At 40.7% G+C, this 72,089-nt stretch overlaps 1 protein-coding gene across 1 annotated transcript; it reads right to left on the bottom strand.

The window, feature by feature from the left end:
* Window positions 1-5,425: 5,425 nt before the first annotated feature.
* Window positions 5,426-37,907, bottom strand: gna12a (guanine nucleotide binding protein (G protein) alpha 12a). The gene is made up of 6 exons (XM_049571200.1): window positions 37,140-37,907; window positions 30,477-30,695; window positions 13,682-13,732; window positions 13,387-13,587; window positions 12,851-13,057; window positions 5,426-9,855 (listed from the first exon to the last, which is right to left on the bottom strand). The coding sequence occupies exons 1-6, from the start codon at window positions 37,455-37,457 to the stop codon at window positions 9,694-9,696; spliced, it is 1,158 nt and encodes a 385-aa protein (XP_049427157.1). The 5' UTR covers window positions 37,458-37,907; the 3' UTR covers window positions 5,426-9,693.
* Between the last annotated feature and the right edge of the window lie 34,182 nt (window positions 37,908-72,089).

A 72,089-nucleotide genomic window follows, 5' to 3' on the forward strand; every position in this document is an offset into this window, starting at 1 on the left:
TTTATATTTTGTCCTTGTGCCTTTTGTAGTTTATTCCAAGAAAAAAATTGTTTCTTGTTTTGACTTGACAACTGTAAACTGCAAATCTGAATTTATATTTTTATAGGCTTGTTGAATATGTTAACTGTGTGCAAGTGTGAATGAAATGTGCCAAAACATTACTAAAAGCCAGAGGTTCAGGGACTCGAGTCACATGAATTGACTTGAGTCAGACTTGAGTCACAGATTTGAGGACTCGAGACTTGCTTGGCTAGCATTAATAAAGACATGACTTGACTTTATCTTGGTGTTCACGTCTTAAGACTTGACTTGGGTATGAGACCGATGACTCTAACGGACTTGACTTATTTACTTTAGTAATCTAGATATAGAGTGCTGGAGGAATGAGTCCTAAAACCTGGAAATGAGTTAGCATTTTAGCAGTCCCGATTCCTTAATCCCGAAGTCAACGGGTTTTTGGTTGGATGCCTGAATCGGTCTGATAGGGTCTGTGGTTAACACAAGCTGAAGAGACTTTCACATTTTGTTCTACGACATAAAATACATCTGTAAATACCCCATCTGTAAATTCTGAAGCTTGTACGTGTCTCAAAATAGGTGGTTGCTAAAAAGTGGCTAAATGAGGCTAGAGAGCGTCATCACGCCCTGCTGTGGTGGCGATATCAGTCAGGTGACTGTGTTGTTCGTTCACAGTCTAACATTAGTTTTCTATTTCTGGTGACTGCATTTACACTTGTGGTGGTGTTCATTTGTACCATAAACTTTTGTTTCCCACAGAGCTTATTTTCTGCGATAATCCAAAATCCAATGGAAAAAAATCCTGTTGGCTTTTTGATGAGGGAACCAGGGCGAATCTAGCATTTAGATCGGCCTACAAAAAGACATCATCCCTCTCCTCTATTGGGAGTTGTATGTTTTGTATTTGAAGCATAATTGTGTGATTTTTAGAGAAATGTGTGCAAACCTGACGACCTACTAGGATGCAGACGACCAGCAGAGGCCAACGCACGAGGCAGCTATCGTGGAGGTGGCTACAGTAGTCCAGAAGTAATAAAATTTGGATTCAATGATTATGTTGTCAATGACGGTAGTAAGAGGAGAACAGTAAGATCTGCAGTTCAGTCAGTGACACATCCACCACAACATACAACTTCATCTGTCACTACGAAACCCTCAAAGAAAGGTACATGAATGTGTCTTTTAGTTCGCCTATAAGCTTTTTAACGGGTCAAACATCAGCTACAAAGCTACATTTAAGATATGTTATACGAGGCTTTGAATCAGTGATAAAAAAAAGATTTATTCAATGGAAACAACACAGAGGAACATTGTGACTAAGTGTTTTAAATATGGAAACTGGGGTTGACCATCCCAGTGTCTTGTGACTTGCTTGACTCTCACCACTTTAGACTTGAAGGTTAAAACTTGAGACTTGTATGTCACTTACTCCCGCCTTTGTTAAAAGCTCGGCACATCTCTTAGGCTAAAATACTTAGGATGGTTTTGGAGTTACAAGATAAAAGATGATGAGCTCCACAGTGGATTAAAATGTTGCATTACTCCTTTTCTACCAGCAGAGGGAGACATCCACCTTTCCTGTAAAGCATGGAAGTATATACTAAACTGTTTCTATAAGTTTAATTTAATTGTAAGAGGCATAAGGTAAAAGTTTTAAGATTATGTAAATAAGTATGTATAATTTTGTTTACCATCATCTATCCGTTGTGTTCATCTCTGCTGATTAACAAACAATCTGCCCTCCAGGCTCAGCACCAGAGGAGAAAACACATCCTGCAGAGCAGATAAGATGCCAGGCATCACAAAGTTAATTCCACTGTCAGTGTGTGAACCAAAACACAAGTGGTTTAACGACGTGACGGCCCGGGGTCCAGAGATGTGTCATGGCCAAATCATCAGCTAATGAACCACTAGTTGTTTATATTTCACTGTATGATTCAATCGTTGGGTTAGCTCCCAGTGTGTGTGTGTGTGTGTGTGTGTGTGTGTGTGCATGCGTGCGTGTGTGTGTGTGTAGAGAAGCAGAAACCGAGAGACTACTTGGCTCATTATTAAATATCAGAGTTCAGCTGTAGGTCCAATCAAAACAGCCTTAGGGAAACATCAGCTTAACCAGAGTCATGAGACCAAATTTACTCACACACACACACACACACACCCACACAGAGCAGTATACACACTCAAACCCCCCAACCACAAACTCGCCCATTCATGCACACTTACAGCTGTACGGATCAGAGTTCCAGTGGCTCTAATACCTCTGATATCTACTATTCTTCTAATGTAATTATACTAATCAATTACCTGTTAAACTGTAGATTACACACACAGAGAAAGGTTACATATCCTAAATGTCCTATAACTGGCTGACTAAATAACCTGTTTCGGCGAGTACGACAGTGAGGTGTTGCTCAATGGTTGGTAAATCACTAGCTTGCCAGTGTATTCTGAGTTGCTGGGGTGTCACTAAGTGTTTGTTATAGACTGTGTAAAGATGGACGACATGACAGCTCCCCAAAAGTGGAGCTAAACATCTCGATCAACCCCTGATGGCTGGCTGCAGTATAGGTCTTAAACCCCGCCCCCTCTATGTTAGCGGATGGGACATAAGCCAAACTAAAAACCCAAAGTACACATCAAATACATTTTTCCCAAAGATGGTTTCTGTTATTTTAGGCAGTTCTTATCCCACTGGTGTTTGTTCAAATCCTCGTTTTTCTGTTGAGTTTGGTTTAATAAGTTATTTGATGCTATAAGAAGGGGGGATGTGACGACATGATTGACAGCTGTGTGTGCCAATTGGTGTGCCTGCATTCAATGGCTCTGCTAGCAGCCATTAAAAGTAGGTGTAAGGGCTCCAACCTGATACCGTGAACCGGGGGGGTACTTATGATTTTTATATTGAATCGGGAGGGGTATAACTTTAAATTATTTACTTTATTTCACCAACATTTTTTATTAGAAAACATGCCTTCCAGTGTGTTTGGAAGGCATGTTTTCTTTAAAAATCACCAAAATTACTCCATTTATCATCGACCGAAACTATAGGTTAGGAGGTAGGAGGTTATTGTTGGATTTTTAAATTTCTAATGGTTCTTGAACACGACGACTTTGCAAGAAAAAAACAACCAAATCTGAGCTTAAAATAGTGATAATTCATCAAAATCACTTTTTTTTCTACATGTCTCATTTAAAAGAAAAAAAATTTAAACTAACCAGCATGTATGACAAGAATGAAAAGTGAGGCTTTTTTCAACTCCAGGATTTCGTCTTCAACCTTTAACCTTCAACCATCAAAGAATATGTTTTAATCTAACAACTAATTTATGGTGGAGTGAGGGTCATTCATTTTTTACCAGTGACTTGGAGAGGTCCAATAAAACAAATTTGTAGCTTCAGGGATGGTAAAAACAAAAACAGAAGAAGAAGTCACACCCCAGCCACCCACCTCCTCTGATAAATAAAGAACAGTCCCTTACCGAGGTCCTCCAGGCGTCATTAAATTTCACCAAAAAACTGTTTTGTTCAGAAAACCAGTACATGTACATCCAGTTTAGAACAGCCGAATAACCCAGTATAGATGGAAAGTGATGATAAGAAGTCACAGGATCAATTCATTTGCCAACTATCACCTTTGCTAGTGTCAGACTACAGTGATCAGCACAGAGGGGAAGGTTATTTACCAACAAGTCCAAACACACCTACTTGTGTTGTTTATATATCTGCAGCAAGCACAAAACAAATTGGTTATTTAAATGGAAAACAGAGGATGTGGTAGCAACTCATTGTTTCAGATGCATGGCTTATCTAATGGCTTTTAAACAGCCGTGCCAATACAAATTAAGAAAGGCACAACGAAAGGTACGAAACCACAAATGTGCTGCTGGAGGCGGGTGATGTGCTGCTGTTATGTTTGCGGATATTCTGGATATTTGGTTTATTGTTGTGATGTTTTCTGTGTGGAGACAATGTAGTTTAAATCCAAAGAGAGATTCATTCGACACAGAAACAATATCTGCAGTCACTGTCTCAGTAGCACAGGAACATTTGTACAATTAGTTAAAAAAAAAAGCATTATGTTGTGTTTGTCAGGGAGTTAATAAAGTTGATTTTGATTTAATGTGGTTACATTTACATGTTACAATAATGCTACACATTAATATAACATCTAAAATATTAAATAAACCGCTTCAGGACTAAAAAACATTTTTCATCAAAACTGATGTATGTCAGGGAAACACACTGAATTAAGCTACGCTGCACTGATGTTTTGGTAATGACTGTATAGCACAAAGTTACACTCAATTTAACACACACACAAACACACACACACACATCTAGGCCACACATGGTCCAGTGCAACTTGAGGACAAAATGTCCTGCGCCTCTCTGCCTCTATAAACGAAGGCTTCCTTATGTTTCAGAGACCACTGGGGATATATTTTTCTGCTCCCTGCTTTTTCCTCTCATCTCCTTTGTAGGATACCGCGGGAGGCTGGTTTGGGTTTCTCTGATGTGTGTGTGTGTGTGTGTGTGTGTGTGTGAGGGAGGGGGAGACTGGAACAGGCAGTGGGATGTCATTCCTACAGTCTCTCCATTTTGGGATCAGGACAGGAAGTGGGCTCAACAGAGGAAACATGACCTCTCTCCCTCCTCCCTCCCTCTATCCTCTTACTTTTTCTTATATTCTCTCTTCCTCCCTTTGTCTGTCCCTCCCCCCCAGTCTGAGCGTTGCCACTCACAGGGTCATTTCTGTCTTTTTTGGGTTGCATAGATCCCGTATTATACGCCGTCACACGTGTTTCTGTGGTGTGTGAAGACCTTGAATTACAATCTACTGACTTCCTGTGTAAATAAATCTATGTTAACCAGTGGTCTCTGAAACAACGCTAAAACTCCGCTCTAGTTGTTTCTGGGCTCCCACCCTGTCTCCTGAGACGTGCAGTCTGTTATGTATCAGAGCTCCTCTGATTAAAAGCCAAAGCAAAGGTCAGACTCCGCTGGGTAACGGAGATATCACCCGACTTCAGCTCCACTCTTCTGCCCAGCAGTCTGATAGCTCTGGCTGATGAGCTTCGTATTACATTATGTGGAATGAGAGCCTTCGGTTAGCCTCCAGGCTATACATCAGCATGACATCAGTTATCTGCTCCCTGCTTTCTGGCTTTGCAAGAGGGTTTCTCATGTTCATAAAACTGCCCCAGGACATTAGAAAAACACATTTCAGTTTATTTTCTCTCTTTTATTTTTTTTAAACCCTCTGCCATCTCCCTCTATCCCCCCTCCCTCTCCTCTACTCTTTCTACCACTTTTCACTCTCCAACGCAGAAGGTCTTGACCTCTTGCTTTGACGTACACACACTCAAACACACAGACGCCAACACTGAGCAAATAAAGAAACAGCATGTCAGCAAACGGCAGTGTATTTCACCACAGAGCACAGAGCCAAGGCACTGGGAAACAGAAAACAAAAGCAGAAGACCTCCCTCTCTTCATCCTGCTCGCATTTTAAAGGTCTGCCATCTGTTGATTTGTTTCATTTTTCCCAGAAGTTTTTCCTTTCTGGTTGTTTTCTCTCGGACGCTTCCAGTGCAATGACGACACTTACAAAATAAAAATAAAAAACTTGTGTGAGTGGAAAAGGTAGGTTAGTTAATGACAAATGTTACAGCAACGTTACAGTTACAGTGATACTGTTAGACAGAGTGGTGTTTGTATTGTAAGGTTACCACAGTACACACAGTGTCAGTCAAATAATTACAGTATTCTTATGTACAAGATGTATGAACATGCACAAAATAAGGGCCGTAAGTCACTATGCAAACACGCACAAATACATACAAATTACACAGTTTAATACAGTATAATAAGGCGTGTGGAAGTGCTCATGATTCGCCTCATTCCCCTCAAGGCCATTTGGACTCAATACTCAGGGTGGGAGGAGCAGCCCAGCTGTGTCCTACTGCTGCGTACCAAAATGCACACCATGTGAATGTTGGGAATCAAATAAACATTTTTCATCTCATAGATTCTCCTTTTGAAATCATGTTAGAAAAGATACCGAACTGGGGGATCCAAGAGAGGATATAATACGGGTTGAAAGGGCTTTGAAGGAACGTGTTTCTGGCTGGCTGGCAGGTATCCATTAAAATCACATAACAGGACAGTTCAGACAGAGTTCTGGTCAGCAGTTTAACCACCATCATAAATCAGTGCGCATATTAATCTGCATGCAACCATAGCACGGTACTTTTCCTTTATCCAACATTACCATCTAACCCTCGCTGGTGAAACAGGGCTGCAACTAGTGATTATTTCCATTAGTGATTAATCTATTAGTTATTGGTTTTTGACCACTGGAGGAATCACAGCTAGCTGTAAACACAACATTGACATTGCTGTATAAAGAGAACTGGATACAGCGGCAGAGTTGAGGCCCTGGTCATTCCTACGAAAGTTGTTCAGTGGCGCATAAAGCCAAAAAAGTTCAACTTCCATGTGTAAAATTACCTGCAATGCTTCTGCATCATTGGGCCCATAGAGCAGACGTGCTAGAGACTTCCATCGGCCGAGTGGCTAACTTCCTGTTTAGTGCTTTGCTAACTTGAATGGGAATAAAATGATTTAATTGTGAGGCTCTTCTAGACTCTCTAAATGTTATCAGACTGAATGGACTGAATCCTGAGGGGGCTGAGATGCTCAAAAACTAACTAACTAAATAAATAAATAATGTATCCACTGATTTACAAACGTCTCTTTCAAAATGTAAGTCTATGGAAAAAAGTCTTTTTAGGCCCAATGACATCACGTGATGGGCCTGGTGGTTGCAATTCCACAGTTTGGCCAATATCTCAAATTGGCTATAAAGCCTGGTGCTGTTCTTGGGGCTTGACATCCACTCAGTAGCCACTTTATTAGGTACACCATTCTAATACTGGGCCCCAGATTAGCCTGACTTCTTGCTGGTATTGATTCAACACGGTGCTGAAAACACCAGGTGTACCTAATAAAGTGGCCACTGAGTGAATTATCACCTTTTGAAGTTAATATAAGCAACTTATTAGAAAACAGTTTCTTATAAATGCATCCATCAGTCTTGTGTCTGGTCCACTGATGAATGAAATACTATTACTATTAAATACTCCCCTTTTAGCTCTGGTTTGGTCTCGACCAACTCCTGAGGGAAATATCTGTCTGTTTAGCTGCTAGATGCTCCAGATGTGTTCATCAGTTAGCTGTTATAAGTGTATATAGTGGGCAATGGGACTTGCTTGAGTTTCTTGTAGACATTTCACCTCTCATTCAAGATGCTTCTTCAGTTCCGAAGCCTCTTGGATGAGAGGTGAAATGTCTTCAAAAGCGAGTCTGGTTGCAGATGATATAGCACTTAGAATTACTGTGACCTGGATGACTGAGAATCTTCACCAACACATCAGTAAGCTGCTAGCTTCCTCTGTCTGCTGTTTGGCGCTGGACAGGGAGAGTAAAGAGTAAAGTTGCCTGTTTTTGTGTGAACCAAGTTTCTGGCTGTAAAACAATGAGCTGAAAGATGCTAAATTGTAAAACTGTGGAGCTGAGGGGAACCGCAGAGTCGGGTGATAATTCCCTGTGGGCTCACGTCACTATAGGACCCCTTTCACATTAAACAAAGTCAGGGTTCTTTTGTTGTTGTTTTTTAGTGTGTGTCGCTTTGTATCATTCTGTGTCCCCTCACTAAATTGGGAGGTTTTTGTTGGTCTAAGAGTTCTTTGTGTAGTTTGAGTTGCGGGATGGATAATTGAACCCTGAAATAACTGTTGCAACATAACTGAGAATAAAACAACTTTATAAAAATGGATGATGATGTGTTTCTATGGTTTTAACTTGGTATTAATGTGATTAAAGACTCAGAGGTGTCCTGATGTAGAAAATACCGGACTTGGTAATGTTTGAACGGGGTTGGCGAGACATTCAGGATAGAAGTGATGTTCTTATAATATAGTAAACAAGCCAAGTTATCCGTCCAAGCAAATGCAGGGCAAATCCACTAACGATGGATCTGAAATGTGCAGCAACAAATTTCGCCACCACTTGACATCAAACTAAAGTCCAAGACTATGTCGTGTTAAGTTGGTGTGAGCTGTAAAATCACCACCTTTAAGCAGAAGGTAGAAGTTATCTCAGAGCCTGACCGGGCAAAGCCTCTCCTCCTCCGGGCAGCTGCCTCCGTCTCTCTTAGACTCACCGTGGGTCTGGGTCTGTAGCTTCCTGTACCCGAGAGCATCCCCAGAGGTACACTAAACATTGACTGACAAAAAAACAGACCTGAAGAATCTCAGTCTACTGAGGGGTCTCCGACTGATGATTTGAATCTTCAACTTTAAGGGGGCAGCCCTAGTATCGTCTGCTGTTTTTGTTCAATCTGGTTTGTTTAACTTGTTTTGTGCCAATATTCTAGGTAGACATCCCACCCTGTCTGCTACAGAAGTCCAAAATGGCCGTCAGCAACATGGGAATAAGGTGATTCACAGTTCAACAACCCTGTCATCCTCTGCTGTTCCTGTCACTTTTACAGGACAAAGGAACAAGTAACCTTACACCAAAGCCTCCTTGTTAAGGGGTGCTTATTATACGCCTCAAGTTAAGTCGAGGCTATTGTGGTACTTCTTCTGGGATGTTGGCGGGAAACAGAAGAAAGGCTCTGGGATAGAGATGAACCATAATTCATGCAGACCAGGAGCTGAGTGTCTTTAAACCAAGAAGAGTCTCTAATTTGACTGTGTACTGTTTCTGCTGGAGAGGGAAGAGGAGAACAATCTGTCTATTGTGCCTGAGAGGAGACTTCCAGGGGGAGAGGGGTAAGACTTGTTATCTGCAGCTGTTCATCTCTCGTATGATGGCGGGAGTAATAAACACGAGCCGAGGAGGAGAGGTAAAGATGGAGAGAAAGGCAGCACAGGAGAGGACAGGGAGCACGAGAGAGCCTCTTCCCTCTGTTAAAGTTCATTGACAGGAACACTTGTGCAACCTTATCACATAACACAGCATATGACCAGTATGAGCCCAAACCCTCTCCCCTCTCCCTCCGTCACGTGGACATGAGGACAAGGCATTCTTCAGCCTGCTCCTAACTTTCTGTCTTCCTTAATCTTTCCTTCTTCCCCTCCTGCGTCTTGCTCGCACAGCTTGATCCGTCTATATTTCAACCAGCAGCAGTCTTACTTTTAGGTTTAGTGACAGGGTTGTCATTAGTCATTTATATATATATATATGTATATATATATATATATATGTACATCTGAGAAAAAAACACTTTCAGTGCTCATGTCATGTAGTTGGTGCTTTTCTCTATTTTTTTTTCTTTTTATAAACATTTTCTAACCTGTGTATGAAGGCGACAACACTTGAGCGCTACAAGGAGGTGACTGTCTTTCCAGCACACACACATTTATACAGGTTAAATGCAGGGTCTTGTCCTCGGTGACCCTCACAGTTTCCACAGGGGGCCGACATGATCCAGAGTTAATTCAGGGCTCCACAGGTTCAGAGTTCAGTTAAATCCACTCTGTGGGATCAACCGACTGCTCCACAGGTCAGTGTTAATATGCATTTGTGGGCTGTGGCGTCCTCCACGCCTGGATTCATGGCCGGTTTCACAGTTTACAGTCAGAGAAGCCATCGTCTGCAGTGTGAAGGTCACTGTAGCATGATATCTTTGAGGTTTTCCTGCAGGATGGTGTCCTTGACGGCGTGAAAGACAAAGCGGATATTTTCTGTGTCTACCGCAGTGGTGAAGTGGTGGAAAAGCGGCTTTCCCCGGTTTCTCCTCTTACGGCTGAACGACTGCACCAGGAACGCCTGGAGAGAGCAGAGCAGGGTTACAGTCAGCTTTCAACAGTGAGCAGATTTTTTTAACATCATGTAAATGAGAATTGATCTGTTGACCGGGTAACCAGGTTTCTAATCTGCTTTTTACATGACCAAGACATCAGACAGAGGAAGAATCACTGAGGGGTGGAAGGATCAAAGGAAAAGATTATTAAAAGTATATACCTCATATTCAAAATATTTTAATTCAAATAAATGATAATATCCAAGTAAGTTTCCAGAACTGAACACTGGAATATTTGTAAAATTCAGACACATTTATGCTGAAAGGAAAAGCAGTGTGCTCCCTCACTGCAGACTCTGTCTTTTCTCTTCTCACTGCGCTGTCAACTCTTCCCAAACACACTCCATTTAAAGGGATAGTTCACCCAAAAATAAAAAATACAGCCGTAAAGATGTCTGCCTTCAAGCTGATATAATGGAACTAAATGGCACCTGGCTTGTGGTGCTCAAAGGGCCAAAAAGATGCTTGTGTAAACTTCAGCAGCAATGTCTCTTTCCAGAAATCATGACCTGGTTACTCAAGATAATCCACAGACTTTCGTGTGAGCACTTGCATGTTGTCTCTCTACTGAACTACCCCCGCCAACCGTATAACTGTGATAAAGGAAGCATGCATCTACTCATGGATGAGAGTCAGGTGTTTGTGACAGCATGAGATTTAAAACATTAATAGTGTCCCCCTCAGCTGAGATGCAATGTTAACTAATGCACGCTTCCTTCTGCGCAGTGATTTCTTGTGTAACCTGGTTTTCTCAATAATAGAAAAAGAGGTTCTTTTGCCTTTAATTGACAGGGCAGTTGTTACCGTGAAAGGTAGGGAGGGAAAGGGGAGGGGGGGGAAGCATGCCGCAAAGGGCCGTAGGTTGGAATCAAGCCCATGGCCGCTGTGGCGCCGTGGGGCGCCTGCTCTACCAGGTGAGCTAATGGGCACCCTGGAGCTGCACATTTTATTAAAATATCACACTGACACTTTTCCACAGTCCTACCTCAGAGCATGAATAGTGTTAACCACAAAACAGCTATATAAATGACAGTCAAGGCAATGACCTCATTAACAGGTGTGCAACGGATCTGGGGTGTAAACTCTCAGAGGGCCACAAGGAGCAAGTAAAGGGGAAGAAAACAGAAAACCCAGCTTGGTAACTCTATGAAATCATAGTCTAGTAGTGAAGCAGACATGAATACAAGAAGAAGAATACTGCCGCTGTATCATGCATCAAGATTCAATTATCATTGTAAGAATGGTGTGAAAGTAAAGCTTTCATTACGACCATGATGCTGAGCCCGTCAATCCAAAACATCCTTTGTTTTATTGGCCTTGCAAAAGGAGGTCTCATCAGAGGAGGTGATAATCCCAAAAATCTATCGCAAAGAGAGATTTCTATGGCTGAAACAGGTCAGCAATGATAATTTAATAAACTGTGAATCCTACAGGGATTGTTTGCTTCAGTAATGTGCTACACTTTTCCACTTTTAACTGATTTATATCTTTGTGGTAGGGCACCCAACTGAGCACACAGTTGCTGTCTTTGTTTGGTTTAACGTAATTTCATTTTTTTTTTTATTTCATTCATTGAAAAAAAAGAAAAAAAACAGCGCAATATAAACACAACATTCCCAAATCTGAATGAAAGGGAGCAGAAAGAAGAATAATCTTATTTAATCTGCCCCTTTATCCCAAAAAATCAATTTACAAAGCACTTAAATTAAAACAACAAAATAAACAAAAATAAAAGAAAATAGCTGCCGGCAGTCACGGTCTTTTTGATTCCCGAGTTACAATTCAGTTGATACCATTCAAACATTTATTTTTTATTTTTATTTATTTTTATTTATATACTATACCTTTCATGACAATGGGTATGACAATCAAACATAACTAACATATTTCAATATATTTCCTTAACACACTGGCTTTAATTGTTCTTTTAAATGTAATGTTTGACTTGGATTCTTTAGTTTCTTTGTTCAGATTGTTCCATAAACTGATTCCTATCACAGAAATGCAACATTCCATCAGTTTAGTTCTGAATCTTGGTTTTTTAAAGATCTCTGTTCCTTTTAAATTACACTTGCTTTCTCTTTTTTCAGATCTTTTCTGAATATTGATTGGTAAAGTTTTTTTATGGGCTTTAAACATAATTTGCAGAATACTGTAATCTACTAATTCATGAAATTTTAACTGAAGGAATAATGGATTTGTTGGATCTCTATATCGTTTTCTACTGATTATTCTTATAGCTCTTTTTTGTAAAATGAAAATTGACTGAGTATATGTTTTACAGGCATTTCCCCAAACTTCAACACAGTAGGTCAGATATGGAACAATCATGGTGTTGTATAAAATGTACAATTCTTTATTATCTAATGAATCCTTTACTTTGATATTTTTACCTTTGTATAATTTATATGTGATTTCCAACTCAAATTCTCATCTAGGATGACACCCAAAAACTTTATTTCCCTTACTCTATTAATTTCAATACCATCTATATTAATTGAAGCATCAGCGCCTTTCCCTCTGTTACTAAATATCATAAAGTTTGTTTTTTCGAGATTTAGCGATAATTTATTTACATCAAACCATGTTTTTATTCTTTCAAATTCTTTTTTAACCACATTCAGCACCTGTGTTATATCTTCCCCAGAATAAAATAAAGCAGTATCATCCGCAAACAGAATACATTTGTACATATAATACAATACAATACATGTAAATACACTGACCAACAGCCTGTGTATGTAAAATTGTACATTGATTCACATGATGTTGGTGTGTGTGTGTGTATGAAAGCACACTGGGCTTATGAACAGCAGGAGGAAAATTAGGAGCAGAACGACAAAACAACTTGCAGGAGAAATTAGTTTGTTGCCTCACAATCGTGACAACAATGAAAACCTTTGTGTTTCTGGTGTGTGTGTGTGTGTGTGTGTGTGTGTGTGTGTGTGTGTTTGTGTGTACCTGTACGTCCTCTAGCCTGCACGGGTCTCCTCTGAACTCAGGAAAGTTCTTGCGGATGTCCACCGTGCGAATCTTTTCCACCAGCAGGTCTGTTTTGTTGAGGAAGAGGATGATGGACACGTTGAGGAAGAGCTTGTTGTTGACGATTGTCTCAAAGATATTCATGCTCTCCACCAGACGGTTTGTCCTTCGATCCTCCATCAAGACCTGCAATCACACGCGCGCACACACACACACACACACACACACACACACACACACACACACACACACACAGAATTACCCTTTGGTTATTTCAGGTTTTATCTGAGCACCAATTACGGATTCAGTCGTCATCATATGACTGTTGATTTAAACTGGAGCCACAACTGAGGGAACAATCAAGTTTCATCAGCCAACCACAAAGAGAGCTTTGTGTAGATCTCAAATGTCTCTCTGATGATTTTCCATCCATTTTGTGATTCTAAGAATCAGGAGATTAATCACTGTCTGACTAACATCAGCGCAACGTGATCAGAAATGTGCCTGGAGGTTACCTGATCATACTCGGACGATGACACCATGAAGAGTATTGACGTGATCCCGTCGAAACACTGAAACCACTTCTGCCTCTGGGACCTCTGCCCTCCGACGTCCACCATCTTGAAAGGAATCTTCTTGATGATGAAGTCGTGCTCGACGATGCCTTTTGTCGCCTTCCTCGCGAACAAAATGTCCTGCTTGCTTGGGATGAAGTTCTGAAAAAGAGAAGATACAATGTGTTCTTACAAAGGTGAAAGAGGTGAAGAAATCCAAAAAGCACATGAGATTTAACGAGTCGCTGTGACTCACCAGTTGACCAATACGATCCAAGTTATCCAGGAAGTATTTGACTGACTCACTCTGTAGAAAGAGGAGGAAAAAAACATTAGGCAACTCCCCAACTTAAAAGACCCAAATAATCAAATTACAGCACTTCATCTGATTATTACAACAATTTCAGTTCTTGTATTTCTTCTTTATTTATTTCACATTCAATGGAAGCTGTCATACCGTGCTTATTGATTTAATAATACATCAGTCGATGCCTTCTCCCCAATCAGATACAGATGAAAGAAACCATATGACCAAACATCATCATGTCAGCATCATTATCATATTTGTGGCATACTCTTATCAATCTATCCTACAAACAAGCCCCGATCTGAGAGTTATCATCATCTAATGACAGGGTTTGCGTGCGAGCCATGAAACGTTCTTATCTCGCCATCACAGCGCAAGAATGATCAGGTGTTGATAAATGTGGCTGATGAAAACAATCTTCAAGAGGAAAGACTTCTCGGAGCTAGAAATGGAAATGCTGATGTCCCAGCTCCAGTTTAACCAACTGGTTCTATCTGGCTGCCTGAAAAGTGGCATCAAAGGAGGTCGGAAAAATGCAGTATGGAAAGAAATCATTGCTACAGTCAACAGCGTTGCAGTGGACAGTTAAACTTGAGGTTGGAACCTTGACCTACATATAGTAATGATATAGCCTATATATTACATAATATTAATATTGTTATAATATTCATATAAAAGATTATAATTGACCCAACTCGAGGAGCGTGTGGCCACGCATATCAGGTCTGCTTCAATTCGGGGAATAACAGCTAGTGGAAGAGACAGAGACACGTGTCTGACCCAGACACTGATAAAATCTAATCACTTAGGCTCCTGTTGCAGGGTTTATTTATTTCTATTTAATTATGTTTCAATGATAAATGATATAAACATGCTTTGGTTTGTCAGTGATTTTTTTTTTAAAAAAGAAAAGTTTCACATAGAGCCAGGCACGACAACCTGGAGCCAGTCCCACAAAGCCAGACAGCGACTATACATTTTTAAGGTGATTAAAATGTGGCTGCAGATACTTAGATGACAGTCAGAGTATGGTCTAATTACAATTCTCCACCTCAGCCTGATTTACCACGCTGCACTGTAAGTCCACACTGACTCAAACTTGTGTACACAAGCTGAGACTTGACATGAGATTTGATCGTAGCCTTCCCTAATGTCCACTCTGATAAATGCCGAGCTTTGTGTGGAACCGACCGTGCGCCCAGTTTTGTGTTGTACTTCTGTTTCATAAATGAGAGCCTTTGTGATTTGAGAGGCTCCTTCCAACCGACAACACAGTCTCTGAACTAAAGTGACTCAAGTGACATAACGGGATAATAAGTAGATCACTGGGTTTATATGATCCATGAGTTTATCAGGGCGTTGTCTCATAATCACATTTGGTGTACTGATGTGGTGAGTCCTATAAACTCATATTAAAGCTGCACTAATCAATACTTTTCTATAAACAACGGATCAAATGACTGTTTTTCCTCTGTGTGTGTGTGTGTGTGTGTGTGTGTGTAACATGAAGGGACTACAACTCCCATTTAGTTGTTGTGCAACCCTGCTTTGTAGGAAGACAATAAATTAACCACATCAGCTTCTAATTTGGAAAGTCTCTCTTGTAGTTACAAAGCTACATGTGACTCTGTAGTTTCCCTCTCTCTTCCTGGCTTTTAGTGCATTGTTTTTGTTTTTCTGACTTACAAACTTTGCTCTCATCAAACTTGTTTCCAGCAGCAACAGTTGTTTTTCATGGAAAAGCTCTGATAAACCCACTGTGCCCTACATGTCCCGCACCAAATAGCAGGCAGACAAAGTTAGCGACTAGAAAAAAAGGATAACAGGAGTGCTGCTGGTGTCCCTCAAACCACTAGTGCTCATGGAAGGGTTAAAAAATCAGAAGGCATAAAGAATCAAAGTGCAGGCAACCAGGTTGGTTTGGAAAAATTAAAAAGCCTTTATTTAATGGGCAAGAGTCATTAAAAACACCAACGCATGTCAGCTCATTTAAGCCAACACGCGTTGGTGTTTTGTATCTGAATCTGTAACTATATCAAATATATGTAGTGAAGTAAAAAGCACAATACCCTTTCGCTTTGAAATGTAGTGGAGTAGAAGCATAAAGCAGCAGAAAACTGAACTATTCAAGTAAAGTAAAGCAAATCTACTGAGTTACCTTCACCACTACATCCCACACCGTGATAACTTTTTTCAGCAACGAACACAGATGTTTAAAAGTCTTTAAAATCAGAAACAAGCACATCTTGAACGAGAAGTGTACAACACACTGGATGAAAGTTTGAAGTTGCATCAGACGGCAGCCTCTGAAATCCCCTCGAGAACATGAATTTTTGTGTCCTAACATGAAGTTCCCTTCCAGCACATGATGCAGACATTCCTGATTCCAGTCATAAAAATCAAACATGTTTCTAATCTTCTTTCAGTTGGTGGAACATACCAGCCAAGACCTGTATATCACATGTACTTAAGGTTTTTTGCAGATTGTTTCTGAATACATGCTGCACAGTTTAGCTGTTGCAGGCAGCAGTTTCCTTTCATTTCTGTTCAGTATGAAGAATCAATTAGCGGATGCTTGAAACTTGAGACATCAAGTCTGCGTTCGTTTCTATCACTGCTTCACTGTTGTTCAGTGGTAATGATCTGGTGATCTTCACTGTAATGGATAACACAGCTCAACAAAGTTTTAAGAGGCTGTTAATTGATTTCAGTACTTGTTGGAAAATAATGGAAACCAGTGGGCGTCCTCAAACAGCAGCAGAGGTACACTTGGTTCTCTGAAGCACAGCGGCGTGATTTACACAATGGTTTTCTGTGCTGTTAGGTGTGTAAACTGGGTAAAACTGAAACTTTAGTTTTGGTATACTTCTTTACATGTATGATTCCCAACAACAGTTTGAAAATGCGTCCCTCTTTCTCCCTCCATCTCTCTCTTAAACACACACACATTCAACAGGAAACAGCTGTGTGTGTGAAAACAGTGGGGAGAGACATGGGGGAGGGAGGGATTAGCGAGTCAGACAGAACCCAGTTACAAAGTCATTTCAGCACATCACACACACACACACACACACACACACACACACACACACACAGAGCTATATTTTAGTCTAATCAGTAATAGATTGCATTACACGAGAGAAAAACTCGTCCTTGGTCTAATCAAAATAAATTTATTTTGATATTTAGTTTGATGTCTCCACTGCGTCAGGCTGTTTCATTTCTGCTGATGGCAGTTAAAGCGTCTGTGGAAATTATCTTTGTGTGTGTGTGTGTGTGTGTGTGTGTGTGTGTGTGTGTGTCTCTGTCTGTATTTGCGTATCCCTTCATCTCTGGGAATTCCCCTCTCCCTGCTTTTCCCTCCGACCAGCCCCTCCTCCTGTTCACGTCCAGCTGAACCAATCAGAGTCCCCCGGCTTTGTGTTTCCTATTACTGTGACACTGTAGGTCAGCAGTGGGGGGACACGGGGTCACATCTCACCCGCTCAGGGGTCGCGTTTCCTGGTTGTTACATGTCAGAAATGGATTTGACCGAGTTTTCACTGATTGTGTTTAATCAGTTTGACAGAAAACTGCAAAGTTTAGGGTTTAAATCTGTGTACTGCTATAGTGTAGGTAGGCCCAAGTGTGTGTGTGTGTGTATGAGTGTGTGTGTCTGGATCTGTGTGTGAGTGTGTGTGGTTGAGTAAGGCTGGAGGAATGTCTCCATTCATGGCGTGTATGGGCAGATTAGGGGCTTTATTACAGCAAAGACCTGAATAAGCTCACATTCTGCAGTGTGTGCGTGTGTGTGCGTGCGTGCATGTGTGTGTGTGGTCACAGGTATATTATGCTGCAATTGTTTGACCACTCCCATCCTGTCACTACAAACTACGATGGTATATTAAGTTACCTTGGGAATAAAATGAGTATGTTGTGAATAGTCCAAGGTGACGTCTTCAGATAGCTTGTTTTGTCCAACAACAGCCCGACATTTAAATATATTCTAAAACCAATTATCAGATTCAAGAACCAAATGTTTGGTATTTTTCGCTTGTTTGATAAATGATCGAAAGTGTTGCGTATACTCTGATAGCAGTTTTATATCAGCAGTTAGTTGAGCTTGTTGAGTCTTTTATTTCCTGTTTGTTTATAATACACAAAACTTCGATCAGATGAGTCATTTAACTAATATGTATCTGGAAAACTTATAATGTATTTTTTTTCTTTGAATTGTGGATCTTAATATAACAGAAAAAACATATAATCTGACTTTTGTTGCCTAGAATTGTTGAAAACTAATTTGATTATAGATTTGAAAGATAAGCAGATTTTAAAATTGGATAAAATGCTCTAAAACCTCAACGCTATGACTGACTAATGCTAGGGGTCTAAATCAAAACAGTAACAAAAGACAGAGCAGTGCTGTCATTACAGTCAATTTCTCCCAGTTATGACTCCTTCAGTGTGCCTTGTTATAAACGTTGCATAAGCACAAAACCAGGCCTGAAATAGGCATATGCCACTTCCCACCATAGCTTCCCACGCAAAAGTTGTGATCTGTAAAAACAGACTTCATGGGAGAAACATTGATGCTTACGAACATTTTGGAGATGGGAAATTGGTGACGCAGATGGTGAGGTGGACACTTGTAAAAACCGTTGAATATTTTTTGGTGCACGCCATTTTTGTTTTTTGTTTTATAAATAAGACCCCTGGTGATTTAAACTGGTGAAGAAAAAACCCCCCCGCTAAATAATAATAGTGAAAAAGTTTAATGATACAGTGTTTCTCCAGAGCTGTTTGACTGGTCACAGATGGCCAAGAGTCCAGCTCCTGATAATGTGTGCTCACCTTTTTCTCTGTTAAGTTAAAAGACCGACATTCAGGAGGTTTTAAGCGTGAGCCAAATTATCTGAAGAGGTATCTTCCTCTTGAAAAGAAGCAGACCCAGTGATTTGAACTAGTAAAAACACTGAATAAAACAATTTCTCTGATGCTGTTCAGCACAGCAGGGGCTGGAGCTGAGCTGCCACAAACGTTTGCCCTGCTTGTTTCTCTGATAACTTAAGATCTGGACGTTGACGACACGTAATCCTTTATCCTATTAAAACATATAGTTAACAATGATTAAGATCTAAAAAGTGTATCATAAAATATGTGGCTTAAAACCGGATTCAAGGCAAATGATATTCATGACAGCTTCTGGCAGACGACCACAACTGTGATGCATTTGCAAAGGGGATATGATGTCAGTGACAGGCAACGGCGACCAAATAACACGGACCATGGGCTTGATTAAATAAAGATTTCTATGGGTTTGAACGTTGTTGGAAACATTTCAGAAAATGTAAGTACACAATTCAACAAAATATATAATGTTGGTCAAGACTTTTTTAGACAGTTTAAGGTAGAAAAATTACTTATTATGTCTTTAATTAACTAATTGTTTCAGCACTACACTGTTCATACATGTATTGTGTGCTATATTAGCTATAATTGTAAATGATAATGACATAATTAACCATATAATTACAATTACTTAATTTCTCTTGACTGGATAGTTCTGGTTTAGTACAATGTAGGTCTTGTCACAGTCTGGGCAATGATCATCAGTTATGATATCACTGTACTTGCCAAGTTAATTGCTAAAATGTGGGAACACAACGGCACTAAAAGAAGTCGGCTCAAAAAGCAGGAACTGTCAAACAGTCGGGGAGGCTTTAAACTAACATCGAGGTCAGTCAAACTTATCTGGAAGAGAAAATGAAGGCAAATGTTATAGCTGTGACTCAACTGTCAGATTACAGACCGACTTCCTGGTTCAACTTTGACCTTCTGTACTTGTGCGTGCATGCAGTCATTCTGTGCAATGAGGCTTCACTTCAGATCCACTTTGTTGTACTGATGTTACTGTGTTTCCAGACGGCAGTGTTGTCAAAACTGATCGAAATGGTGGGGGGAAATATGAAAATAAGACTTAAGATGTAATAAAACCAGAATTATGGTTTACTTCTCAAACTGAAAGACAAAAAGTTTATCAGTAAATATGACAATTCATATTTGGTTGTTATGGGAACAATGTTCAGTCCATCACACTCATCAGCATACACCCACACACACACACGAGGATGCTTGGCAGAACAGTAGAAAAGGAAACACAACACCCAAATCCAGATGTGGGGACACACAGAATAAAGATTTTTCCACCCTGTAAACACTTGTAGACAAAGTTACACACTGTACATACAGTATTAATTCATGCAGTGCAGCAGCAGCTGAGTCTTGCAGGATGAAACCTCATATAGCCGGCCATATGGTGTGTGTGCCTGTGTTTTATAGGCTCTTTACATCTTAGCAGGGCTTCAAAGTTCCCGACACACAGTATACAGTCTGAACTCATGCCTCCTTTATTCAGGATGTCTGCGCCGCTGAAGACAACAGCAGCAGATCACTGTCACAGCGTGATATACAGCCTTGTTTGTGTCAAGCAGAGGAGGTTTTTGGTGTTTATGTCCTATATCAAACTACGCGTTATCTGGGTGTGGTGGGAACACAGAACAAGTAAACAAAATCCCTGCTTTCAGTTTGTTTTTTCTCTCACTATCTCCACTTCTCCCTCGCTGCTGCTCTTCTGTACTTTCCACTGCCTTTCTTTCTTCCTCTCGCTTTGCTCCCTCTCTCTCCCCCCCGTCAGCCCGTGGCCCTGCTCCAGCCGTGCCTGGGAAAAGCTGACTGTGGTATCCCCGGAAAACCTCTCAGAGAGTGGAGAGAAAGGGGGGAGGTGGAGAGCGTCTAACTCAGCACATTTACTCCGCAGTAGACATTTTGGTTTTTCTTACTTTGAAAAGCATACGGCTGGCGTCCTTCTGTGTTTCTCTTATTGTCAACAAACCCCATGAAAATACCAAAACCAACAACAGCGCGAGCCAATGTCTTAATACTTTCCAGCGTCTCTACCCTGTCTGTGACACTCGAGCACACTGGTTCCTACTGAAGTTGTAAATGTTTAGAGAGAGTTACAAATATATACTTTCATTTCTGAAAACAAGCTGAGTGATACAAGCTAAGTGAGTCCCTAGTTTTCTGACAGAAGCAAAGACTGCATTTTGGGGGCTTTTTCAGCCAGAGAGCCTCAAGGGATGTCCTACATTTGTTTAAACTACATCTTATTCTCATCATTATGACATTTCTGACTATGAGTCATGCTAACTTTGCACTTGCCACCTCCACTGTATAGATTCAGGAAACATGACTCCAGCAAAACTGGTTTAAACACAGCTCTAAATCAGTCACAAAACACACTGTGAGAAATTCGCAAACTACTGAACACGCACAATTTGACACGTTTCAACATACTTAAAAACAAATTGGAAACAGACTAACATGAACCGATTTCAAAGGAAACTTGGCAAAAAATAACACAGAGAATCTTCTCTTCAACATGTCTTGGACTCTCCAAGATTAAAGCTGACAGAGATCCCACATGTCATCGATGCAGGCAGGCTCCAGTCGCTCAGTTGCACACATTTTGGACGTGTTCAATGCTTTACAATTCTTTGGGAGCTTCTCTAAAATATTTGGAAAAACAGTAGAGCCATCGCTGTTTGGTGTGGCGCCCGTAGACGCTCCTCTCTGTCGTCAGGAAACCAGCATGTTGGCCCTCTGTTCTCTTCTGGCCAAGAGATTGATATTGTTCAAATGGAGACACCATATTACACCAACTTACAGTCACTGGATCAGGGAAGACATGTAAAATCTTACATTGGAGAAGATTAGATATACTGTCAGAGGTTTTACTTGGAAATTTCATACTATTTTGAAGCCTTTTCTAGCCTTTGCAGAGGATATGGAAGCTGACAGCATGAAAATGTAACCAATCCATAATTTCATTTTATTTGTGTTGTTTATTTTCCTTTTCTGGATATCTGGCTATGTATAATGATATGTGCATGTCTGGTATGGGGTGGGGTTAAGTTTTCTTTCTTCTGTTGGAAGTGTTTGGACTGGTGCTATAATGTAAAAAAAAACACACAATAAAAAAGATCTTGATTTGAAAATAACTGGCTGGAGGGCATTGCTCTTTCTTTTACAAAAGGAGGAGTACTCGCTAACATGAATTTAAACTAATTTGTGAACAAAAATTTTAGAGAAACAAGAGTTTCGTGTGCATAGAGAAAGTCTTAAATGTTCTATTTCAGCTTGTGAATAATGGGAGCAAAAACAAAAGTGTTGGGTTTGTAGTTTTGTTTGTGTATATCAGAGAAAACTGCACTTTGCTTCCTTAGGTTTTCCGGAGGAGGTTGCATTTTACATACATCATATTAAAGTTAACACAGAAAGTCACTCCTGGTTTAGCTGTAATGCTGGGTAACTGCAGAAAGATGTACTTCTGGGTAGAGCTGAGCAATATGTAGATATTGTATTGATATTATGATATGAGACGAGATATCGTCTTAGATTTTGGATATGTTTATGTTATGTTTTCCTGTGCTGTGTCTCAAATCACATACTTCCATTAGTATACTTCTATGTAGTATACTATTTGCACTATGTACTTATTGGCAGAATTTCGACAGGGTAGTGTTGTCTCAAACCAAACACAGCCATTGTGCGCTTACCGGAAATGACAACTGCAAATTAGCTAGTTAGCAAACTAGCATTAGCATTCACGTTATCGTTCGCGGTACCAAATCATTACAGACTGCTAAATTAACCCAGTAAACATACTGCTGGCTTATACCCGACAACAGTATAGTGGTTCTTAGTGCAAAAAACACATGTATTTGTACAATGCAGCGATGTTCGCGGTCACACAGTCCTCGGCCACCATTTCCTGTTTGAAAAGTGGTCCCTCCACTTCCGCTACGTAGCCAAGATGGCGACCATTGAGGGCGAGAAGTGTCCATCGTTCCACACTCAACTTCTTGACCGTTTTGAGTGCACCATCCAAGTACTCATAGTGCACTGCATTTTTCCATACTTCTCAGTGTCAACGCACTTATGCACTCAAAATAGTAAGTGTAAGTACAGAAGTACGCGATTTGAGACACAGCACTGGTCTTAAAGGCTGCATTACAGTAAAGTAATGTAATTTTCTGAACCTACCAGACTGTTGTAGCTGTTCTATTATTTGCTTTTAGTCATTATATTCACATTACTGACGATTATTTATCACAAATCTCATTGTGTAAATATTTTGTGAAAGCACAGTCAGCATAGTCAACCCCACAGTATTGTTGCTATATCAATATTGAAGTATTTGGTTACAACTATTGTTATATTTGATTTTCTTCAGATCGCCCAGCTATATTTCTGCAGAAACTTCCCAGTACATTTAACAGCTGCCTGTTCAGCTCATTTTTGCGATAATGATTTTCTTGACGATATAAGAAATTAGTTTTAAAGAAAGTATTATTCATTTGAGAAAATAGAACTGCAACAAAATAAGTGATATAGTTTTACATGTCAGACAACTTTTGCCAACAGTTTACCTTCAAATATTCAGTAAAAACTAAAATGATATCTAATTTCTTTAGTTTGTAAACAACAACAGTAACACAGTGAGATTCAGATTCTGTATACAATATTAAAAGTTCAGCAAACTAAAATCTACCACTAATTACACATTGAAGCAGCTCCCAAATGCAAAAAAATGTATCCTGGGATCTAAATCAACAAGTGATTTCCTTCTTTTAGCAAAATGCTAAATGACGGAGTTGTGACTTGACGATACCGACTCCCATGTGCACACAGAAGTCGGGAGAGGACAGGGAAAAGGATGTGCTGCTGATGGAGGAGCCGCTGAATGAGTTCCCTCTGAGTGGTAACTCTCTCAAAGAGTCTGAGAAGTCCGCGGCTGTTCATGAAACGTTCAGTACGCCACAGTTTATTCCACGCTACTGAAGCTGCTCGTCTTTTTGGTGCCACCGTGGAGTCAGTGATACTTTCGCTTTTAAGCATGCTTGTTGTTGCCGAGGGTAACAGTATGACATCAATATGTCAAAAGGTCAAAATATCAAAGTATCTTGACATGAAGTTTTCATATGATATTGAAAATTACACTGGTATTATCATGAATGAAATGATATAGTGCACCCCTACTTCGTAAATTTTTAAAAATAGACTTATTATTTGCGTATTCTTATTTTTTTTAATATTCTATTGTTCCTTTATTATCTTATATTTTGTCTTTATACTTTTGCACCGTGTTTACTGTTATGAACCAAATCACCAGTTGACAATAAACCATTTCTAATTGTGATTTGAGGAAAATTGAGAAAAATACGTGTAATGAGGCTCACGCTGCTTGTTTCATTAGAGTCAAATTTCCTGAATTTCAACAACAGAAGTGGTGAGAGCAAAATCAGTATGACTAACTCATCAGTAATGCCATAATTTTGAAATTATGACCCCGTTTGACAAACACAAACATTTTTCTTTAACACAGCAGGATGGTGTTTGTGGGATTGACTCCAAATAAACTGCTGTTGCTCATGTCACCCAGTGCCTCAGTGGAATACAATATATCAGACTTTGGATACACAGATAATATTTGCTCAGTAGTTTTAGTCTTTTCATGGAATTTGTAGACAATAAGAAAAATAGAGAAAATCACCCGCCTTATCCTTTGGGCCAGAATGATGTCTGCAAGTCTGTGCAGCTGTACAACACCAGCTTTATCATACAGCGACTCCAGATAAGACAAGGCAGTCTGACCCAGAGCTGCGCACTGACATCTCACACACACACTTACAGTATGTTAAGTGAGAGGGGGACGGAAGTGGCTTCTGTCTGACTCCAGATAGTTTTGTCACTGATAAATGAGCAACAAGGTAAAAGGTCAAACACACAGCCTCCAGCAGAAAGTGAAGCTGCTGTGTTACTCATAAAGCACGACGTTAACTAGATGCTACAGCTGACACAAACTGCACTGACAAAAGAGCAGCTGTTGACGCTTTGAGACATTCGCTATGTTGACAATATGGTTAATGATCATTCATGACATTCTGTTGAAACGTTAAGTGTCATTAACAGTCTGTCTGGCCCTTCACGGCACTTTTGTTCACACTTATAGAGTTACTTGTAATACTAAGTGGTTTCCAGCTGTTCTGTTGTTCACTAAATGATCTTTAAACTACAGTAAGTGGCTGCTTCAAACAAGTCTCAGTTTGTTTGGTACACTTCAGGCAGCAGAGACAGAGGTGGTCTAAATATTACTCTTTCTAAACATGGAGATTTTTCCACATAATAATTAAGCATTTAATATTTCTGCACTGCAACTAGCTGTTAACCCAACACTGACATTTCATCATTTGGAGTTGTGTTTCTGGCCAGTATTTACTCTTCTTTTAGCTCTGTTTTTGGTCTCCACCAACTCCTGAAGGAAATGTTGGACTCTTAAGCTGCTACATGCCTGGAACCTGGAGGGTTGCCAGTTCAAGAACCCATATGGACCAAGTATGGATCATGGACTGGTGGCTGGAGAAGTGCCAGCTCACCCCCTAGGCACTGCCGAGGTGCCCTTGAGCAAGTCACTGAATCCCCAACTGCTCAGGGCGCCTGTCCAAGGCAGCCCTCTAACTCTGACATCTCTCCGTTGTGCATGTGTGTGTATTTCGGGCCTGTGTGTATGACAACAGAGTGAAAAAAATGAATTTCTGCTCAGGGATTAATAAGGTATATCTTCTTCGTCTTCTTCTGTCTGCTGTTTGGTGCTGGACAGACAGTGTATAGTGAGCATTTAGAGCCTGGTGGTCAAAGTGAACTGAAGACACTAAAAATAAGAGCTGTAAAACATACACAATGAGTTGAAAAATGCCACGAAGCTCCGCAGAGCTGAGAAAAACTGTGTTTGTCCTCGGCAACAGATTTTGTGATAATCATAAAAAAAGACATTAAAAAAAGTAGAAACGACATTTAACATTTGGTCATTTGACTAGAACAAAAGAAAATTGTTTTCAATGGCCTGTAAAGTGTGTCACACACATTGGTTTGAGAACTCTTCTTCTGACTACTCCGACACCTATTTTCCTTATGAAACTTAAAAATACAGCCATACACTATTCAAAGTTTCTCTCTTTCATCACACTTAGACTAGCATTGCCTTGTTAACTCATTGTTGAACGCACTTCATTCAGACTTTGACAGAAATAAAATAAAGCTCACCTCACCCATCTTAGTTAGCTTTGTAAGTCATCCAGTTAGTTAGTTCACTGTTCCAACAACCATCAGCTCAGGTTTGGTCAAAATAAACCTGTAGCGACTGAAGGAAATCAACTAAAAGTTGCTGAAAGGCCGAGGCTGGGCCTAGTTAACTTGTCTGACACGCCAACAAAACTTATTATAACATGCACAGACTTATAATTAGGATGATCACAGCGAAAAAAATTCAGCAACCCACTCTCACTCCAACCAAAAAAAACCCCATAAAGGTGAAGATCAGATGCTCATTTAGATGATGAGTGTCAGCGGCCATTTACATGTGACCCGACTCTCCCAATAACTGCAATCACTGAAAATAAATAAATAATAATATCCCAAAACACTGACCAAAAACATATAAAAATATAAACCAACCCAAAACGTATAAATCTCACACAACTATTCCTTTCCAAATGAAATCATGGCTCCTACAAAACCCTTCACTCACCGAGTCAGATGTAAAAATATGTGGATCCACAAGCTGTTTATCCTCCCACCTAACAGCTGTATGCTGAGCAGTGGCTCTCCCTTGTTCTTTGGATGCAGCTACAGTACGTCATGCTTCAACGAACATACAATTAATGGCAACAAAAGAAACAGGAAATCTTTTTAAAGCAACGGACTGCTGTTCTGAAAGAGAACATGACTACTCCACTTCATTCTTTGCTGCAAAATCTCACTTCAGTGAATTCACAACCTGCCTCAAGTTGGTTTGTTTATACAAAGGTATGTACGTAAGTAAGGTCGCTTCAATGGTTACAATGACGATGATACATAAAAATGTCTGCTGCTTTGACCATCCTGCTACATTGATTTGAATGGGAATGTCTGCTCTACTGTCATTCTATTTCCATGGTGAAACAATCTGTAGGTTTGTCACTCCACAACACACATCCATTGTAAATAAATATATATTCGAAATATTGATTTGAGCAGCTTTAAGGCTGAGGTTTAAATGTCTTACTGGCCTAAATTACAAAATGGCAGGGCAGCAGAGACAAACCTTCAAAACTTTGGCCTGTCTGACAGGTAGTTTCCCTAAATTACATCCTGCAGAAATAAAATGAAAAACATGTCACCTTATGTAAATTTTGATGATGATTTTGAGGCTTTCAGGTCACTCTGATATTTGGGTGCCTGTTTCGAAGAAATAAAAAATAAAAACTACCTTATTTTCCATTTATCCAATGTGGCTGGTTATACAGCAATACGAGGATCAGTGATGAGTGCAACCCGATGTTTTTGATCAGTATGCTTTTAATATATTATGGTTAAAAGGGAAAAGGAATTACACTGCAGCCTACGAGCCGTTTCAGATTGTGTTCGGTGCAGTGTAGCGTGGCAGATGAAACTCCACAGGGCTCCACTTCACCGACTCCATTTCCAGTCAAGAGAAAAATAATTACATCTTTGGAACGTCTCCAAACACCAAAACATGAGCGAGGTAAGTTACGCAGTAAAAAAAACAATAAATACTTTCAGAGGCTTCACTCACTGCAGTGCTCCTTCGCTGTGACTTCTTTCTCCAGCTGACAGGTAAAAAACATTTCTGATATTATCCAGTTACTGAAGTTTCGAGCTTGTCAGTTATTATTAGCTTTGTGTCTACTGGCTGTGGTAAATCAGTTACTGTGCAGATATCTGCGACTCCAGACTACTGACGTCACTGAAGTAATGTGGAAATATTTATGGAACTGGGGGTACAAAACCGGTAAACATGCACAGTGCAAGGTTTTTTTTATTAGAGGTTATTTCATGTGGCATTATTCCTCAATGTGACGGCTCAAAGTCAAGTGAGACAGAAGCACTGTCTGGAGAGTATTGATGGGCGACTAAGGTCCTGAGCTATATTCAGCTCCAGGATGTTATCTGGTGTTGCTCTAATGGAGAATTGACTTTAACTTAATACTTTGCCACCACACTGACACAGAAAAGAATTATATAAATAAATAAAAACATTTTCCCACTGATAATCAAATGGATTTCTCACTAGATACTCTGGCTATGAGACACATAAAATGTGAGGCATCAGCCAGTGAGTAATCTCTGACTGATCATGACTTCTGGTAAGTGAATGTACTGGAGGCTGGTTTTTTATTCGGACAGTCATGGGAAGATTTGGCGTACAGTAACAGGTTATTTTTGACATACTGAATGAGTTTGGGACGTTTTCTCTAGAGCGACTTTCAGACTGCTGCATGAGTAGTTGATGGACTTTTTAAAGTCTTAAAGGATAGTCTGACATTGTTAAATTGTTTCATCCCGGTGTCGGAAATGGCTTCAACTTTTGCAATGGAGCCACAATACCATGTTTGTCATTTATCAATCCTAAATATGAGACTGAATTATAAAAAAAAAGGTGGAGAGAACATTTTTGCCATTATTTGACAGTGAAAGCTGAGGAGAAAGGCAGGGGAGAGGAGAGATGACATGCAGCAGAGGCCTGGAATCGAACCCAGGCTGCAGCAACAAGGCCTGAGTCTTAATGGTATGCACTCCACCAAGGGAGCGACCAGGGTGCCCAGGGGGAATCTTATCTTTAAACTGTCACAATCATCCATCTTTCACAAGCAGCCATCATTAAAACTGTTTCTGTGCCGTCAAAACATCATTCAATCCCTGCTGAATGTCGTTATAAAATCTACTGGAGGATCCTGAAATTTCCAAACAGACCAAATATGTCAATCTGAATTTTGGGTACATGTGCAGAATTCATGCACAAGTAGGGCCGTACTGAATAGTTTAGAGCTTCATTTATAACATTCACTGACATTCAAAGTGAGAATGTTTAGTATGTGTAGTATGAAACCTACAGTATGTGAACTGCATGCTATTTCTGATGAAATATTCCAGTATACAACAATACAGTGTGGTAGAGGACAACATTCGTAATGGACAGCGATCATGACAGCCGTGTAATGTCAATAAAGCTTTAACTTAAGTGTAAGTATGTAAGATTTCACTTTGCTGGCTGTAATTAATAAGCTATGAAATTATTTTTAAATAGATGGTAGAGCTGAGGTTGGTTAGACATCTCGAACCGGCAAGGAGGCTCTTATTATAGCACCGTGCATCCGAAAAGATACAAACAACTGTTTATTTACACAAATGTATGTTGAACAATAGCACACATATTGGATATACAGTGCATAGTATGTGATGCACTACATACCTGTAAAGCCCTCTTCCAATTAAATATTCAGCTTTAATCCATATTTGTTGGCACTTAGCCTTTAAAATACATTTTCACTGCAGATAAATTGCCGCACACAAAGAGAGTCAGGCGCCTGTATTAATCGGCAGTCTATCAGCAATTTAACAGCACCTTATATTATATTAATTCATTTAAGAAAGTTGATTTAAAGGAACAGTGTGTAAGATTTAGGAGGATTTAGATGCATTTAGCAGTGAGGATTACAGACTGCAACCAGCTGAACCTTCTCCCAGTGAGAATCTTTCTGTTTGTTGTTCAGGAGGTTTTTACCAGGAGCTAAATTGTCCACAGAGGTCTGTCCCTCTCCCAAACAAACAGACCTGGTGATTTATACCCAGGAAAACACTGAATAAGTTATTATTATATCTTGCTTTTATTTTTGCTGCTAACAATCAATGACTCAGATGCAACATCAGTATTGTTAAATTGTGCAATATCTATTCTTCCATTGGTCAATAATGTAAAATCAGTCATTCAGTCTGTCTCTTTATTATGTTCTGCTTCTTTCTGATGCTTTCTTATTATATTGCTTTGTGTTTTAATACTGTTTGATTATTATACTGCTCTTTGTTTTGTTACAGTTTACTTATTTTACCTACTTATATATGGCTTTGTATTTTATTTTTTTCTACTGATGCTTCCTGTTCACAATCTCCCTCTACTACTGTAATGTCAGAAATTTCCACATGTGGGACGAATTAAATATTACCTTACCTTACCTTATCTTATCTCAATAAAGCAGTTTCACATTAAAGAATCAGTGTTTTTCCAATGCGCGTGATGTGGAGGGGCTGCTAACGATGGTGGCCGACACAAAAAACACAAATGGACCTATCTAGAGCCAGTGTTTGGTTTGTCCGTTCTGGGCTACTGTGGAAACATGGCAGTGTGACATGGTTGGTGCACTCAATGAAAGAGGATCTGCTCCCTGTGTTCTAAGGTTACAAAAAAAACCTCTTATTTTCAGGTGATTATACACTAATGAAAACATGCTTATTAAATTATATTTAATTTCTGCCAATATATCCTCCTAAATCCTACACACTGGACCTTTAATAATTAAAAAAGAGTAACTCATTTAATTAGATGATTAACATTTTTCAAATTGAGGATTTTGTTTTAAGAATTTTGTTTTTTCAGGGTGACGACATGATCAAATATGCCAATAAACACTCAAATCTTCATTCAAGAACCTCAATAGAAGCCTCAAGACTTGCCTCAAGTTTGATGGAGTAGTACAACAGTGTAAACACTACATAGCCTCAATAAAGACTTGGAACAAACTGAATAACAACCTGAAGATGATTGAGAGGGCTGAACTGTGTGTTACGGGGCTAATCTACTCACCAGCTGGAACTCAGACCGTCGTGCGTAGGCCTCCTGTATGCCAGCGTCCGCCCAGAGCGCGCTCAGTGCCATCACATACAGCTGAAACTCACTTGGCTCAACCCCCGAGCCGCCCACTCGTCCTTCCCACGACATCACCAGCATGCCCTGCTTCTCGTTCTCGCAGCTCTGCCAGCTGATGCCCAGTTTATCCCGGGCGTCCACCAGCACCCGCATGCCCTGCAGAAACACACAGTCAGAGCTTGAACACACGAGCCAGAATGTGGTGAAGCAGCGTAACAGCTGCTTTTTCTAATGTCAGCAATATTGTACAAATATTTCCTGACCACACGGAGGAAAAAAAAACTCCTACTGCATGTAGTGCTTCCTGGGAAAAACGTCAACACGGAGTCTAGTGTTACTGGTAAACACTGAGTAACTTTAAGAGGGAGGCACATGTGTCCAACACACACATACACACTCAAACATAAGCATGTGTGGCTGCTGGTGGTTTTCTGAGGAGAGCCATGTGGACTGATCTGAGTGGGAGGTCTCCTCCTGAGTGATCAAACTAACCAACACACACAGAGACAGATAGACGACTTAATGTTTTGTGTCTCCTTCTTAATTTATGACACTTTTTTTGAATCCATTACTTTTAATTGCTCCAATTCCGCAGTTTGTTTGGCAGTGAATAAAAAATATTAAGTCTGTTATGCACAACAATTTTTATTTGTGACTGACTACTTCTAGTATTTCATCTGTCTATTTTGTTGCTTGTTTATCTGTCACATTTTTTCTTTGCTTACATGTTTATAGCTTATTATTTACCTCAATGAGAGGCATCTTCCACAGTGTCTCAAAGTTCAGACTGCTGTATTTTTAAAGTGTTTGTGTTATGTATTGATTGAATCAACAGAGGACTCAGCAGCAAATAATATTGGTAAACTCTGAGGCGTTTCAAAGGTCACAGCAGGTTAACGGATGTGAGTATATCTGTGTGTGTGTCAGTGAGTCACGACCACCTAACCCTTGTGCAATAGTCAAGTCTGGTCAAGTTTATTTGCACAGCTTAATATTGCACTCAATGAGGCTTTACAGGCCCACAACGTGAACAGCTGCCAACCCAGCTCAAAATCCTCTGAAAAAAAAAAGAGAGCGTGGAAAAAAATCTGGAAGAAATCTCAGACAACAAAGTTCAAAGAGAGATTCCCCCTCCTCAGATAGATGGGTGTGTGACAGGAGGTGTGGGTGTGAAAAGGAAGAAAAGACGATGTGACAGTTTGTAGAAATCATCGCTCATCCTTCTGCTATGTGCGTGTGTGTGTGTGCAGTCTGACTGTGATGCTCCTTTGTGACTAACTGGTGTGTTTTTAAGCCTGATCCCTCGCTTCAAACTTTTCTTTTCAGAACTGATGGTTTTGTTTTTACAGAATGAGTAAGACTAATAAAACTGGTGTTACACAAAGACACACATGTAACCGCAATCTGACACGACGTACAGATCCAACAGCAGCATGCTGAAGAGTCACTGTGAGTGAACCCTGAGTCACATCCACTCATGATTATTGCCTGTGTAATCATCATCGACATTTTTATCAGTTCACTCAACTCTGCATTTGTAGCGTCTATAAGCATGTCTCCATATCTCTTCCTGTATGCCTGCGTGTTGGAACATCCGTCTGTCAGTGAGAAGTCAGTAAGTGTGTCATCATGTTTGCATTTCTACACCAAATACAACAAAACCATAACAAGTTGTCAGATTTCAAATACCCCTCCATATTATTGGCAAGAAATGCAGCTATCTTTGGTCCGAACAATCTTTCAGGATCCTTCCCATAGTCTTAGATGAGCTGGTAATTTTCGTGATCCTAATTGACTTACATAGTTGAGCAGATATTTGCATCCAAGTTGTCATCAGTTCTTAATAAATATGCCACTTGGACTACCAGACTGATCAAAAGAAAAGAAGAATACAATGACTCTGTATATGGTGAAAGCTGTGCATAAACAGTCTTTTTCTTCTTTCCTCTTTTTGGCTGTGTTGCTTTACAGATAAATGGGTGTTATATAAATGCCTTAACCTTTACTCTGGTGGACTATTATCCAGTTTCACAACCGCTGTTGTAAACGCCACTATAATTTGCCTTTATCCTAATTTAACACTGGTATTTAAATTTTCTTGTCTGTTTGCGGAGGACTTATGGGTGATAATAACTTTTACGAGATGATAAGGACTGCACAAATACAAGCTACATTAGTTCTGGTTTCAGTGAGGCAGTAAGTTTTCTCTGAAGGACACACCTATGTGGACTGCATGCTTTTAAAGATGCAGCCTCTGTCTCTCAAAGGTCGGCTGTACTAAAACAAAAGTGGTTCATAGGATGTAAACTCAAACCACAAAGTGTTTCAAATCAAAAGTGAGTCAAGTATATGACAGGAAAGTGCAATCAGTGGAGTGATTGCAGCCACTCTAGGAAATTCTTTTCAGCAGACGGGCAGCAGTGAGTCTCAGAAGCATCCTGGAAGCTAATAAAGATACATGCCTTGTCTATTTTTGACAGAGCTGCAGTGTGTTGCATAGAGCAGATCGATTTTATCCTGCTAACAGACTGTATGTGAAATATAGATAACCTACAATGTAATTATGAGGATGTGTGTATTTTAAATAACTAAAACACAGTCACAAATCTTTGATCCATGTTGTTCATAACTGGACTTTTCACTGCATTAACTTTGTCTGTAGGTTACAGCACAACAGTGTTAGCCTGGAAATCCAGACCCAAATCTAGAAAGATTTAGGTGACTCGCTGAGCAAATTCAAATTGTGCTCTCGCGAGAACTCTGGATTTCCAGGGTACAACAAAGTAGGAGATAATAATAATAAACATAATTAATACAACCATAAAGGGAATCAAGGAAAAATGACCAAATCAACAAAATCTGCAAGTCTACAAAATCAGGGAGGCAAAACACTCCAGTGTGGTATGACACTGTTCAGAGGACGGAACAAAACCAGGTCACAAACGGACTATGAAGAGCTGAGCCCGATAGTATTGTCCCTCCCAGCTCCCTTCCAGTCAAGATGGTAGCAAAGATGACAAACACAGGGACTAACTAATCTCATATCATGCCTAACATTAGTGGAACGTATCGGTATGGAATTAATGTGCCGATGCTCCCCTTCAAAATAAGACCAAACTTTTCTATGAATGTCAGTTTTTGAGCCATGACGAGGGACAAAATGTGGCCTGCGGCAGATTAGGGTAAGGTTTGTTGTGTGGCTGGTTAAGAGGGGTGAGGAGTCAGCAGTCAGTGATGGCACAAAACAGTCAATAAAACAGACTTCTTGGGGCGTCGTGGCTTGGTGGTGGAGCGGGCGCCCCATATGCGGGGCTGTTGCTGCAGCAGCCGGGGTTCGGGTCTGGCCTGTGGCCCTTTACTGCGTGTCATCCCCTCTCTCTCTCTCTCCCTTTCACACTTTACTGTCCTGTCCATTAAAGGCAAAAAAATGGCCAAGGGAATATCTTAAAAAAAAATAAAACAGACTTCTCAAGAATTATGAATCACCGCGACCATGAGAGATCCTTAAAGAAGCAGTCATATACGTGCACACAAAATATGAGGCTCATTGGTCCAGTATTTTGAGAGCTGCGGACAGACAAATACACACATGACCAAACACATGATAATATAGAGTTTATACTTGATCCAAGCAGCCACACACAAAGGTGGAGTGAAAAGCCATTCGTCGTTGGTGGGGGGACTCACTCAAAGTATTGCAACTGGTTGTTCACATGAAAAGTTACAGATTAAGTTGAGTCTAGAATTTAAAAAAAAAAAAGGAGAGCTAGAGAGACAAAAGACCATCTCTCTGTATTTGTCTCATGTGTCACTGGCCCTCAGTATTATCTCACCACATGGGGCTAGAAAAACATGAAAACCTGAACCGGACTTGTATCCTCACAGTCATGACGTGGTCTGTGGTATTATTAGCAGTCGCCTACGGTGGCAGCTGGCTGGGAATGAAAAAAGCTCTGTTTCATTTGTCACTATTGTGTAATTACAAGGTGGCTCCCTTCCTGCTGTAATGTTGTCCGCCCCATCTACTGCACTGGTCTCCGCCTTGAACACAGTTGTTGGGGAAACACTTGGTTAAGAAGTACTGATAAAAAGGTAAAAACTGATCATGACAAACTTTAAACCATTGTGTGCTCTATTTATAAAGTGGATAAAAGACAAAGGATTCTTTATGTTCTTTTCTAACCAAGAGGTGCAGCTTTTTAAATCAGTGATAGCTGTTCAGCAAACCTACGCTTGAGTTCGAGACTTAACAGAGTTACTTAAGGACCAGTAGTTTCCTTAGTTTCACTTTAATTCATGAGAAATGAATAAGTCAACTTTGACAAGGATTAAGTCAGAGATTTATCTGCTGGTGGAGGTATAATTACTGAGACTGAAGCAGTGGGACCGCACCTGAACTCCACCTCTTTATTGTTTATTTTTTATAATCCTAATTGTGCTACACATCTGTGTGTTCGCTTTCAGCTTTGTTCTCGTGCTCCATCATTAGGTTCCCATGACGGGAGGCGGTCCTCTGCACCCAACAGGTGAGGCTGATCCTGACACCAGTGTTCGGGCATCATCCCTCTGAATACACTCACTGTTCTGAGCTTTACTGAGGGACGCATCCTCAGTTTATGGTGTCATGAAACACTGGCAATTATGGGCTCATGGTAAATGTTGTATTTCTAAGTCATTTTAATGCCCATTATAATTTACGGTTAATGTGCAGCTGGGATGTGTTGTTTAGTGCTACTGATTCCTGTATCTTCTCTGTGGTGGACAATAAATTGTTTATGATGTATGTTTTATGCCATTTCATATTACCTAATCATAAGTGCTGAAACAATAACTGGGTCTCTTGGGAATTGTAATGGAAACTTTTCAAAATTTCAGATATGTTCATGGTCCAAGTAAGCATCAACTAGAAAGGTGCACTCAGTAGAGGGCAGGGCTCTGCCAGGCAGCATAGCATCCCACACAGCTACAACTGGTGGAATTGTCCCTCCCAACTACCTCACAGTCAAGATGGCAGCGAAGATACAAAAACAACTGACCTAATCATCAATCACAAATGTCATGATACGATGCTGTAACAAATGTTCCCCCACTCCTATCAAGCACTAGAGGTCCTTGAGCATACAGTCATAAAGCTGAGCACAAAATATTAGGCTGATTGGTCCAGTAGTTTGTGAGATTAGCTGTGGACAGACAGATACACACTCTCACACACACGTGCACACTTCCTCAGGCTTACATCTGGTGGAAATAAGTTGTCAAGAAATTAATCTACCAGTTAATGAGTCATAGAAATAATCTGACCTTTGTTTGCTGATTTTCCTTCCTTATTTTATTTTAACGTTAACGGAATACTTTTGGATTTTGGACTGTTGGTTGGACAAAACAAGTCATTAGAAGAGGACATCACGTTTGTCACCATTTTGTGACAGTTCATAGACTAAATGATTTTTGGATTCACTGGGAAATTTAAAGATATATTAATCATCAGTCAAAATAACTGTTATCTGCAACCCTATCAGTAACATTGTGTCTTATGTTATGAGACACGGTGGGTCAAGGTAACCCAGGCATCATGCTGTGCTGGAGAAGATGCCCTTTATTGCCTTCTTGCCCTCCTACACATCATGCATTGTGTGCTTTTCAGGAGGTCAAGTGGTGGTAAGGTGGGGGTGGGGTCCTGTTCATGATGTGGCCCGAGACAGCGCCACCACTGTATGCTCGTATTAAGGGGAGGGTATTGTATACTGCCTCGGCTGTGTAGAAGTGCAGGCTCTTATCATCCTTGTCTGGGCTTTGTGGCATTCAGGGCGGATGTGCTCATCCCTCAGGAATAGTCTGGTATTGTTAGCTGGTGAAGGAGGCCCAGCCATGACAGCAAACAAAGGGGGCAGCGCGCGCGCACACACACACACACACACACACACACACACACACACACACACTTCAGGATAAAAATATGTACTATGTCAACAAACCTCTCTGTGTGTTTGAATATCTGCTTGTGAGTGGGAGCCTTAACTGTGGGATGAAAATGTCAATATTAGGGCTGCAAATACTGATTATTTCTACTAATGATTAATCTGCAGATTATTTCCTCAATTAATCAACAATCTTTTGGGCTCTAAAATGTCAGAGGGAGTGAAAAATGCCCGTCACAGTTTCCCAGAGCCCATCATTTTGAGCCAAAAACTCAAATTTATCAAATTTTCCATCATAAATGATTAAAAAAACACCAAATATTCATATTTGAGAAGCTGGAAATGGTGACAGTTTGACGATGTTTCCTTGAAAAATGACTTAAATGCAGAATTAATCTAATAATTGGCTAATTGTTTCAGCTCTAGTCAACATATCTCCACAGACTGATTAATTGACTACTCTTTCTCGTCTCCTAAATGTTCCTCACACATCCTTCAGTTAAGCTTTATTTGTTTGAAATGGACTTCTCAACAAGCATGCATTTAAGTAAGAAACAAAAAGACAAAAGCAGGAGTTCACAGTTCAGATCATAAGTGTGGTGGTTTAAACTTTGCTCTGAGGGGCTGTAAACTTTGCCTGAAGGCCCCAGGCTGTTTAGTTCCCATGAAACCTTGTGCTTACCTTCAGTATATTCTCATAGATAGTGTCCCGGAAATCCAGAAGTGCCTTTTTATCAAACTCTTGCCCGTTAATGATGCGCATCTGTTTGAGGAATGTGGACTTTCCGCTCTCCCCGGCCCCGAGCAGGAGGATCTTGACCAGCCGCCGGACGGCTCTCCTCTCTCGGGCGAGCATCGCGTCTATCTCCCGGCTTCTGCGCCGCGCCTCCCGCTCCTGCGCCGCGTCCCTCTCCCGGCTCCCCTCCTTGCTGCTGCCCGGGTCCCGGCTGGCCTCGGCCGGGAGTAGGCAGCGGCTCAGGGTGCGGACCACTCCCGACATGGCGAGTCGTGGGAAAAGTTCACCGAAACTTCAGTGGGAGAATGTTCATTATAGGATGTGACCTCTGGGGTGGAAATGACCCGATCCGGTTACATCCACCTGGTGAATAAAACCTTTACAGAGGATGATTAAATAAAGTCTACATTTAGATTTAATGGGTGAAACCGTTATCTACTCTCCAACCGGCAGACAACCCGTGTCCATCTTGGTTAGACCGCGCCATCAACAAAAATCAATCCGGACGGAGAGGAAACAAAACCGGCTATGATCCAGAAATGTTAAGAACAAGTTAAATGTTTGAATCCTGGTCTGAGGACAGATATAAAGTTGATCAGAAGTCAGTCTGTCCATCTGAAGCAAAACAATAGTAAGAAGACACACACACACACGGGGACAACCTCTCCACACTCTCACACACAGCCAGCGGTTTGTGAACTTGGGCAGCGGAGTGAGAGCAGCTCCTCCGGGCGGCGGTGGGACGGACGGTCAGATTGAGGAGAGGAGGGCGCCGGTGCTGTACCGGGGATCACCGTCAGGGGGCCCACGCGGACGCAATAAAGAGGGACTGACACTCTGAGGCAACTCCTGACTGAAAGCAACTTAAAGGTCCAGTGTGTAGGATTTAGGAGCATCTATTGACAGAAATGGTAGCCTAAAAGTCATAACTATGTTTTCATTAGTTTGTAATTAAATGAGAAAATAAGAATCGTTCTGTCCTCTCCAGGCCCACAGGAACACTGGTTGGCCTTGCTGTTAATTTTTTTTCCCAGGATCACTCGCAGTATTGCAGCAGCCCAAAAAGTGTTTCCTCATAGACCACCGCCATTATAAAAGAGATTTGTTCAGAAAGTGTTTTGTGGGTCGCACTGCCCTTTTTTAAAATTGAATGGCACTAGTAAAAAAAAAAAACTAAAAAAAACACCACTTGCTGCGCGTTTTTGTTCCCGTCATTAATCTACTGTTTTTATTTTTTTATGTTACAGTAATTAATAACTAGTTTCTAAAATGGACAAGCAGAGGGTTCTTGCTGTAGCTCTGGCTGAGGGTGAGAGGCTTGTTGGGCACAGAGAAACAGAGATCTGTGTGGGGACATGAGACCCTAAAAATGACGGTGGATCACGGGGAGTTGGTCCAGGAGCTTCCCCTCGATGATGGTGGTTTCCAGGCATATTTTAAGATGACTCAGGGGCCGTCTGACAACCTGCTGTCCATCGCCGGGCCGCATAGCTCTGGGTATCCAGCAACCGCTACCACCAGTTTCTCTTCCATTGTTTACTAAACTTGTTGCCATGACCACCACAGAAGGCCCGCCTATCAAAATCATCCGACTGGACAATGGGAAAAAAGATGATGAAAAAAAGATGACGCCAGGTGTTTTTCTACTTTATGTTGAAGTTTATTCGACTCAAGGATTTCACAGCGCTCCAGAAAAAAGTACAGAAATGTTTTTTGCAACACAAAAACTGCGAGCAAAAAATTTAATTCTCATTAAAAGCAATTACAAAAAGGCGCCTTCAGCTGCTTAAAGGCTCTCTGTGTGATCAGGGCCTAAAACTGTTGACAGGCCACCTCGAACTGCAAACAGGGTCAATTGTAGCTATGTCTAATATGGAATTTTGATCCATGGAGGTTTTATATTTGTAAAACTTTCCTCCAGCTGTCAAAAGCAACTAAAAAATCTGATGTCATTACAATGTAAAGTGTAGGGCCCGAGCCAGAACCCACAGGTGGAGCCAAATAATGTCAAGTTCTCTCCCATCAATTTTGTCATGTTGCTCTACAGTATCCCAGGAGGGACAAATCAAACAATGGTTCTAGATAAGGCCATTCACATTTTCTCATTCTTGTGTTTTGGTGTTGGCCGCTGTTGTCATGGGTGTAGGTTTCACTTCAACGTGGTCGGGGGGTTCTGGGGTTCCAAAGGAAAGTTTGAGAGTCAAAGATTTAATTTTCCTGAATTCTGTTGAAATTGTATGTGCTCATTTGTACCTTTTATACCTTTTCCAACAGTGGAAATTTCCTTAATTTTGTCAAAGTGAAAGTCGCCTGCCACTTTCAGGTTTTTCATGAGGGTACAAATACACGTTTTAAGTTTCAGTTCTGCAACCTCACCACTAGATGCCACTAAATTCTACACACTAGGCCTTTAACTGGGGTTAGCAGCAGTGAGAGATGTATTTAACCATTTTTTTACTGATCGAATGAGTGGAGGTGATAGGAGGTGGAGTTTTTTAAATTTGTTGGTTTGTTTAGGCTATATCTTTGGATCCCAGTTAGCTTCTGTCACAGCAGTAGCTATTGTTCCTGGGCTTCACACATTAAGAAAGGGGCCAAATAAAACATTAAAACAATCATGAAAGCAAAGTCCAAATAAAACATTTAACAAAGAATAAAACAAAGCTGCTGATCTGATCAAAGGTCAAGACTAAGATTTAGATTCCAGATCAGCAAATGTGATACACAGAAGTGCTAAATAAATACTGTCTAAATGTATGTGAAGCTCTAGTGAAAGTTCAGTCAGGGAGATGATACTTGTGCATGCTTACGTGTTTAAAATATTTCACACAACATCTACCATTCACTCCTTGCATGCATGCTCACTCATTTCTTTCTGTCATTATCGGGGGCTATCAATTGAGACATCAGCTGTTCTGTCACAGTGAACCAATAGCACAGCGACACACTTTCTCTGTTGGCCTGTCATCTTCCTGCTTCTTGTTTTAAATAAGGTTCTCTTTCTGCTCGTACTTCTTTCATGCTGCAGTTGTGCGCACCCTCCACCTCCCCATCACTGCAGAGTCTTGGCAGATTAATCAGCCTCATCAGCCTCATCAGTCTCATCAGCCTAAAGTCTCGACCACCAGCGTCTGGACTCTATAGGGGATTGATCTTGCTGTTGCTCAGATGCTGCCCGATTGCAAATCTCCCTCAGGAGTCCAGGCTCCAAAGACTTTTTGTCAGTTCATAATTATCAAGTCATCAGTTAATCAGCACACTTCTAATCTGTATTAAACAACCATTTTTACTTCATTCACCTGGTCTCTCCTGATTGAAATGTTGTTTTTATATGAGCTTTATCTTTTTGAGACATTTGGAAGTAGGGTGTTATAGTTTTAAAAACGTCAAGAGATTGAAACTCTAAATAATATATCAATAACGCTGTTGGCAGTCTTGCTTCTTAAAAGAACAGTGAAACAAAAGATTCAGCCTTCCCTCCTCACCCCAATAATGTTCATGCTGTACCTTTAAGAGCTGTGTAATTCTGTGCAAACACATCCATCAACAACATTTTTCTTACTTATCCTGCCTGCAAAGAGCTTTAAAATGAGTGTGTGGTCTGCAGTATCTGTCTGTGGTGTAAAACTGCTGCAGGTTGTTGAAACAGGTTGGATCAAAGACACCCAACATCCACTGAGAGAGAAAATCTGGCAACTAGATGACAGAATGGTTAACATGAAGCACTAATGAGCACTATGCAAGTTCTTGCAGCAGTCATATTTTACCACAACTGGAAGCATGTTGGACTGAATTAAAGAAGATGTACTGTACTTGTATTGTACACAAAGAAATGTATTTATCACCTTAAAAGTATTTTGTCGAAGTAACATCTTGTTAAATTTATGAGCTTGAAATCCTTTGGTTGAATTAGTGTGATCAAATGTTTCATTTTTACTTCAGCCTTGGGCTGAAATTTGTTGGAGGCTACTTCAGTAGCTGTAAATTGCTTTCTGTTTGTTCTCCAGTCCAATAATTCTCACAGTTATGTCTCAGGCAGAAAAATGCACTTAATAGATATCGATTAAATTTGGGGAATGAGGCGTCTAACCACTGTGTTTTTATAAAACTCCACAGTCCTGCGTGCACTTCATTTTTATCCATTTTATCTTCAATGAATCCAAAGCATTTATCTTATTTGTGCACTATTTGAATCATTAAAACATTAACTTTTGCAATGAAATTACTTGTCAACTTTTCCATTATATTTTTGGCCCATACCTACTCTATGCATATTTCTATAGTTAGTACACTGTTAGTATATTTGTCATGTATGTCAGACCAGGGCCGTGCCGCCCATAGGGCAGGTTAGGCAAATGCTATAGGCGCCAGCATGCCAGAGGGCGCCAGGGAGTGAGTCCCCCCCCATTCTATTCAAAAATTAGACAAGAATACACTACAAAATAACAACAGTACATATAGCCATACGTCTTTAAATAATAATGAAATAATATTTCTAATTTAAATTTCTGCCTGCCTGGCATCCTTCTGCCTCTATGGCAGGCAGCACCACGGTCCCTAACCGCGCCCCCCTTCCCCCGCTACCTGCCGTCTTCTTCTGTAATGTGATGACAAACTGACAGTCGGGTGCCATCGTCATGAAGAGGCAAAAGCCCTCTGGGGTGCAGTACAAAAACAAAGAAAAGAAGAGGAGGAGAAACATGAATGAGACCGAGGTAATGATGTGATGTGATGAACACTTCATTTAAAATGGTAGAAACACAACATAATTTTCAGATTTGTGATGTTACAGTTGCATTTTTTATATTTTGGCTGTTTGCTGTGTTTAAAATGTCATTAGATCGAGGCAGGCTGTAATGATAGGTACTATTATGGTTATGCCATGATGGTTTCACAATCAGCAGCTATTTGATTAATATATTGTAAAAGCCCAGTTTGTCAAATATATGTATCTCCTCTTTTTAGATGCACTTCTGAAGTATTTGTGCCCCACCTTTGCAAATCCTGGGCCCACTAATGTAACTGCAGCCACCTCATCCACCTCAGCACCAAGTGATGCAGCCTCAAGTGCATCTCCCTCCCACACACAAACTGCCAGTGAAGAAATAAGATTATTTAGAGAATGTAGACTGTTAAGAGATTAACAAGTTTTTATTTATTTATTGCGAACTGTAAGTTAATATAACTTAAGTAATGTTCATGTTCTTTATTGCAATGCAACATTTGTTTAATAATTAATAAAATCCAGACATTTTTTTGGGAAGTTTTTGAAATGTTTCTTCAGTAGTTTTTGAAAACCGAGGTTTGAACCGAACCGTGAGTCGGGGGCGCCAGCAAATATCTTGCCTAGGGTGCCAAATTGGTCAGGCATGGCCCTGTGTCAGATAGCCCAATCTATATAATCTATTCAATGTACAACAAAGAGTACACTTAATATTAAGTTATGAGCTCAACTCAATATCAGCAAAACCATAAATCATAAATGATAAAATACAGTGTTTCTCCTTATCCACTGTGAGGGTCCAAGGACAGAGGGATGTTGTATACTGTAAAGCACTCTGAGGCTAATTGTGATTTGTGATATTGAGCTTTACAAATAAAACAAAAATTTAAATTGATTTAAAAGAATTGCAGCAGTGCAAAGTGTAAAAAGAAAAACCTTCAGGCTTGTATCAAAAAAAGTCCTAGTTAGCTGAAGGCCAGAGTGAACAGCGAGCTGGCTTCTCTGCTATCTATAGGTAGTGTCTTCCATAACTTTGAGCTTCAACTGAGGAAGGCTGCATCCCCAATTATTTTCAGTTGTTGCTGGGAACCCCTGACCAGAAGCAGATGATCGCAGTGTTCTTGAAGGCAAATAGTTAACAAGTGAGTTAACAATGTAGCTCAGTCCTTGCCCATTTAGGGCTTTGCATACAAGGAGGAGGACTTTGAAGTAAAGTTTCAAAGTTATGCGGAGCAGCTAAAGCTGGACTGCTGTGCTCTCTCCTCTTGGTGTCGGTTAAAAGCTGAGCTGCAGAGCTTTGAATGAGCCAAAGTCTCTTTATTTCGGGAGGCCAGTAAAAAGTGCATAACCTTAAAATAAAAGCATGAATTGATTTATCCTTTTTCTTTTAACCAAGAAATGGACATAAAAGCGATGTTGCTGAGGTAGAATAATGATGTTTTCATCACCTTGTTAATGTGGGACTTGAAGCTTTGATCTAAATCTAGGATTGCACCAAGACCTGTAACCTCAGATTTAATCCAGGGAGTTATTTTCCCCAAGTATTAAACAGCATTTATCTTTTTTTAGTGCCAACAAGTAGGATTCCAGTTTGGTCCTGACTCTAAAAATGATTCCCCATCCATTTATTTATTGCCAAAAGACAGCTCAGCAGAGATGTACAGTTGTGTGTCATCCGCATACTGGAATCGTATATTTTGCTCTTTAACAGTGTCACTAAGTGGTGTCATGTAGTGTGAGAATAGCAATGGACCAAGGCAGCTCCCTTGTGCAAACCCAAACCAGATGTCATCTCTCTTAGGACGCATTCACACTGGTGCTATTTGGTCCACTTTAAAAGAACCCTGGTCCGCTTCCACGGATCGTGCCGTTAGTTTGGAGTGGCGTGAACACTCATTTGAACTATGGTGCGGACCAAGTGAACCCTGGTCTGCTTGAAAACTGGGAGTCTCAGTTCACTTGCAAGTGAACCCCGGTGTGGTTCGCTCACAGTGGGAAATGCAAATGGACTATCCAGCAAACCAAAGACAGGAAGTGAACCAAAGAGAGTAAGTGACATAGAGGGCAGTGCATTTTGGGTAAAACAACAAACAAACAAAGCCAACAGCGTGAACCGGGAGAAGCAGAGGTAAAAAAAGAAAAGGTTGGAAAATGTCTCATGGGCAGACATGGAGTAGTGAGCAGGTGCAGGCACTTACTCCAGACTGCATAAATTTGATGTTGCTCCATTGTTTTTGTGGTGACCAAGCCAGCTGAAGGAGATGGGTGTCCGTTTTTGGTCCTGGCCAATCGATGAGCCGGGCTTTCTTCTTCCTCATGCTTTTTTTCTTCCTGGTCAGTGGTTGCTTCGGGCAATACCGCCCCCAAACGAGCAGATGCTGTAACTGCATGACGTTTTCCAGGCGGTTTGGTCCGCTTTAAGTGCAGCGTGAAAGTGAACCGAACCAAATGAAGGTGTGAATTTTTCTGGCATTCCCCGCCCAATCGAACTGAGTCCCCCGGACTATCCTGGTGTGAATGCACCCTAAGACACATGATCTCCAAGACTGATGTAAAACGTTCTCCCTTTAACGTTTGCTCTGAACAAGTTCAACACACAGTCAGAAAGACTAGCCAGGTTTTCAAGATGACTGATTAAGATATCATTGACAGTCACATGAAATGCTGCATTCAGGTCTAGGAGGACAAGAATTGAGACCTAATTTGTATCAATAGAGTTAATGACTAAGACCTTCATTACAAGCCTGCACATCAGAAGGGGGTTGTACTTGGCAGTTTTCAGGTGTGAATGTGTGTAACTGAGTGTGATCAAGGCTCAAGGCAAAGTGGATCTTAGTTTAATAAGGGCTGAAAGGTACAATAGTTTCAAACTTGGGTTAAAATGAGAGTCATTTTGTCTTAAGGCTAGTTCCTCAACCAGTGTCTCTTTCATCATCACAATGTCGCCACGCTTTCTCTTCCTCTCGGTGAAACAGCCGGACAAGCCAAAGCATCCATGCCTGTACAAACCAGTCCATGTCCCTGGGAAACTTAAGCCTCTCACTCAGCCAAGGCAACAGGAGACCCTCTGCCTGACAGCCTCCCTGCCAGAGAAACTAATCAGCCACAGGATCCAGGCTGTTTTTCACGGCCAGTTTCACTACAAGAATAATCTGCCTCACAAACGCCAGTTGGGTCCGCAGACCTCGAGTACTCCAGCAGACTCCTTTCTGCCCACCAACTGTCTGCTGTTACCAAGATGGTGACTGTGAGCCAAGGGAAGTGGACCCAGCAGAAGCCGGCCAGCTGGATGAGGCAGCAGACATGGAGGTGGAAAGTTGTGAGTAGTGAGGCCCACCAGAGAGAATCCATTTGGACGAGCTGATGCTGAGCAATGTGAACTAATCAGCAATTCACTTCCTCCGAAATCAAGAGAAACTTATCTTTGTTTCAGTTTTTCTTGCAATTTTACTTGTACTTTGTCATATTAATTTAAATTGTCATGATTTAATTTAAACGCCACTTAAACATCAGCCCATATGACGCTGTCCTCTACGAAACATCTCAGTTTAGTCACTTCATATTAAATCCTTTATTTTTTTTACAGAGATGTGAAGGAATTAATTAAATCCAAAAAGATGCTCAGTGGTTGCTAAAGCCAAGAAAGCAGATGCCATCAAAGTTAGAGTGCACACAGTCTCTGAATAACAATTATTCACTTATTAAAAATTAATCCAAATGGGTTTGGGGTGTAATATCGCACTGAATATATTAGATACTCTACCTATTTATTTTCTCCTCTCTTAATTTATTGCAAACTGATTTCACACCCACAACAGTAAAAAAAAAAAGTTTGATGAATTGAAGGTTTTGAAACCATTAAATGTATGATTGATGTAGTAAACTGACAAAGTATGGAAGTTTTAAATTCCCCAAACATTGGGTATATTAATAGCCTTTAGGTTCAGCCTAATCGAGCCTGTTGTAATTAAAAATGACAGTATTAAATTGACGGATACATTTCTGCAAAAGCTGTTTGTGACACCAGAGTTTACTTTAAAGCAAATACAGTTCTACCGTGTAAAATATTTATTCTGTCAAATAAATGGAAAATGACGGCCCCATGATAGCTTTCATCTTTTAAAATCCTTTATTTGACAGCTAAAGCAGATAATTGGAATTCAGCCATCAATAATTTTATTATTTAAACCCTTTCTTACTGTGGCATAAAAAAAATCTTATTATGTGCCTCTCTGTGCAAAACAAGAGAATATAAAGTTTATTAAATATATAACTATAAAATTCCTCTCAGTCTTAAATGGTCTGAATCAAATTATTTTACTCGAATTTTGTTAAGAGAAACTTGTACAGGGCCAGAGCACGAGGAATGCTGAGTGTTTTCTGAAAGCACAAGCAGGAAAACATTTTGGAAATAAATGAATTATTCAATTATTCGAATAGCAAGTAACAGGGTGATGCATTTGTGTTTAAGCTGGCAAAGTATGAGGAAATAGGGCCCAAAAAAAATCAAGAATTTGTTAAATGCATGTACTTGAAATACTGGAAAAATAAACAGAATCATCAAACCTGAAGCACAAAATTATCAAATTAAGCGTGGAATCAATTTACGGACCTGTTTTAAGTATGATGAGATGAGCGCAGGCTCAAATAACTCTTCACAGGAAAGTAAAATTGTGTCGTCAAATTCATTGGAAACTTTTGAATCATCAAATATGTCAGTCACACAAAATAAAGCAGTTACTAATGCTTTTACACCACCTGGAAACTGATTCTCTGATCCACAATCTTTACTCCAACCACTTAAACATATTGCTTTAAACTTATATAATTCATAAAAGCCAAATATTAACTCATTAGTATGTTGTATCCCACTTGATTGGCAGATTTGAAACAGGGGGGTTGGGGGTCCTCTGCCAGAAAATTTTGAGTGTCAAACACTTAATTTTCTGCATTCTGGTGATTTTTTAGACCTTTTTGTTGGCATAAGTTAGTAATTTGTGTCTTTCCTGCATCAGTTTATGGTGTAAATTGTTTCAACTCTGTCAAAATAAAGGTGCTCTGCGACTTTCATGTTTTTATTGGGTAGACAGAGAGAAGCACTCATGTCAGTAGCACTGATGATAGTTGAGGAGCAAAATGTTTGCTGCCATTTTGATTTACTTTTTATTTTTTGCACTTTGAGCACCCTTCTTTTTTGTGCATGGACGTCCTACGTAAGTAAATACATTTTTACATTGATGTCAGCCTATGAACTTTTTTGTGGCTGTCCAGCCCAGCTGCATTGGTGTGCGGGTATCTCCTCTGTTGTCCCGTCTTGGATAGAGGGAGGGCAGTGCACCTCTTCTAAATATTGAGGGGGATGTGTCCCCTGCATGGCCCCCCCATCCCTCTGAAGTCTATGCCGATGTGATGCAGTTTTTATTTGAATTTGTCTGTCCTGAAGGTGAGATCCCTCTTCTGCTTCCCTCCCTGTGGTCCTTTTTCCCCCCAAAGGTTTTGTGTGTGTGTTTTGTGAAAGCCTTCTGAGAGAAATGTATACTTTTGGATTAAACACAACTGATCTGATTTGACTTTGCTCCTTTATAATCCAGAGATCAACAGGTTTTTTTTAGATGTCAAATAACAAGACGACGTCCTGTTGCAGTTCTAACTTTCTCTGGACAGAGGGCGCTGTTAGATCAGCTTTGAAAACAAAAAAGGCTCTGCCTCCCCTAAAAAATTCTTCCTTCTTAACCCTCAGTCAAAACAGAAAAGGAAGTGAAAGCTGTGAAATGAAATGCACGGTCAGCAAGCGAGGTATCAGCAGCTAACCAAGAGGAGGCTGTGTAAGTCACGCTCAGAACATCATGTTCTTGATAGACTTCATCATAGAGTTTAATGTTGTGGGAGACGTGACAGCACTCACACACAGACAGACAGACACACACACAGGCACACAAATGAACAAGTTAATCTATTAAAATTACCTCCTAATTTAGAAATCTAACAGCAGCAGCAGTCTGTTGAACAGTGCAGTGTGTGTATGCACATAATATTATTTACGTGTATGAGGAAGAGCGAGAGGGAGATGTAAGCGCAAGATTAAAATTCATCTAGATAGCAACAAACTCTTCTCATGTAATTAGCCTAAAAGCCTTTTCATCAGACTTGGAACAACACACACACACACACACACACACACACACACTAATGGACACCACCGGAGTCTGCTTATACCCACTAATATTCTACATTCACCTTTTAACACTACTGGAAAGGCATCTGTGTGATAGCACCATTGCCTTGGTGTGTGTTTTTTGTCTGTATGAGTTATTTATATGCTAATGAATCTGGAAGGGCATGTTGAGAGGTAAGAATATGTGTGTGTATGTGTGTGTTAGTGTGTGAATAAGGCAGGAGTCACTACAGCCAGAGAACAGATGGCGGAGGAGAACCTTGAAGATGTACGTATGTTGCCTCTAAAGTCGTAACAACACGGATGCAGCTCCATCCTGAACTGTGTTTACCCCCCCTCGTCCTCTTCCCTGTTATTCCCACTTTACTCTGATGAAATATTGTTATTCAGGCACACTGTCTGGATGCCTGTCTGACTTGAGGTACTTTGGCACCAAACACACCTTTTGTACCTGACTGAAATGCCAAATGCAGCTGTTAGCGATGACTGACAGGCCCACACTCCAGTCAGCGCAACATGCTTCTCTTCTTCCCTCTCTAATGGCAGAGCTGCTCTCACTGCTCCGTGTCAGAAAGATGAGACCCAGTGGGCTGAGTGGCAGTCAGTTTAGAGGATTTGCAACTTTTGTTTGGGTGTGAATTTGACTGCTTTTGCAATTTTAAAGAAAAATTCTGGTTTATTACAACCTGGGATTCATAGTAGCCACCTTTCCTATCTGTAAAAATAACACAGTACACATCAAGGTGAAGCAGATTCAATTGACATTTTTATGGCCTAGTACACACAGACACAGACTTCAGAAAACTGAGTTTTTCCCTCTTTGCTATCAACTTCAACTATCAACTTTGCTTCATCACTCTCTGTCCAAATGAAAATGCAAAAACACAGTTGTCAGTCCAGCTGGCAGAATAAAATGTTGGCATTGTATGTTCCTGCAAACCACAAATACTTGGCATTTATTCATTTCATTTATATAATATCAGCGTTACCATAGTGACATGCTATTTGAGCTGACTTTGTCATCTTGAGGTAAAGGGGGTTGTTGATGGCGTGGCACCTGCCAAGCTGCAGACCAGAGTTTGAGACCAACAAGTGACTAGTCCAATTGTTTTTAAGTGAGTCACTGTTGTGTTTCCAGCGGCTTTTTAGCACACCAAACATGGGTAATGTTTAACCACCCTTCTCTGTGTTTCCACTGTGGATAGTGCCACAAAAAGCAGCAGTTTTGTTTTTTTTTCCATGACATAGTGGTGTTTCCTGGCAGGACAGTGCCACATAAAGCAGCTGTTTTCAACTGAAAAGTTGCTGCATGTCCTGCCAGGATTGTGCTACCAGAAGCAGTGTCTTAAGCCAAAACATGACCTTCTCCTAACCATTACCAAATGGTTTTTGTGCCTAAACCTAACCACATTTTAAATTTTAACATATCCCCTACATAATATTGTAGAAATGCAACATATGCATGGTTTGGAAAAATGAATGATGCCAACATTTATTCTGGTGATTGGATTGCAATTGAAGCCAAGAGGCAGTTTACAACCCCAATCCTACAGCCACACAAAGAAGAGAAAGAAGAAGAAGAAGTCTGATAAAAAGCAATTACAGGAAGGCTACTTGACGTAGTTACCGTATAGCACATTCTGACTCCTCTATTCATTAATATAGTGGAGGAGTAACTGTATATTTATCTAAAAGTCCTGTTAGCAAGGTTAGAACCAGTTATTTTCTGGTTGCATCTGACATTGCATGAAACGCTGCTTTATTTGCAAGACTTCTCAAAGGAAATAACAATGCACCCTCTTAGGTTACAAGCCAAAAAATCAGCAAGCACTTCAAACAGAGTTTCTGAAAATCTTCACCCTGAACAGAGTTTTACAAAAGGCACATTTTTTGGTGAGATGAAGTGCAGTTTGCATGTAGATGAAAAATCAAAACGCATATAAAAAGCTAGGTTTTCAAACATTTAAGTATGGACCGTGTGGATCAAGGCTGTACCACACAGCTTGTCAGAAATAGACGGCTGTTTACTGGCAAGTTCTCATAAGTTAAAATTCAATTCAATTCAATTTTATTTATAAAGTCCAATATCACAAATCAGAATTTGCCTCACAGGGCTTTACAGCATACAACATCCCTCTGTCCTTAGGACCCTCACAGCAGATAAGGAAAAACTCCCCCAAAAAAACCTTTAATGGGGAAAAAATGGTAGAAACCTCAGGAAGAGCACCTGAAGAGGGATCCCTCTTCCAGGATGGACAGATGCGCAATAGATGTCGTGATAGTATAGAAATATAAGTATGACTAATGATAATAGCAGCAGCAGGAGGCATCTGGCAGGCAGCAGCATAACAACACACGTCACACTATCCAGGCACCACTGCGATATAAGTTAACCTGCGATGTAGACAACAGTGTGGTTGGATGTAGTCTGGCTGTGCTGTGATGAACTGTTTATTGCAAACATAATAAGCCTGCATATGTGTGGTTTGTGATCTGCAACAGAATAACAATAATAATAATTACTAAACAGTGCCATTAAATTGGGACTTACATGGTCTCAATTACATAAAAGAAATGGCATGTCAGTAAGTAACCACAAGGGGTCAGGGCAGGCACATAGATAAACATACACATGGCACTTGCTTTAACAAGAAGTAGGTCACGTGACCGAGCTAGAGTGTCCGCTACTGAGTTAGGGAGTATGCTATACATAGCAGTCATAGCAGTATAACAGTAATACAACTTAACAGCACAGGTGATTAGATAAACATGCTGCAGCTTAGGGGTAACAATTAGTAGCATATAGACTGGATTACATCTACTCATCTAAGTCAGCCTAACTAGGGGCTGGTACAAGGCAAGCCTGAGCCGGCCCTAACTATAAGCTTTATCAAAGAGGAAAGTCTTAAGGTGCGGACACGCCAAACCGACATCAAAGATCTAGCGGCGACGAAAGCCAACTGCTCTGTCTTGTACGTCGCCTCACGTCGCCCTGTGTCAGTTACATTTGAACACACTACACGGACTACATCCGACGGCCAAGTGGCACGTACGTTCTGCGCTTGTGTGAGAGGGAGCGGAGTGAGAGAGTGGTACATCCTGACAGCCGAGGGGTTTTCTATCAGTGCAGCCGAGCACTGCGGCACCTCCACGGACTATTACATCCAGACGGTCCCGGTGTTTCCTCTGCAGGCTCCACTTCACTCAGCTGCCCGATAAACCTGCTGCTTCTTCCCACTTTAACCTGAATAACAAACCAGGGCTCGGAGCTCCGGTTGGATCCAAACGGAGAGCCAGGGCTAGCTCAGAGACTAGTGGAGGCTATCTGGCTGTACTTCCCTCCGGTCATGCTGCGGCTGCTGGCTCCCAGCCAGCCCTGGCTCTCCGTTTGGATTCTAACGATTCTAGCTCTGCTGCCGATTCAACATGCTCAATCGGCCGTAAAGCCGCCGACGGTGCGGAACGCAAAAACTAGGCCAACAGACGCTCACCGACAGCTCAACTTTGGTCGACAGTCAACCATCGGCTTGGTGTGTCAGGGCCTTTGAGTCTAGTCTTGAATGTGGAGACGGTGTCTGCCTCCCAGACCGCAACAGGAAAATGATTCTACAGGAGAGGAGCCTGATAGCTGAAGGCTCTGGCTCCTGATCTACTTTTGGTAACTTTAGGGACCACGAGTAACCCTGCATTCTCAGGGTGCAGTGTTCTGGTGGGATAATAGGGTACTATGAGCTCTCTAAGATATAACGGAGCCTGACCATTTAGATCTCTGTAAGTTAACATGTGATACTTAAGGCTCATTTATATTCCCCCTTTACAAACGAAAACAGATATGTCAGTTCCAAATGTTGTAAATGTCACTGCCCTCATACTTCATGCGTCTTTATTGTTGGTAGAGATACATTGACTGGTTAGCACTAGAGGGCAACAAACAAACAAGACAGTGATGGAGGACATGTATAAATTGCGACATGTGGACAGAGAGTTCTTTTCACTATATTACTGATAAATTCCATTCAGCCATTATTAAAATTTCTTTGTCGTCTCCTACGGTCGTATCTTACGTGAACTTTGTATCGCTGCCTCCACGATCTCCAGAGGTACTGCTCCATTTTGTCGGTATCCGTAAACTTTCAGGAAACATTCACAACACAGAGTACAGAGAGAAGGCTCCATCCATCTTTTTCTCTGTCTCCCTATCTAATGTTGAGCATAAATAAACTTGTATGTCCCTTTGACCCCAGGTGTCCAAAACATGTACTGCTATTGTTTAATTGCAGAGATTTTGGCCTACGGGAATATCATTATAAAAAGAAGGTAAATGGGGCACAAAACAAGCAGTTGGAGTACTGGCTCCAGTGCAGTGAGGAAATATTACCAGTAATTCTGTCGCACTTTCTCCTCTGCCCTCATGACACATGAAGGTATGCAGCGAGCTAAAATCATATCCAATAATATTCCAGTGTTTAAAACAAAGGACTGGCCTTTGAAGTCTTCAGTGGGAGCAAACTGTGAAACAGTGAAAACAGAATTGGATATAATACCAATGGAAGTGTAGACGAGTTGTCAAATGTTGTCAAACTCATTTTTGAGCCTGTTTGGTGTCAGCAGAAACCCATTGTGAACACAACATTATCATATCACCTTTCATGGTCCGTTTGCAAACTAGTTAGCAGACGGTTGCTTACTGACACATCGAGTAGTTACAGAGCAACACTACCATTGTATTTGGAGTCATGTTTCTGTCCACCAGACAAATGTATGTCCAATATTCAGTCTCTTTTAGTTCTGTTCTTGGTGTCTACCAACTCCCAAAGGAAATATCTGGCTCCTAAGCTGCTAAATGCTCCATTTTATTTATCAGCTTGTCGATAATTGTGGATTTCTGGAGCTTTTTCACCAAAACAGTTGCCTGTTGCTGTGACAGCTGTGAGAATGAAACAAATCAGTTAAGTTACAACTGAATATTGAGTTGAACCGTTTTAATTAAATGTTTAATTTGAATGATTTGATCTCCTGACCACTTGTGTTTCTTGTACCGTCCGACTTAATTGTAGCAATGTTTCCAGATCAGCAAAAAGAAAAAAAAAAAAAAAAAAACCCCACAGTGGCCAAAACTACAAGACAAAAATCCCACACTTTGATGTCTCATGAAATTATGTCTAACTGAGAGGTTTGATTGTGTTGAAATGATTATTAATTAGTCAACACAAATTTTTCAGTGTTTATTTATCAAGCAAACATATCAAACATCTTTTAGTTCCAGTTTCTGAAATGTGAGGATTCCCTGCTTGTATCTGTTTCATTTCACTCTGAATATCTTTGGGTTTTGGACTGTTGGTTGGACTAATCAAGCAATCTGATGATGTCACCTAAATGACATTGTGAGGGGCAGGGACTGATTGTTTGATTGGTTGTTTGATAAACAACCTGTATTGCAGTGCTTTTCTATGCATGCTGGAATCTTATTTACATACAAAAAACATGTCATAATCATTGAAAATTGAAATTTGTACCTCAAAATTTGTTTTGTTTTTTTACAGATTAATTATGAATTGTGATTTTAACTGTAAAAGCAGTTGTTAGTAATTGGTGTTAGTATTGGGAAGAAAAATCTAACTTCACAAATGCTATCATTAAATAATTATTGTCTAGAGTTAGAAAGTGGTCAATCAATATTTTTCTGCACAATTTTGAGGTGCTAATACTTGAGTATTACCATTTCATATTTATACTTCTATGCCACATCTCAGTGGCAAATGTTGCACTGTTACTCCACCACCTTTATTTGTCAGCTTTGGTTACTTTGATGATTGAGATTATGATTACAACATACAATCAAGTACTAAATTATGATGTAGGCTATCACTATGGTTTAAACCAGTGGTTCCCAACTGGTGGGTCATGGTCCAAAAGCGGGTCGCAGGTCCATTCTGAATGGAACGCAAGTGACTTGCAAACATGTTGTTTGTAAAAAACACACTTTATCTTTAAACGCAGTGAATTTATGCCACAGAGCTTTTATTTTGAAGTGCCATTTCCTGCTGCAGAGTGAGTGACTAAGGCCTTGTTCAGACTGCCAATCCGATTTTTAGCCAATCTAGACTGGAACCAGATGGCTCTTATGAAGTCTGAACAGTCATAAATGACATGAAATCCGATTTTTGCAAACCAGATCGAAACCACCTTTGGGCATGGACGTCGGAACTATTGTCTGAGAGAGGGGGCGGGATTTTTGTTGGGAGGGGCGGGGGAAGCACATACACTCATCAGTGATTAAGGATTTGATTTTAAGTTATTTTATAATGACATGCAGTTATAAGAGAACTAGAATGGATGAACACGGCATCTTTATTGTTAAGAAAATGAAACTCTGATAACTAAATCAAGCCATTTAAGGAACATCACAGCATTATTTGTAAACTTGAATGAAAAAAAGAAAAGTCTGCGCTCCTGACTCAGGGCTTTCATGCATTTCCAAAAGTGGACCTTCTCTCAGTTGACCTACTGATGAAGATTTTAAGCATGGTCGAGACATTGCTTTTATCCATAAAGTCACTGTGAGCGTTTATAATGGCCATATGTGTTAAGCGGCCTTCACATGATAAGAACAATGTGCTTCGCTCACCGCCAGGTGCGGCGCAGAGGTCAGAGGTTTTACAGCTGATCATGTGTAGAAGCCTTTAGTCTCTCCTGCGTCATGGTGTTGCGCAGCCAGGTTTTCAGCCTGCGCAAGTCTGAGAAAGAGCGGTTGGATGCCGCGACAGATACAGGCAGGGCCAGACAGAGCTTAATGAGCTTCTCCACCTCCGACAGCATGGAGCGCGTTTGGGGCTGCAAGGTTTGCAGAATGGATACAACATACTGGATGCCAAGGCTACTGTATGTAGTCAGGCAGGCTGCATATCACATCAAAAGCATAGATCTATGCGTTAATGATATGAAAGAGATAAATGTAAATCAGACAAATTGAGTTTAAATTCAGATTCTTTATTTTTTTAAAGCGTCATGCAGTGGGTAGGGAGGCTGATGGGGTGCGGGGGGGGAGGATGGAGGGGGTGCGGCTGCACCCCCCGCACCCCTAGTTCCGACGTCTATGCCTTTGGGAGGTAGTTTCAAATCACATTTGGACAGATGTGTCTAAGTCTACACAGCTCCTTATATGACATTACACAGTACACGCTAGATGACAGAGCCAAATCCAATTTGGACACTTGCTAAAAACAGTGTGGACAGTCAGCAGTCAAAAATCGGATTTGAGAAGGAATCAGATTTGAATCAGATTTGCCTGCAGTCTGAATGCAGCCTAATGGACAGCTATTTGACAGAGACAGCAAACTATCTCCACAACATGGCCGAACACAAGTATGATGCTGAGTGTATTAAACTGTGTGGACCTTGACCTAATGACTAAGGAGAAATCTGGACCCTGTGGCTGGACCATTTGGGAACCACTGGTCTAAATTACCCAGCAGCATGTAAGGTAATTAAAATGAGCTCCACCTTTACCATCTGCAACATTAAAGTTATGAATACATTAATACATAAATACCCAGAGGAAAGGAAAATTCAAAATAAGAGCTCTCCTTTGTCCAGCTTCTTTCTCCTAACTGAGCTCAGTATAACATCAGAATGAGATTTTGACCATTTTCTTATACTTCTTAAATTCAGCTCCTGAGAAATAGCCTTCCTCTTGTCCCAGCCTGATCATAATTTAAGATCTTCCTCTCTCACTGAACTGATGTTTATTTAAAATAATCAGCTCTTGAAATAACAGTAAGATCTAAATGAAAATGTGGCTTAAAAATGAACTTGCACAATTTCAGAAAGTCTCAACTCTGTGTATTTTATATTTTCTCAGAGGTGAGAAACCTGTGAGAAGCCTATGAGCACAGCAAAACAACTTCTGCTGATTTATTCTGTAGGTCCTTATTTCTCCTAAGGTGGGAAGTAAAACTACATTCAGTGTAGTTTAAGTGCACTCTGCCGCTCTCCACACTGAACTACTTTTTGTACTTTAGGTATAGCTTCATGCTAATAGACCCTTTTACTGTTAGCAAACAGTATGATGTTTCTTGGTGGGCGGGGCTTAGCTGGAGGCAAAACAATCCTCCACTGGCATTAACTAACGCTAGCTAGCAAGTTCTGTTGGCTTGTTTTCAACAATGGAGGAAGAAGATACAACTCTCTCTGAATAGGGTGTGTTTGGGAATTTAGTGCTTGAGTGCACTCTCACACAAACTGGACCGTTTATAAATTTGGAGCACTGTCTGACTGTACTGTTTGGTTATCCAGAGCACCGCACTCTCAGAGTGGCAGAGTGTACTCTGGGGAGACGGAGCAGCAGAGCGCCGAGCGGAGTGAACGTGTGATTAACTTAACTGTTTGTTAATTCATGTAGGAATATAACGCTCTGTTTCTTCCACAAACAAGACTCTCATTTTAGTGTAGAGCATCAGACTGAATTTACGAATGCACCATGTCAGTTCACTCGCTCTTTGGGATCGGGAGTGTTACTGGAATAAGTAAACATTTACCAGTGAGACCAGACTGGCCGGCCCGTAGGCTCTCATTCAGTGGATGGATAATGTCACAGGAAGCTTTGTGGTTGATTACTATGCCAATCTTACAAAGGAGGACGACACTTAAAGAATTCCCTCCATTTTGTTTTGCTATCAAAACGTTAGCTAATGCGCTAAAAAGTTAGCATTACAGAGAGAAATCCAATATTCCTCTTAATACTGCCCCAATTTCTGATTAGGACATAATAACCCTTCATACACATAACGTTATTCATCCCTACAACAGTAAATACTTTTTCCCTAACCTGACATGAAGTGTGCGCTGCACATGTGAGCATTTTTGATGATCGCCTCCGTCCAGTCCTTTGGTCTTATCACATTTAACCACAGTCTTTGTTTTTGTTGACAGGCAGTGGCAGCTGGTATGTGATAGAGATTTGAGCCATGACTCCTTCTATTGCTGGCTCCCAATAACACAACAAGATGACTTTTTAGGACTCCTGTGTAGCCTACAGCCCTGTGGTGGAGAGTAGTGTTTTGTCTCCAGCTAATAAAATGACGTCATTGCGACCTTGGCCTTAAAAGTTTCTATACTTTTACTTGAATAACATTGTGAATGCAGGAATTTTACTTGAAGCAGAGTATTTTTACACTGTGATGTACCCTACTTATTCCACCACTAACGCCTATATTAACATTAGCTGAATGGCATATTAAATGGGTTTTCACAGGCTTTTTTTAAATAAATGATTAATTGATGAATCTGCAAAGTGGACTTGATCATTCTAAAATAAATCATTAGTTGCAGCTGTATTTTGATGCAGCAGCTACAAAATCCTCACTCACTCATGCCTGTTGTCAATCACCACACAGATGATGTACATTGTTGATAGTATAACTTATGATCCAAACATCTAAACTAACCCCTGAATACTTTTCCAGGTGTGGGTCCATTGATTGCTCACAGTAAGGCCAAAGCTCTGTCTGGCTCCTTGCATTAATACATGTGAACGCTGTCTTTCAACACCTCGCCACCCACCAGCATTTCCCCTGTCTGCAGGCCAGCGTTTTCCATTTTACACTTGAGGCATTTAGCTGGCACTCTTATTCAGAATGAATTAGCCTGGATGGAACAGTAGGCTGAGCTTCGGCTCCTGTATGACTGCAATAATAAGCAAGTTAAAATCAGGAACGCAAGGTTAGAGCCTTGTGCTGTAACCTTGCCATTTTCTTTGTGGCTCTACAGTAGTAATGTTAAAAGGGTAAAGTGTTCGGAGAAGAAACACAAAGGATTTATTAAAGAGAGTAAATGAAAAGGGAGAACAAAGAAAATGTGATTCGGTGGGTAGATGGTGATGTCAAGTGTTTCTTTGGAAATTACTTGTAATGGAAATGGAGAGTCACTCTGCAGATCTGACTGGTGGGAGAAGATAGTTTTTCCACCATTAGGGAGTCAGTGAAAGAAAAGACTGGATGGAGTGGATTGATTAACAGACTGGAACCCGAAAAAAAGGAGCTTAGGAAAGCAGAAAAGCCTCATTTTCCCCACTGCCTAAGATGGGACACAGCGGTGTGAGATCGGGGACAAAAATTGAAAGAAAAGACTAAAGAATAGAGCTGGATTTAAAGCCATGACACACAGGAGTTTCCACTTCATTTGATTGATTAGACCTATTTTAAGGACTGTAGACATTCACAGACTGTGTTTGTTTAAAATCTCCATCAGTCTTGTTAGTTTTGTTGCACCTGTTAGGGCGGGACAGTGTCCACCTTCATAATTCTCAAAGCATCAATATGCTCCTAAGAAACTGTCATACAATGAGGTGCCCATATCTGAAGGCAAAAGAATTTACACCTGCTCTGAATGACCACACTGAGAAGGAGAGTGAGAAATGGACTGAACACACTCCTCGTGATGGAATCTCCCTGCCTCACTCCAGAAAATTATGTGTTTAAAAGTCTACTTGTGGTGAATCATCAGATGAGCACACCACCACATAGTTTTCAGACAGCTCCTTTCTTTCGCGATGATGTTACAGTCAATTGTAGGAAAGTGACAGGAATAGTTATGAGTGCCTGACCAATTGTTACATACAGTGACCACGATTGACACTGACATTTGCCTATTTGAGCTGTATGAAATGTATTTAAATTGATATAACCTTTTACAATTAGTATACTGATGGCTCTAAATGCATCCCTAAATAAAGTACATAAATGGTAGGACTATATGGATTTAGTTGTATGAAATAAACTGCTAATTTTACCCTGCATGAAAATAATGTCTAAGTAATTCAAAGATGAGCTCCCGACTGGGAAAATTCACATGAACGAGGGCTGCAACAATTTCTGTCTACTTTTTTCCCTCTTTGAAGCAAACAATCTTAAAAATTATGACCTTGCAAGTCCCCAGTCATTGCAAAACTGATTCTGTGACTAAAAATTCTCTGACTCATGAGACATTGTCTATATATATGTGAGGGTGTCAGACTTTAGTCTTTAAAAGTCTTTTCTAAGTCTTTTCAAAGTATTCTGATGTATGAAAGACATTAACCACCCATGATGCAACATAAATTCTTTTAAATACAAAAATGCATCACACTTAACACCAACAATGAAACGTTATGATGATGCATACATTATTATAGATGCATCAATATGTACCTTTACTTACATACAGTGATAACAGATGATACTGCATGGACTGTTATAACATTCTAAGAGTTGAGGTTAGTTGAGGTGTGTCGGTGAGTATGCGTATTCATGAAGAATCATAAGCCCCATCAGTCAACCTCTAGTTTATAACTAGTCAACCTGAGCATGAAAAGTATTGTCTTCCTGACTGTACTTGTGCCAGAGCTCCTATAATGCATCTATAATGTTTGATGACTGTTGATAGAGTGCATCAGGAAGCATTTTGTGTTTATGAGTATTGTCTTCATAGATAGTGTTACTGTTGAGGTAAGAATCAAGGCTGCTTTATGCAAATGGAGGGCATCCAGTGTGATTCGCCTCCTCTGGAAACTCCTGAAAAACTTAAACTGTTATTGACCTAAAATGTCGTCAGATTCAGCAATTTGACGGGTTATTTCTTGCCTCAACTTTTTTTTAGTTTTCAGTAAGCTAATTTCATACTATAAGAGAATGTTTATGAACAAGTTGGTTTGAAATCCAGGAGCAGACAGCCAACATGCCTTGTGGTACACCCATCAAGCATCCCATCAAGCTGGGAAGAGGCGAAACCCCTCGCATCCAAAAATGCCTCTGTGGACACGTACCAAAAGTAAGGGTTCTAAATAAAAGGGTTCTCAAACTTAAATGGGAATTTACTTGAATCAACAAAAGGATCAGAGTAATGAAAATATTAACTGGGTATAATTAACACAACTAGAGCACTCGGAGAGCACAGACCTCCGCCAAGCAGCTCAGATTTCCCACCAATTTATTATTTTATCCACTTGGCTTCAACCGATCACCACCAAAATTGTATCATCTGTTCCTTGTCACATTATCAACCTTTCCTGGAAATTTCATCAAAATCCGTTCAGAACTTTTAGAGTTATTTTGCAGACAAACAGACCAACGCCGGTGAAAACATAACCTCCTTGGCGGAGGTAATACATAAGCGCACTCATTCAGCACCACAAGGTCATGGTCAGGAGCCATCTGCCATGTCCGTTTTGTTCCTCTCTTACTGGACTAGTTGAAGGCATTTCCATCTCCTCAACCTCTTCAGTGAGCTTGATAATGTCCCCTGCAGTCAAATATTGTGGAGGACGCTTGACGCAGTGATGACTGTGGGAACAAAAGCATGGTCCACTTCCAGGGCCTTGAACAGCAGGCATCTCCATCACTCCTGCATCATACTAAAGGCCCACTCTGATGTGCTTTGGCGTGATGTTGGATTAAGTGGCTCTGTACCCTCCCCTGCAGTGGCTCTTCAAATAGGGTGATGATCGCAATAGGCTGGTCAATGCAAGGGTAGCTACCATCCCCCTCGATGAAATATCCTGGAGGAGGGTGCAGAGCATCTTTGCACATACTACTCTTCTTCAGAACACTGGTGTCACGCACAGACCCAGGATATCCTGGTACCCAGGTGTGGAAGGACCGGCCCTTACAATCACATAATGCCCACAGTTTTTTGGATGACACGAGCTTCTGGTTAATACAGTCATGGCCACTGGGTCCGGAAGGGGTCTTGACACCTATGGCACCTGTCGATTGCACCAAACTCAAAAAGACAGAGCTGTTGGCTGCTGGAAGCACTGCCCAATCTCACTCTGGAGCAGCAGGCAATTTAACCACCTCATGCTACAGAGCAGCGATCTTCCCAACTCCCTTGAGTACCAGCCTGCAGACAGTGGCTCTGGAAACTTAAAAAGGTCTGAGACACCACACTGTCTGATGAACCATTTTCACAGTCATCAGTTCAGTTTTGTGGTGTGCCCAGGCCTGTCTCTTCTCAGGTGACAGACACCACATCAAGGCCTCCAAGGAGTCACAGCTGAGGTGGACGTGATGCAGGAGGTCTTTTCCCCATCGGGATAAATGTGAAGCATGGGAACAGTGCTGTTGAGACATTTATAAATGGGTGTTGGTGATTTTCAGCCTACAGAAAGAATAAAAGCTGTTAAAGTGGACATGGGTTAACCCTCGAGCCAGCAAGATTTGCACAGTAAAATGTGTTGTCAGAATTAAAAACACAATTGTCTATCCTTTATGGAAAAACATGCTGTGTGTGTAAGACCCTGATAAAAGCATGTGTCCATGTCAGCATTATCCTCCAGTTACCTTTGGTTGCTCTTTCACCCTTTTGTCTTTGCCAATCAAATAAGCTCCTTCCATTAAAAAAAGCAGTCATGTGTCCCTCATGCTGGAGCAGGGTGGCATGATGCATTTTTGCTTTCCAGCACTGCGAACAGTGTCTATGCCACTTCCATAGGGTGCATGCTATAGCTTTCTACATTTAGCTATTTGATTTTTTCACTCTCTCTGTCTGTAGCCACAACCATTAGTTGTTGGTGTGATGAAAAAGGGAGGTGTACCTGTACCTTATATACTGTCAGGTACTTGATGACTTGCTAAGTGCTAAGTGCCAAGCTATGTCACATTATGCCACATTGTAAATTGAATTAAAGATGAATATGTAAGTAGTCATGGACACTGTTATGCTGATCCGACAGTGGTCATAAAATGCAGTGGTAGGCTTTAACAAAACTGTGGACAGATGATGCAGCTGTGCCACACGTCATATTTAACAGATGCTGCTTTAAAATGAGGGCTCATTAGCATGGATGTCTCATCTTGTTAAATACGTGTTTAAGACCGGAGAGGAGGAAGTGAGGTAAGAAACTGAGGATGTGCTGACTGAGAAATGAAAAGAGGGTATGGTAGAGTATTGGGCTGACACTGGACAGCATGGTGGTTCAGGTATTAACACTGTGGTCTCGCAGTAAGAGTGGTCAACGATGTGTACTGTGGTAGACAGTGAAACATCATACACTGCACACAGGATTAAATTATTCAGCTGGGGAAATATACATAAAAAAATTGAAAATAAACAAATCATATTCGGACAGAACGCTAGTTTGCATATTTCTTTGTTATGTCACATTCACATTCTGAATTCATCCGTCTTCCTATAAATACCAGACCAGACACATTCTCAAAACATGTTTTTCAGATATCCACGGATGTTTGTGTGTTCCAATAATCTTCTGAGAAACTTCGAGAGAACCATGTCTTGTAAGATTACTGCCAATTTAATCACTGTGTCCTCTGCAAACGATCCAGGCTAGTGAGAAGTGCATCCAGTTACATCTCATAGAGTTGTTGTGTTTTTCAAATCATCAGAAATTAAGTGCAGTGTGGTTCTGTGGTTTGACTTGATAGAAATTTAATGTAATTTACTGTTTGATAGCTTTAATTAATCACGAAAGCGTCAACATTATTTCAAACAGACATTTCTGTCAGGCTATACATACAGTACCAGTCAAAACTCAGCATTGTTATGTTCCAACTTTCAGACAGTTCAGACTTGTTTAATATGAATATTGATTTAAGAACATTTGAGTTAAAAGCTAACTTGAATTTGACATTGAGTTTGAGGATCCGATATCCTTCCATCGTTTAAAGTGCAGTCATTGTGACTTCAGGCAGAACCTTGTAAATTTATTTTTCAAATTATCTTCAACATAGATTCCACTGTTTGTATCCAGCAGATGGGGAATTCAATCTGAGTTAAGTTCACAATATAATTCTTTACAGACATGAAATCAGTAACATTGCTGGCTTCATCTGCCTGTTACCGTCTTTGCATTCAAACAGAGCAATATTTGGCACCTGGGGCTGAAATCTTTGACATTAGGCCTTTTAATATGCTAATTTCCTTTGCTCACGTCACTTGTTATCTCTTTGCAGTCAGTAATCAATAATCTGTCACCTCCATCACTTGAACTAGGTTCAATCATGTCATAAGTCTTAGATCATCTTGCATATCAAGCTGGTGCTTCATTATTAGTAACTAAATACACTTGCATGCAGTCAAGAAAAGTCGCTCACTGGGTTTTCCTCATTTGCAGAAAACGAACTGATGGATCTCAAGATGTGGGGGACACAGAGTAGAAAGGACAAAGGCAACATCACCAACACTGCTGTCCTCTGCAACACTGTGCTGATGGAAGCCGGTGTGAGAAAGAGGAGGGTTACTGACGATGGAGAGATGCCCAAAAAAAGGATGAGGAATAGTCACCTCACCAACTCCACTGAATAGAGACAGAGGAGAAAGCGAAAAGGCCAGTGCTGATGCCGGACCACCTGAAAAAATGCTTCTGAGTCCAGCACTAGTGACTAGAGTCAAGTGCATCTCAATCCAGCGTTGAATATAATGGAGGTGACATCTATGAGTTGCCCTCCATAAAGAACACAAGCAGAATTAAGCTGATAGTGTGAAAATAAAGAAATTAATAAACAAAATAAAGGATTCCTTCAGGCTAAAGAATAAAAAAGTAGACTTAGTTCAAATTTAGGATGGGCAGGGGTTACAAAATATATTAGAATAAAAAGTAAAACAATGTCTTTGTGTGTGTTTATAGCCGTCATCAGGGACAAGTACCGACAGCTCGACAGATCGGAGCAGGAGGCTTTGGCTCGGTGTTTGCTGGCTACCGCAAAGCCAACCCTTTACCAGTAAATCTTACAAACACATGCTCGAATTCATCAAACCATTCACTGATCCTCAGGAAGTACCAACCAACAATGATTTATACATCTGATTTGCACATGCAGTGTTTCACTTGATTCTGAGCTTTCGGTCTATCAGATCTTCATCAGAGCGCACATGGCTCAATTGCAGTAGATCTCATTATTCATAGATGTGTGAACTGAAAACCACACAGATGAATGAAGTTATGTCCATATTTGACTGAATCACTGTTGTAGCAGTTGCTATCAATGAAAGAAGCCACTTAACTGTGCCTCTTTCAGAGAAATCCATACTGAAGTTGCGTTTATGATGAAACAACTGAACAACTAAAGCAAAATGAGATGAAATATTATGTCCTGTGATTATGTGATTATGATTACGGTCAACAGAAAGTAAAGTAAATCATTTCCTTGTTCACTCTGTAGGGAGCAATACATTAAGATTTTGGACACGGATGGATCATCTTTATTTTGCATCAGCACTCACAGGTGTAGAGTTGTATGATTGTAATTCCCACAACTATAAATGCGTCACATTGTATTGTGGGATTTTTGACAGATTGTCAGACACATGCCATTGAGTCCTTTTCTTGCATTGTGGGAGGTTTTAGGGCACTATAGAGTACAAATTTCACCTCAGAAAGGGGCAGCTTAAATGCATAGCTCCATCAACCTTCAACCCGGGCAGAGGTCTAATCGGCCAGAAGAATTGAAAACATCTGGTGTGCAGGTTCTTTAATATTAAATGGGCCTTAATTATGGACCTCATACATGATGGGCTTTTAAAGGAACAGCTTGGACTGGGGGCATTGTGCTCTTTTATAATGCTCCTTCCTGTTTTTTTTCTTTAACAGTGAGCCAGTCTGGTTAGCTCTACTGTGTCTTTGAATGCAGATTGAAGGTTTGCTGAATGCTAAGCACACCTGTAGGAATCACACTAAAGACGGAAACATGGTCCATGCAAGCATTTGAACACATGACAACGCCTGGCTTGGCTGGCACAAATATGTGGCCACGGTGGAGGTAACAAACACCAGTCAGATATAGGGCTAATCAGTGCACTTTCATGACCATAGTAGTAAACAAACATACTGTCTTTGGAGGAACGTGTACTGCTACACTTACTGCACAGAAGAGGAGAAAAGAAGTATTCTGAAATCAGAAATGAGAAATATTTCCATTAATGTTGCATTAACAGCAAAAACACATTTGTTTAAAGTGTGTGTTTGTTCGATAATATGTAGCAGAATTGTTTCAGCAACACCCTGATTAACATGTGCTCAGGTTTAGGCACACAAAACACCTGGTGTAGCAGGATTTATACATGTGCAGCAGACCCTATGCACGTCGCCCACGCTGTTGCGAGCTTTTATACTTGTGCGGTGGTGTGTCTGCGTCACTCTGCAGTTACACCTCCAAAGCACTAGTTGGCGGCGGAGGTTTCTGTGAAGTGCTGTAAAGTTTAGATGATTCAAAACACACATTAAACATGGCTTAATAGAGACAGTTTCAAACACAAGTACACGAATCAGCCTCAGCTTGTCCTCTGACTGTTCAACACCTCGTGGATGGACTGAAGACGTCACCCCATGTCTCTCAGAATTTCTTAGCTAAAACAGAAAGCTAAGAATATTATTTTTGTAACCTTCAGGTCGCCACAGCATGATTTGGGGCACAAGTCATGGAGCAAGGTGTGGCGACACATGGAGAGGAGGACATGGATCACAGAGCGGTGAATAAAGACGAGATAAATAGGTGGAAAGACACATGAGGGAGACACAGAAGGTGAGACTGACAAATGACAGTCATATTTTCTCCTCAGAGAGTGACAGATGGAACAGCTGCTTCCTCAGACACAATCTCACACACACACAAAACGTTTTCTTCCATTTTTCCATCAGTTAATATTTAGTAAGCAAAGAGATCAGGATTTTTTGCTTAATGGATGTATGTAGAGACACTGTGGGTGAGCCTGTGTGTTTGATTAGTTCTCACTTCGCTCTTCTGCCCCAAGATCATCACTCTGTCACTAAAACACTGCTGTCTACACACACACAGGCACACACACACGCACACACACACACATATCCACAATTTGTCCATGTGAGTGTGTTGCTGTATGTGTGTTGACTTTGTGCCTCTGCTATCTGAAATAGCATCATCTTCGTTGTCTTACCCTTCATTACTGTGTGAGTGTGTACGTGCATCAATGTGTATGTCTCTGTGTGTTTTCTGTCTGTGTGTAATGAGGAAAACTGCCATTTGGGAAAACCAATTACCACAGGTAAATAACATAACCCTTCGCTCTAAGATTTAGCTAAACAATGAATTTATAAAGAGGAAAAACCTCCTCTTGCACACACACACACGCACACACACACACACACACACATACACACACACACACACACACACACGCTGGTTTTGGTATACTTTTGAGAACATTTTAGTATTGCCTTACATTCATTCATTACCCTTTCAACAATCTTACATTTCACCTTGTTAAATTAACCTGAAGCCATATGTCTTTATCTCTAAAATCAGCTTCTTTCTCTACGAGGATCAGCAAAGATTGTGCGCTGTTACGTTCCCTCACAAGTCCTCACAGGTTTAGGTAAACCCAAACGAGCGCACACTTGCACACATTCCCCTCTGGGACTGAGTGTAATTATGAGTTTGGCCTGAAATGGTTTGATAACTAATAAAACAGAGATTTCTGGGGGAAATAAGGAAGAGAAAATTAAAGTGTTGGAGTGTACAAATCCTAATTAAAATAACGCAGTGTTTATGGTGTGCAGGACACACAGAGGAGGAGGGAAAGCAGGGGATGAAGAAGCACTGGCAGTAGAGAGGGGAGGAAGAGGGGAGGGGACACAGTGGGTGAGGAGGGAGGGTTATCATATTTTCACAGGAATTTTCCTCATTTAAAATCTTCATTAGGCGCTCCCTCGCTTTATATTTGTTCTCAGCTACTCCATCACGCCACGGCAGCCTCTGGTTGTCGGCTGTGTGGAGCGATATACTCCACCTCAGTGTGTGTGTGTGTGTGTGTGTGTGTGTGTGTGTGTGTGTGTGTGTGTGTGTGTGTGTGTGACAGCGAGAGACAGAGCGAGCAAAGCCTGCATGTCCAAGTACGTGTGCATGCTGGCTCCTGATTATCCTTTGAGTTTATTAATTACAACTCTTTGTCATTCATCCAGGTTCTATCAGGCACCACACAGAACACTCTTCCTTCTTCTCTGCCATCTTTTTCTTTATTTCCATTATGTTTCTGTCTCCACTCCTCCTCCTCCTCCTCCTCCTCCTCCTCACCCCCTTCCTCCTCCTCCTCCCCCCCTCTCTCATGAGAAGAGCAAACACCAGTTTTGCATCAAAGAACAAGAGACTTTTAACGCGCGAACAAATAATTTGCTCTTCTCCACACTCTGTCTCTTACAGCTGTCACTCCAGGATGAGCCTGTTGATTTCATCATCTTTTCTTCTTGGTAAATAGGCCTGTCTGGCTTTAATCGTTTAACACACATAGGCAGAGGTATAGATCTTAATCTGACTAATCCTGGATTACAACTCAGCTATCAGACGCTCTATGTGAGGGTGTGTTTGTCTGATATTTGAATGAGTGAGTGTGTGGATCTTTTTGCAGCGTGTAAGTCTCTGTTTTTATTCTTTATTTTTCATTTAGATCCCTATTGCTTTCACAAAGTAGCTAGTCTTCTTGGGACAGGGTCCACATCAAGTGATAAAAATAAAGGAAAATTGAGGACATTTTTAATAAAATCAATTTTGAATTGTCTAAACTCGACCAAACTTAAAGATATAGCGTGTAGGATTTAGTGGCATCTAGCCGCAAGTTTGCAGATTGCAATCAACTGAAACTTCTCCCATGTGTGCATGGAGAGAAGTACAGTGGCTAATGCGAAAGTGTGAATGGCCCTATCTAGAGCCAGTGTTTGGTTTGTTTGTTCTTGGCTACAACATGGCGGACTCAGTGGAAGACGACCAGCTCTATTCAGTTATGAATATTATATCCTCCTGAGACCCTGTGTCCTCATATAAGGACATGTTTTGGGTTTACTTGACCTTATACTTCATTCTGCTTAACTTAGACTTGTTGTCCTCATTCATGGACTCTTATTTGTGCCATCTAGTGGTAGCAAGAGCACAATACACTAATCTGTGTAAAAACAAGATGGCAGCCATCTCTGCCAAGTCAGTCTGTAGCTGATCCCGACACAAAAGCGGACAAGGACCAAAACCTGATCACATTTTATGGTTGGAACTTGTTCCTTTAAGATTAATAATGTTTGTGGTTTGATACAATTGACCAATTTTAGCAACAGTGACAAATTAAGACATCGTTAGTTTGGAAGTACTCGTTTGAAGACATTGAGACTTTATTGTTGTCCTGTTTGAGGACACTGGGACTTAATTATCTTTGACCATGTCATGTTTAGTCTTTCGTACTTATCAGGTCCTATTGATCCCAGATAGCTAGGAGGAATTAAAAAATGCATACCTAAAAAGGTCTCAGGAGGATATACCATAGAGTGTGGCAGGCATGACATTTTTCTGTAGGCCGACGCCAGAAGTTGGTGTCACCCTGGTTCCCTAGTCAAAAAACCAACAGGATTTTTCCATTGAGTTTGTATTATTGCAGAAAATAAACTCTGTAGCAAGTTTATGATACTTACATGTTTTATTCAGCAACATAATCTTCACAAATTCGGGATGCACGGCACTGGAATTTTTGCCGATATCCAACATGCTGATATGTAACAACTAATTTGACTGATAACCGATGCCAATATCGCTATATCCACTTTTTTCCCAACTAATTTTAGTCATCATCAGGTCTCTTCTGTAGCAGAATTAACATCATACTATGCATGCATACAGTTATCCTGATGGGCCACCAGCTGATGGATACATGAAATACAGTACTTTGCAATGTATGTTATATTCATACATTGTGCAAAATAGAAAAGTCATGTTGGCCGATTCTGATGAAATGATCACCGCTGCTATGACTTTTGAAACCTAAATGCAATCTCCAGAAGTAAAAAGCTAACATTAGGCTATAAATCAACTACACTACAGTTGCATGACCTAACGGCACCACTGCAATGAGGCTGTAAACCTATGTTTGGTGTGATGACATTTTGCAGTCTCATTTAGTCACTTGTTAGCAACCGCCTTTTTTAATACACATAAAAGCTCCAGAATTCATGAGTGGGGTATTTACAGGCATATTTTATGTCATAGAACAAAACATGAAAGTCTTTTAAGCTTATGTTAACCACAGACCTTATTTCAGGCATCTAACCAAAAACCTATCCAAAAACTCAATTGACTTTGAGACAGGGGAACTGGGAATGCAAACATGCAAACAAGTCATTTCCGAGTTTTAGGACTTGCAAGCAGTCTGCCTCTTCCCTGCCTTTGTTGGAGTATTGCTTCACCTCTTTGCACATTACCACCATCAACTGGCCATTAATGAAATAACATTAAAGTTCCTACCACTGGAACGTGTGTCTGGTTGCCTCTATGCACTTACGTGTGTGTGATACAAACACTGGAGACACTCCCCATAGTGTCATTATGGTCAAAAATCACAGAGTACCTTTCTAAGGACTGTCTACTGCAGACCTAGATAAATATGTAGGAGCGTTACGTCATGAAAATGAAAGTTTGAATTCCCATAAAATGTTTATGGAAGTTTATTGAAAATATTCCTTTAATAGACGATCGTCAGGCATTTAACACACAAAATATCTTTATATTACTGTAACGGTGCTGTTTGCACTTCTGTAGAGAGACTTTTGATTGTTGAGTCTCATTTCCAGGTCGTCATATACTGACGCTCTGGGTTGGTAGTCTGGCATACACCAACCAAAAACATTGATATTGATGACCTGGGAATGAGACTCCACAAATATCTATCAAATATCTTTCCATAGAGCTACATTCAGCCCCAGGCTGCAGCAACCAATCAAGTCGTCAGTCAAATGAGTGAAATCACCTGAGATAATTACACCATCAATAATTGAACCAATGTACCCAAAATAAGACAAACGTTGGATCTTAAGATCTGGAGACATTCCTCATTTTATTGATGTTTTTTATTATTTTATTATATTTGATGGTTGAAATAATAACAACATAATAGATAATTGACTGTCCTCTGTAGAGGAAATTTGTTTCCACAGCCTGTGGACACTTAACAACAATTAAGACACAACAATTAAGGGACATCAATCACAAAAACACAAACAAAAGGAACATTAGAGCAAAACCTTAAATGACTCTGTTTTCAGTGACTTTTTAACTGAACGTCTGTTGTTGATGTTAAACTGGATATTTCCAACAGAAGAAGCTCAACCACAGTACCTGATGTGTATGATACCAGTGGCATAAACCAGTGTATACCAGTTTTTCATGAGGAGGTGGGGTGTGTTATTCCAAATGACATTTTGCACAAATAACAGAATTTATGCAAATTTTAATTTAACCCCCACTGTTCACCATGGAAGTTGTTCTCACACACATTAGCAGGGAAAGAACAATGAAGAACTAATGTGGCTGACTGATGGCTCCTCTGTGTGCGTATACATGTGTGTGTTTTACTCTCTAAATACTCAGTAATGTGTCAGTATATTTGTATGGATGCAATGTGACGGTATTTGTTTTCATTAACAGCTCTGACATTTTCATTTTTGAGAGAGCTGAACAAATCAGTTTTCACTTTTCCTCTCTGACAGCCTAATATTCCACTTTAATAAGACTTTTAAGAGCATTCATTGTGTGCATTGTTGAGGTATTCGGTGTGGGTGTGTGCGCCTGTTTGTATGGAACTGTGTGCCACATATAAACGCATGTATGACCTCTTTCCCCTGTCTGCCCTGCAAAGGCTTCAGCTTTCCTGCATGACTGAACACACACAATGCAGCTGTCCGAGTAACCAGCGACAACCAAAACACACCCGTCCGTGACCCACATGTCTGTTATTGGTGTGTCTTTATCTCCAAATAAAGACACATTTTCTGTCGCCAAACTGACTACACACACACATTCATAAATAAACACCAAAGACACAAGAATGTCAGTGGTGATAACTTCAAACGTGAGAACTCAGAGAAACAGAATTGCACTAACATCAAAAATGCATTCAATTAAAAGTTAAACACATTTTATTCAAGAAGTGAAATAACCATGCAACAGTTACTTTTGACCAATAACTCCAAATAAGTTTGCACTGAAGTAAAGTTGCTGAAGCTGCAAAGGCCGTCTTTATACCTATCTCTATTATGCTGTCACACGCTTTGAGATCATCAGGTTGATCTTGAACTCAGTTTGCGTCCTGATAATCACACAAACGACCCAAATTCCGGCTGGTCTTAAATGATTATCTTCTCTGGTAATCTCAACTCTCCAGACATGCATGTCGGACAGTCATGACCATCCACAATTTAAAGGTATTAAAAATGTAAAACATTTACAACTTGTGCACAGTAACACACTAGCTGTCTCACATGCAACAAAACCTTGATTCTCAGAGAAAGACTGACAGTAGCCCTTTTTAAATAGGAATTGTGCAGATTTACAGGAAAGCCCAATCAGTCTTCGTTTAGCATTGGCAGTATAAGAACAAAATCGGGGAGTGCAGCAAAATGCCACCTACCTACTTTTGTTCATACAGAATGCGCCTTTTTCGGGGCAATGGGGGGCATGAGCAAGTAACAAAACATGTAGCCCAGCGTGTGACATAAACAGTGACGTGGGAGGGAAGCCGCGGCTGGTCAGTCCTTTGGCGATTCTCTCATAAGTTGGCCCGTCCTTCACCGTTCCTGTCATCTGACAGTTAATGTCCTCTTCGTTTGTGAGGACAAGGAGGACACACAATTCCTTGTCTCCCCAGTTACTCACCTCTACAGTGTCTGTCAGGTTTGTGTTTCCCTCTTGCTACTAGCTGCTTGCTTATTCCTGCTACCAGCTGTTTCCTGTTTATCCACTACCAGTGGGTCGCACGTGCAGCGTCATCAACAGCTCCTCCCACAAGTCATCAACAGCCCCTCCTGTGGTGGAGGGGCGCCTCGTTCTTTTTAAACCAAAAGGTTCCGCCAATATGTTTACCCCTACGTGGCGGAAAACTGGGCACCTAAGATCAACTCGCCAATCTGGCTCTGTGTGTCTAAACGCTCACAGCTTGCCTGCAAAACGGCCCAGCATTTGCCGAAAATCTGGCAGTGTAAAAGGGGCTACAGTTTCCCCAA

This window comes from Epinephelus fuscoguttatus, linkage group LG3, assembly GCF_011397635.1.
Source record: "Epinephelus fuscoguttatus linkage group LG3, E.fuscoguttatus.final_Chr_v1".
Taxonomy (NCBI): Eukaryota; Metazoa; Chordata; class Actinopteri; order Perciformes; family Serranidae; genus Epinephelus; species Epinephelus fuscoguttatus.

Bases quoted from the DNA above. Each gene is read 5' to 3' on its own strand.
- gna12a (XM_049571200.1), bottom strand. From the start codon at position 37,457: ATGTCGGGAGTGGTCCGCACCCTGAGCCGCTGCCTACTCCCGGCCGAG. The intron at 13,588-13,681 runs GTGAGTCACAGC...TCTCTTTTTCAG, and splicing joins TGGATCGTATTGGTCAACTG to AACTTCATCCCAAGCAAGCA. The intron at 13,058-13,386 runs GTAACCTCCAGG...GTGTGATTGCAG, and splicing joins CATCGTCCGAGTATGATCAG to GTCTTGATGGAGGATCGAAG.